Genomic DNA, 72,089 nt, shown 5'->3' on the forward strand with positions numbered 1-72,089 from the left:
ACCCCCTCCCTCTAGCCTCTGTCAACTAGAGCAGAACCTCTTCTGTTGGATACAAAGGAACCCCCCCCCCAAACCTGGATGGGGTTGGAGAGCCTTCAGGCAGCAAACCTGCTCTGTTCCTACCTTGTCAGACTGGCCGTGAACATGCAATCCCATCGGCTCTGCTACTTACCAGGTAACAACCCCACAATCAGCTCTTGCCTCTGGATCCCATCCCACTTAGTCCTCCCAGCAAGCAGGCTGGGTCCTGTGGCCTGCCTTTTAAAGACTAAGACAGAGGCTGGAAGAAGTTTCGGAGGCCTCCCCAGCATGTTCAGTCATCAAGATGGGTGGAAGGAGGGAACTCGGTGGGGGCGGGGGGAGCCTGACTGCAGAGCCCTCTGACCTGTGTTGGTGCTGGGTGCAGTCAGCTCCCCAGGGAACTTTGGGGAAACCCCATGGGAATGACAGTTCGGCTGTGACTCTGGACTTTCGCACAGGCACTGGTTTCAGGAAGGTGGGCCAGGCCCACAGCCTCCAAACCTGGAGACCTACACTTGGGGGCCTGGCTATGGGCCTGTGGGGGAAACACCAGGGTCCAAGGAGACCTTCCTGCCGCCGCCACCCCCACTGTCATCTTTTCCACTGAGATGCACAGCTTACATCTTTCACACTGAGCCTGGCCAGGGGGCCCAAAGGCACATCTGTGTTTCCCCTTCACGCGCACAATAAAATAAGGGCTCGCCAAGTAGACACCTGTATATACAGTCACCTTCTTGGCCAGACAGATATTTATTTGCTGTTGTATAAATGAGGGAAATTTGCACTCAGCCCTGAACGTTTGGCTACCCCGGGCCATCCTTCCTCCTCCCCAGTGACTTCTTCCCTGAGAACGGCCACAGTCCGTGACACGTCGTCCTGCTCTGCTGGGAGACCTGGGCAGATCTGTTTTGCACCTGTGCTCAGGCCCCGTAAGGTGTTGGGCTGTCAGGGAGAAGCCATACTCTGAGGAGAAATCAGTCTCCCGTGACAGGGAGGAAGTGCTTTAAAGACAGGTGTCCCCATCCTGTCATACATTGTTTTACGAGATGGCCCTTAAACCAGAGCCTGTGTAACATGGCTTGCTTTAAATGGGCTGGCCCATCTCCCTGGGATGAGAGTGGAAAAGATGTAAAAACAAGGCAGGATATAAACCAGGAATGTCAGGTTCTACCCATGTCTCCCCCCGACACCCCAAACACGGAATGAAACACCAGCAGATTCTCCCCCAGCAAACGGTGAATGTCTGACTGTGGGCTGTCCTGACAAAGTTAGGAGAACACCTCAGGAGCATTCCTACTGCAGGTGGGTGATGGCAAATGGTGTTTCAGGATTGCAAGGAAGCTAATCATTTTTTTGATTAGTTACATTTTGAGATCAAAATGTTTTAATCCACTCCTATTTGATCGTAGAATTTGTAGAACAGGTACAAGCAAGGGCATTTTGAGAAAAGGTGATTTTGTCCGGACAGGAAGACATGAAAGTGAGGTGCATGCAAAGAATGGCTTTTGAAGAAGTAGATACAAATGTGGGCCCTGAGGGCACTGCTTGAGGAAGTGAAGTAAAGAGTTAAGTGGTCTTGTGATGGTATTATCTTTCTTTGGTTGTGATCCTCTCCTGGGACTGGGCCTCTTGGACCCTGATTCTTACATGGGTTACAGAGGAAACTCAGGAAGTTGGAGCTGTCCATGTATAACGGTCCTGAGGACGAGAGGGCAGGTCTCCCGAGAAGCCACTGGGGAGTCATGAGCCCCCTAAAGCGCTGAGGTGTCCTTGAAAAGGCCATGTAAACCTGAAAGTGATCTGAGCATGGTCAGTAAATGAGAAGTGGCTGCTGCTCTCACAGCTGCTTATTGGAGCTGGTCTGCACATTGGAGATGCCTGTTGGGATGCAGACTCCTGGCCTGTTACCTGGTCAGCTCTGTCAGGCTCTGCCTTATTAGCGGGTTCCTTGGATCTGTATTTTCCACCCCAGCTTTGAGAGCCAGGCTGTCTATGGAGCAGGGAATTTGGAAATATACAGGAAGATTTGCACTGGGCTCTACCCCATGACCGAGAGCAAGTTCTGCAGCTCAAGTGTCTTGAAATAATAAGTGTAGACCTCACATTGCTCAAGCGAAAACTATTTCTCCTTGTCCTCAATGTCCCTGGAGAAGCCAAGAGCTGTGGATGGAGTCTGTCAGGCCATTTGGGCTTGGGATGGGTCAGAATTGATTTGATTTGCACCTACAGGTCCTCCAATCTGCCAAAGGTAGGCAGAGATTTTTGTTATCCCTATACAGATTTATTAAACTTTCTGTTTCATTTAAGCAGGAGAACCAAAGGTTACTGGATTCAGTTATAATTACATGAGACTTGGGGGAAGAAAAGAATTTTTTAAGTCTTTTTTTCCCCCCTAATTGGGAGATACTCAGTGTCTGTGATAAGCACCAACTCTCAACCAAGGCAGAGCTTTTGCCAAAACCCCGAACACTGCCCTCCAGTGTCTGAACAGGCAAACCCAACTGAAGTGCTTCAGAGCTGGCCTCCAAGCTGCTCCATCCATCCAATCTGCCTGGAATTTCCAGGCCATGAAGTCTCCGCAGAAAGGTTAATCTGTGGCTGCTCCATTGCTTCTGGTCCCCTCTCCTAGGCCGTGCAGGCACATGCCACCAAAATTTGGAGAACCGGTTACTTGATTCATGTGGCATCATTAAGAGAAATCAGGGATGGGCACTACACCCAGCAAGCATGCCCTAGCTTGGTCCACACCTTGCACTGGAGATGAACTCTGGACACGAGGTTTCTAGTGCTTTTGAACTTTGACTAAGCACTAAATGGTGCCGAAAAGCCAACTTGTTAAGAAGTGTAGTGAAATCTCACAAATAGATTTGTACTCAATTTTTAAGAATATCAGCCTGTTGAAAAAAAAAAAATAAGGGTCACAGCAGGCAAGAGGGCGTTCTGCAGTCCATAACAGACGTGAAAAGAAGGTTCAGTTTCCCTCTAAATGTGTTAACATTTGGTTAGAGAGATTCTCTCCTATTATTAGATTCACATTAATATGTTTGTATTATTACTTGCATGCTGTTAGTGAGTTATCATAACTCCAATTAGAATTTATAAGTTTAAAACTTACAGGCAACTTTAGTGTGACCAGGAAAGGGATTTTGTAAACTGTTCTTTGTTCTCCCTTCCCTCCATTCTAACCCCCCCCCCCCCCACACACACACAGAAGGAGTACATGGAGCCACCCATGACGAGTTTCAAAGTTTTCTGGGTTTCTTTACGTTGTATATTTCCTTCCTCCAGGAAATGATAAAGGCAAAAATCTCTCAAAGATTTAAAGACTAGTAGTCCTATTGAGTAACCAATATTATTTTCCCCTCTTTTTAAATTATGTACCTAAATATTCATGTTTCCTAAATTTGGAGACAGAAAATGAGGAAGAAGAAAGTATTCTTATGGCAGAGAATCCAGTGCCGGCTCAAAATACATGCAGTGAGGAACTTTCACAAATCAATCATTCCCTTTAGATTCAGACAGCTGACTGAGTGGACTTCTTGAGGAACTAGCATTTTCTAGAAGTAGGTGAAATTCCCATTTCTCCCTGGGAGGCTTGCTGATAAAACTACTGGAACTAGTGCGCCACCTAATGGTCATATCTCACATTGTGGCTTACTAAGAAAAAGCAAAAGAAAAATTGGAAATTTCCTTTAGCAAATATCCTTTAACTTGAGTCAGGTAAGATTCTCATATAATACTGAAATGTGCTATTTATCCTAAATACCCAATAACTTTTTACTAGACCATCTATCTATATAGTTAGGAAATATCAAATGGATCTGCTCATTTCTATATTTCTTCTTGAGTTATTGGTGTATATTTGAAAGGTCTGAAGCAGAGGCAATAGCATTTCTAACCCTCAAAGCTGTTTTTGCAGGATCGGCCCTCCAAATTCAGGAGCTGTCCTGGGTCATTTCATTCAACATGGACCTGAAATTAACTGAGGTTCAAAGTTAACACCATCATAATTGGAACAAACACAATCTGTGGGTCCTGCAAGATGCACCCAGTAGGATGTAGTGTCACTTCTGGGCTTTTCCTGCCCCAAATGGAAGACACTGGAGAAATCCAAAATAAGTGCCATTCCACAATGTCACTGATCGATGCTTTTCAAAACATCCATGTCTGGAGACACATGGAGAGGCAGAAGGAATGTCCACTTCAAAAGCAACCAAAGAGGCATGACATGGAAATCCTGGTGTGACTGTGCTACGACTGGGGAAAATCACCAAAAAGGACATGATTTGGACAAATGATGACATTTGAAGTTGGGCTTTGGTCTAGATAATGGTACTGTCTCAATGCTGAGTTTGCTTGCTTTGACAGTGAGGCAGTGGGTCATGTAAGAAAAGCTCTCTGGTCACAGGAAACACACACCTTGGCCATACCTACAGCAGTTGAACCAACAGGGCCTTAAGTGTGGAGGTAAGTGTGCTTGAAGCCAAGCTCTTCCCCACTGGCCTGGGGTCCTGCATCTGCGATTCTGCCCCCCCGCTACATCTGGGGATGCCTGGCTGGGCGCAGCTCCTTTGAGCCTTGACTCCTATGCCTGTACAAGGGGAGGTGGACTTTCTTCCACCTGTTCTCCTGGACTTCTCTCCCGGGCATATGCCTCAAAGAGCAAAACGAGCGGTGGTCTTGACGTCTCAATGTCAGGGAAGGACATGTGGGCTCTGCGTGGGGAGAGGGTACGGTTTGGGGGTTTTATCCAAAATTGTCTGGGAATTTTGAGAATCAACGTGTGTGTTTTGCACGGTATGGGGGAGAGCAGTGATCCCTTTCAAATGCAGCAGATAAAACAGCTGTGTGTGCCTGTGTGTCTTCAGATGCACGGTGTGTAGGGAGGGGCAAAGCTTTCCTGATTGCCACCGCCCCCCGCCCCCTTAACACAAGAGTGACTAAGATAAGTCACCAACCCTTTGCTTCCGCCAGTATCAATCCAGTGACAATGTTCCCAGCTTCGGCCCCCAGATACTCTTGGCCAGAGGCCAGCAGGTAACTTAAATTTGTGCTCCAACAGTTGAAGGTGGGTGATCCCAGTAGCTGTCAGCCGAGTTCCTGGCAGCCCTTCCTGTACGTGACATCTTTCCTCCAGACGCGGCCAAATCCTGCGAGTTGTCCCTCTCCGGGCCAAGCCTTCCCGTGTGGAGAGCTCAAGCATTTCCCTACTTCCTGCCACCCCCGGGCCAAGACTGGGGGCTCCTGTGCTCTTATTTTCATAAGGTCCTTCTCTGTTTTTTCACCTATTTCAACAACCTTTAAATCTGTCAGCATCTGCCGTGCCAGTGTGTGGTATGCGGACTTCCAAACGCAGAAGGGATATTTGACTAAAAGATCAATAAATACATTCCCCGCTCCCACTCCAACTGGATTTGTGTAATTGTGTCAGACAAAATTGAGTGTATATGTAAGTGCATGGTGTGTACGTGTGTTGAGAGACCGTTTCCACACACGCTGAAGATGGGTTTGAACTCTTCATGGTCTGATTCATGAGTAATGAGCGGAACTGACACCGAGGAATCAGCATCTCCTACTTGATCGCGAGAAACTGGACTTGGAAAGATTCAGGCGAGGAAGGATCTTCATTGGAAAGGAGCAGAGATTTGCCCTAGCTCTGTCGGCTGAGGGGGGCCTGAAGCAACAGACCCTCGGTACTAACACCGTGTGTGGCACCCAAATGTCATCTACTTAATCCTATTCCCCACTGAAAGGGATCCAGGATCTTTAGAGAAACGGCTGGGACCAGGAGAGGCAAAAAGGAGCCTAGAACATGAGCTAGAAAATGAAGAAGCACTTGGAGAAGGACAAGGCATGTGCTGTGCCCCTCAGCTCAGACGTCTTAACAGACGGGGGCTGAAATCACAGCAACCCATTTCCTCACTGTTCTGTTCAAGATCAAGGTGCCGCCAGGGTTGGTTTCTGGGGAGGTCTGTCCTTGGGCTGCAGATGGGTTGTGTCACATCTGGCCTTTCTTCTGTGCGTGTGTGGAGAGACAGAGACAGTGACACTAGTGTCTCGTGCTCCTCTTGGAAGTCCTATGGGATCAGGGCCCCACCCTTCCCAATTCATTTAATCTCCATTCCCTTCTCTTTTTTTACATTTATTTTTATTATTTTATTACTCAATGAATTTATTACATTTATAGTTGTACAATGATCATTACAATCCAGTTTTATAGGATTTCCAACCCCAGTGCATCCCCCCACCCCCCAAATTGTCTCCTTTGAAGACCATAAGTTTTTCAAAGTCTGTTGAGGCAGTATCTGTTCTGCAAAGAAGTTCATTCTGTCCTTTTTTCAGATTCCACATGTCAGAGAAAGCATTTGATGGTGGTGTCTCATTGTCTGACTGACTTCACTTAGCATGATAATTTCTAGGTCCATCCATGTTGCTAAGAATGCCGGTATTTTGTTCCTTTTAATGGCTGAGTAATATTCCATTGTGTATATGTACCATATCTTCATGATCCACTCCTCTGTCAATGGACATTTAGGTTGCTTCCATGTCTTGACTATTGAAAATAGTGCTGCAATGAACATCAGAGTACATGTGTCTTAAAGGCCCAGAGGGGAACAGGTTTTCCAAAGCACAGATCCTGGAGCAATGGTACCGAGCATGCACAGCAGTGACCTTCACTTCAGGGTCCTTTTCCTTCTGGAGGAAGGTGAACACTTTCCCACTGATACGCAGTCAAAGGTTGTGTAAGACCCTCTGTGTCCAGATCTTACCTCCTGAACCCTCATCTCCTAAGATGGATCTACCTTCTCTTTTCAATAGCCCATGGCTGGCTCTTCATGGATGGCAGACCCCTCCCCTATCCTAAATCCAGCTGGGCTGCACATCTCAGGGGTAGAAACCCCCCAGGGACTTGGCTGGATGGGGTGGCCCTTAATGATCAATCCAGCCGTTATCAAACTCACAGGAATCTCTCTCCTTGACTGGCGTCTGCTAAGAGGGAAACGTGCTGTTACTAACACACATTTGGAGCCCTTCTGGGATGTTCTGAGTTGCCTATGACAGACTGACATGATGCACTGATGGAGGCTACCTGATGGACAGATATTCTAAGGACAGATGGGCCCTAGCATCATTTGTGTGGCTTAATCTGATAATTCCAATGAAAAGACCTTTTCCCACAGAAAGGAGTGGTATCCTTTGCTTAGTTATTTTCAACTAGAGCCTCAAGTACTAAATCCCTCACAAAGATCAGCAGCCTAGGAAAGGTCTGCTTCTGCTAAGCACAGAGTTATCATGATTCCCAAACCTGCTTGTTTGCCACCTTACCTTGATGGACAAAAGAGGTAGACCAGTTGTTCATGTCCATGGAATTTTATGTTTGGGCTCAGTGGTTTATGTTAATTAGACATGGGGCAAAATAAACTCCAAGCCCCTTAAGAGAATGACCTCTCTATTTCACTTGGTTTGCCCCAGCGGTTTGACCCTCCTGAAACTGTTGGCGACTGAAGGAATTAACGAAGGCATGTACCACCAAGACCACAGGGGCCTGAGACCCTATCACAGAACCCAACTCTACAGATAGTCGCTGAAGTAAAGGGTTCTGCTCTTATAGTCCAGTTTTATTTGGCTCAAAATAACCCCCCTCACTCTTAGCCGACAGCTAACAGCTCCCTGCTCACTTTCTCTGTAGGTTAGAGGTTCATCTCTTAGCTGAAATTTCTTAAAGGTTGCTTTGGAGTCACTGCTGGTAGAGACCATTGCCAATGTGAGGCACAAGCCACAACTCAGACAAGAACCAGGAGGTGATGGTGAAGGATGGAGGAAGCAGGACTGGGAGCCTAATAGCAGTTTCCCAAGATCTACTTGGCTGCAGCACTACATTGGGTTCAGACTGGGGTTTCTGAAATATCCAGGAGTGTTTGTTTTGTTTTGTGTTTTCTTAAGTGAGACACTGCAGGGCAGATGGAAGAGCATGGATTTCACAGCCCATGAATTTCAATTGGAAAATCGCTCCCAACGTCATAGCAAACTAGCGAAGTGATCGGAAGATGGCAAGATCTACGCTTAGAAGTCAGGTTCAACAGAAGCAGACTCACTGACAAAGAGAATAGACTTGTGGTTGCCCAGGGGCGGGGGGTGGGGAGGGATGGATGGGAGTTTGGGGTTAATAGATGCAAACTGTTATATACAGAATGGATAAATGAGGTCCTACTGCATAGCCTAGGGAACTAGATTCAATATCCCGTGCTAAAGCATGATGGAAAGAATATGAGGCATTCCCATTGGGGTGCAGTGGAAACAAATCCAACTAGTGACCATGAGGTTGCGGGTTTGATACTGGCCTTGCTCAGCGGGCTAAGGATCTGGCATTGCTGTGAGCTATGGTGTACGTTGCAGAAGGATCCCAGGTTGCTATGGCTGTGGTGTAGGCCAGTAGTTATAGCTCTGATTAGACCCCTAGCCTGGTAACCTCCATATGCTGCAGGTGTGGCCCTAAAAGGCAAAAGAAAAAAAAGAAAAGAATATGAAAAAGAATGTATACATGTATAACTGAGCCACTTTGCTGTATAGCAGAGATTAACACAACACTGTAACTCAACTAGACTACAATTAAACAAATAAAAATGAAAAAATAGATTTCCAATTCAACTACTTAAATTACCTCATGAGCCCTGGCATGTTTCTCAACTTTTCCAATTCTCAGCTCCCTCATCTGTAAAGTGGAAGCAAATACTTGTTGGGTTGTAACCTCCCCAAAGGCTTAGTGGCCAGGATCTGACACACGGCAAGTTTAACCACGTGAGGATCATCTAACTTTCTTGACCCTCATTGACCATCCTCCTCCTCTGGGCAATGCTGGGGACAACCTCAAAATGCTTACAAGGGGGGCTGGCACCTGGTGACCCTGGAGGAAAATTTACTATTAGTAACCTTAGTGCTAATAGTGTTATTAACGTCATTTCTATTAAATTAAATACTTGTTCATACGAGTCTGATTACTCGTTTTAGCAAAAAGTTTTAATAATATTAGCTTTAATAATCAAGAAAGTGTGAGTAAGGAGTTCCTGTTGTGGCTCAGCGGTTAACGAACCTGACTAGCATCCATGAGGATGCGGGTTCAATCCCTAGCCTCGCTCAGTGGGTTAAGGATCCGGTGTTGCTGTGAGCTGTGGTGTATGTCCCAGAGGCAGCTCAGATCAGGCATGTGGTGGAGGCCGGCAGCTGAAGCTCTGATTCAATCCCGAGCCTGGGAATCTCCATATGCTGCAACTGCAGCCTTAAAAAGCAAAAGAAAAAAAAGAAAAAAGTGTGAATAGGAGAGAAGATGCCTCAAGCCTTAGACCTGGTCCATAAAAGTGACGAATGGAGACATATTTCATTGTTTTGCATTTTTCAGATCAAACAGAAGTTTCCCTCCTCCTCCTTTTCCCTCTTCTGCCCTTTCGAGGCCACTAACCTCCCATTTTCAGATTGATTAAAAAAGCAAGCCACCTCGCCACTGCCTGCCCTCATTCCTCAGCTGAAGTGATTTCAGTTTCCTCTGAAATATGAGATTTTTTTCCCTGGTTCGTATTTACTATGCACAGATGCAGAAGGAGAATTACTCAAGTTTTGCAATAAAAATAAGCGTGGCTTTGCGAGCACCTGCTTTCCGCTGTTTAATAATGCCAAGCTGCCTTCTTCTATGTGCTTCTGTTTACTCTTCAGCAAATTATTTTTGTTCTCAGTTGACAAAGATAAATGATGGGATTAATATATATTGAAGAAGTCTCTGTGAACAGTCTGCCGGCCCAGAGGAAGGGTGGGTATTATTTCCCTCAGGTAAGGCAACACAGCAAACTGGATTAAGAGTAATTTGCTGTGAGGCTTATAGTTGATCACGATCCATTAGTGGTACACCATTTATGAAAATTGCTTTTTCTTAAATAAAAATTAGAACGACTTTCATTACCTTGTCAGAACTGAGCCCAGCCAACTGCCTTCCCCCAAGGGAAAACAAAACACCAGTGACAAGGTTTAGATTTTTGATTTTAACCTCAAAGCAATTTCCAAACTGTTGAAAGTAACAGTGAAAAAAAAAATGCGTGGCAAAAAATTTAGTCTCTAAGGCGCAGGGACAGGGTTGTACAATTAGAAGTGAAAACTAGAAAAGAAAATATTTGTGAGAACACAGAGCAGAGTGACTCCAGTGTTCGTATCTTTGGATGACAGTATGTAGAGTTATCCAAATCCATGTGATTTAAGTAGGGATCGTAGCAAAAGACATTAAGACGTCCAACTTCACGGTATTTGTGTTTCAATATTACAGAATCTTTTTTGAGTTATAAAAGTAGAATTTGTGGCCAATGTATTTCAAATTTCCTCTAAACATCTCCCTAATCCTGATATCTCCAGCGTCAAGCCCAGAGACTCACAACTGCTCTGATGTGTAGTAAACCCTTATTTGTGTCCTCTGCTACCCAATGATAGAACTTTTTCCCTTTGTTAGGAATGTATTCATGTATTGCTGTGCCTAAAATAAATGTTAAGACTTTCTAACATGTGGCAAGTTTTAAAAATGCAAAGGCGCTGGTTACTTATGACTAAGACTGGACATTTTTTTCCCTTCCCTTTTTGGCGCCTGGGAATGAAAGTTTGACTCGTGTGCATTGCCAATTCACATCTTAGGGTGGGAGTTGCCATCAGGCTGACGCCACCTTCAAAGAGAAACAGAGAGAATGTAGGGGACCAGCCACGCCCCCACGATGTCCTCACACCAACCCCGGCTTTGCCAAGATCAAAGAGAGACAGCTGTGGGTTTGGTACGAGCTGATGTCGTGCGTGGCTACAAAGTCACGGATCTCCTACGGGAGAAATGGGGTGTGGATCACATGCATGATTCAGAAATGAGAAAGGAAGACTTGTGTGTTAACTGGGTGAGGTTCGAATAATACATGTTTCTGCCCAAGTGAAGCAACAGGGACTTCTCTTGAAATGAGAAAAGCTACCAACCAGAGGCATTTTTGAAACAGAGATGCTGGAGCTCTCATTAGCCATGCACCTTGATGGGCTACCATGGGCCAAGCATGACTCAGAGGGTCCCGTGGTTGAGCAGATGGTGTGGATTTGCAAGAGCAACTTAGGGATGATGAAGGGGTCCCTCAGGCAGTGTCTGGCTCCTGCCTTGGCATTTGTCCAGCTCAGGGACACATAAAGCCCAGAGGTCACCAACCAAGCACAGAAACACAGACTGCGTGAGGGACGCACCAACAGAGAAGCTGGATGGGAAGAGCTGGCAGAGCATAAACCCTGCAAAATTTGGCTTTATTGATTCTGTAACTTTTTTTTGGCTGTGCCCGTGGCATATGGAAGTGCCCAAGTAAAGGATCAAACCTGCGTCATAGCAGTGACCCAGGCTGATGCAATGACATCTCCAGAACCTTAACCAGCTGCAAAACAAGGGAACTCCCAATTCTGTAACTTTTATGGCAACCGAAGGAACAAGGCTTTGGGAAGAGTCCCTAGAACATCACAGCAGGATGAATTCCACAGACGCCAACAGGTTCTCGGTCTCCTCAAACCCAATGGTCCACAGCTGAATTTTCCAAAGCTGTCCTGAGGGATTTGCTCAATGCCCACGTGAGCCAGAAACCATCATGACCGCTGGAGGCTGACAGCTGACTGATAATATAACCCATGATCAATCAGGCAGGTGGCAACTCTCACACCCACACTGTCCCCTTCTCCCCAAAGGTGCAAAAAGCCGCCATTCAGTGCTACACCTACACAACAGCTCAGGGTGGGCTGGAAAGGAAGAGCAGAGACTTGAGAGTGGTTCTCTCTACTAAGCTTTCACAAGCAAACAAGACAGGAACCACAGCCATAAAACCAATTCAGGTCTTCCAACCAAGAAACTGGGAGTCCTCTGGTGTGCTTACCCGTGAAAGCAGGATTCTCAACAGTAAAAAATGAGATTCATGGTGGAGATCAGTTTCCTTCCAGGCCCTGGAATTCCTAGGACTGTCCCTCAGTGGCCAACATGGTTGTAGAAACATGGGTTACCTGGGAACACCTTTGTTATCACTACCTTTTAAATGTCAGGGTTGCATTTCATGTGAAAATTGCCTCCAGGAGCCCTATAAATATTAGTGGCAAGAATGAATGATTGGAGTTCCCACTATGGTGTAAGGAATCGGAGGTGTCTCTGGAGCACTGGGACGTAGGTTCGATCCCCAGTCCTCAGCAAAATGGGTTAAGGTTTTTGGCATTGCTGCAGCTGTGGCTCTGATCTGATCCCTGGTCCCAGAACTCCATATGCCACAGAGCGGCCAAAAAAAAAAAAAAAGAGTGACTAGTCACACCATCCTCTGCCTTGGGGTTCACAACAACAAGATTAGGGGGACATGATCAAAAGGGACCCCCAAAACAACCCATTAAAGGGTGAGAGAAGAATGTGCCCAGACCATCAGAGGTCAGGGCCTTAATTACAGAGGAAGGAACCACTTTTAAAAATCCCTTTGCCAGGATACCTTGAGAAGCAGAGTTTGAATTTCTCATAGTTCAAGTCATCTCCACCATTGCCTTTAATATTTTCCACATAAAATAAAAATATGTACCAATAAGTACTCTGAACACACTAAATACACCAAAAATAATTTTGCTCTGGACAGAGACATTTCCAATTGCCAACAAATTTTTCCTTTCTTTCTTTCCTTCCTTCCTTCCTTTTTTTTTTTTTTTTTTTTTTTTTTTTGCTTTTTAGGGCCGCATCTGAGGCATATGGGTGTTCCCAGGTTAGGAATCAAATCAGAGCTATTGCTGCCGGCCTACGCCACAGCCACAGCAACGTGAGATCTGAGCTGCATGTGCAAACTTCACCACAGCTCATGGCAACGTTGGATCCCTGATCCACTGAGCAAGGCTAGGGATCGAACCTGCATCCTCATGAATACTAGCTGGACTCATTTCCACTTTGCCACAATGGGAACTCCCAATAGTAACAACATTTTTTTTGGGGGGGGGGGATTCATCTCCTAAGGCAAAAGAAGTAAAATCAAAAATAAACAAATGGGACCTAATTAAACTTAAAAGTTTTTACACAGTGAAGGAAATCATCAACATATTGAAAAGACAACCTACTGAATGGGAGAAAATATGTGCAAATGATATGACTGGTAAGGGGTTAACATCCAAAATATATAAATGGCTCATACAACTCAATATTTTAAAAACTAACTTAAAAAATAAGCAGACGATTTGAACAGACATTTTCCCAAAGAATACATACAGATGGCCAACAGGCCCATGAAAAGATGCTCAACATCCATAATTACTAGAGAAATGAAAATCAAAGCCATAATGAGATATAATTTCACACTTGCCAAAATGGCCATCGTCAAAAGGTCTATGAATAACAAATGTTGGTGAGGATGTGGGGAAAAGGGAACCCTCCTACTCTGCTGGTAGGAGTGTAAATTGGTGCAGCACTATGGAAAACAGTATGGAGACTGCTCATAAAACTAAAAATTGAGCTACTATATGATCCAACAATTTCACTCCTAGGCATCTATCTGGAAAAAATAAAAACACTCATTCAAAAAGATACACGCACCCCAATATTCTGTAAATAGTGCTCTGTCCAGCAGCACTATTTACAATAGCCAAGATATGGAAGCAACCCAGTGGCCATTAATGGAGGATTGGTTTAAGAAGATGTGGTGCATATATACGTGGAATATAATGGAGTATTACTCAGCCACAAAAAAGAATGAAATTCTGCCCTTTGCAGCATTGCGGATGGATCTAGAGAATGTAATGCTTAGTGAAATAAGCAGAGAAAGACAAATACTGTATGTTATCACTTGCATGTGGAATCTAAACATAATACAAACAAACTGTATATAGCAAAACAGAAAAAGACTCACAGATACAGAAAACAGACTAGTGGTTACCAATGAGGATAGGGAAGGGGGAGGAGCAAGTTATGGGCTGGGGATTAAAGGTTACAAACCACTATATATAAAATAGATAGGCAACAAGGATATACTGTACAGCACAGGGAAATACAGCCAATAATTTTCATAATTTTAAATGTAGTAAAGTCTATAAAAATATTGCATCACTAGGTTGTACAACTGAAAGTAATATAATATTATAAAATAATTATATTTTTGTAATATTCCATTATATATATATACATATATATCACAGCTGATTCATTTCCGCTGAGCCATGAACGGAACTCCTAAATCAATTATCTTTCAATAAAAAGTGAAAATAAAGTATGTTGTTCCTGCATTTTGCTTAAAAAGGTACAGCATTTAAAAAGTAAAGTATGCTCTTTATGCCTTCCTGCACTTTCTTTTGGTTCTTGTCCCCCTTTTCAAGGACTGCCCTTTCTCCAGCCCCCTGTCCCCCAGAGCTGACCCCTCTCCTTTCTCTGGTTTGATTTTGGGGGGACACAGAGCTGAACTGTATCCTCTGTCTGTCCCGTATCCTCTTGGTGCACATGGACCGGGGTCCTGTCCCCAGCACCTCCCAGCACCTGCAGACTAAAGTGAGCTTGTTCTTACTACAGTGTGCAAGACTGTATCGAGTGTGTGTTATGATACTGAACATAGTTTAAGGCTTACAGTCTTAATTTTTTAAGTGCTTTCATATATTGAAATCCATAGCTGTTGTCTTGCCAAACCCGCATCCCTCCTTCTGGTGAAAGAACTCCCTTCATCCTTTAGGGCAAGGCTTGTGGCTTGACTGGGCTGGCTCGTAAGCACCCCACCCAGGCCTGGTCACAGGCAGTCCATGGTCAGGGGTCTTCCACCGAGAGAGAATTTGTTTCCTGGTAGCTGAGCAGGAAAATCAAGGCTCAGGCTATTGGGATTCACTTTTCCTACAACTTGGAAGAAACTGCCCAGTGAATTCCACGGGGAAAGCAGATGGAACAGTGTGGGGAGAGCCTGGGTCACTGGGCTGCTGGTCCTTCCATGCCTGCAATTTCTCTGTAGGTGAGCCAGTAGATTCCATTTCCTGCTCCAGCAGATTTGTTGTTGTTGTTGTTTGTTTGTCTTTTAGGCTGCACCTGAGGCATATGGAGGTTCCCAGGCTAGGGGTCCAATCGGAGCTAAAGCTGCCGGACTATGCCAGAGCCATAGCAACCTCAGATCCAGGCTGCATCTGCAGCTTACACCACAGCTCATGGCAACACAGATCCTTAACCCACTGAGCGAGGCCAGGAATCAAACCCTTAACCTCATGGTTCCTAGTCAGATTCATTTCTGCTGTGCCATGGTGGGAATATTGCTCTAGAAATTTTTTTTTTTTTTTTTTTTTTTTTGTCTTTTCTAGGGCCGCACCTGCGGCATATGGAGGTTCCCAGGTTAGGGGTCTAATTGGAGCTATAGCCATCGGCCTAGGTCAGAGCCACAGCGACGCAGGACTCAAGCCACATCTGCAACCTACACCACAGGTCACGGCAACACCGGATCCCCAACCCACCGAGCGAGGCCAGGGATTGAACCTGCAACCTCATGGTTCCTAGTCAGATTTGTTAACCATTGAGCCATGATGGGAACTCCTGCTCCAACAAATATAAATTTTCCTTCCCTTCCAACTGAAAGAGTTCTAATTAATACCTAATTTGGAAGCTATTTATTAAGCTCCTACTCTGTCCCACATTCATAGTCCTAGATGTTCTGGTTCAAGAATCACTTCATTTCTGTTATCTTTTATTTTTTAACAGCGCTTTGAAGATCACCCACCTGAGCCTGTGGGAGTAATTCTCTCCATTCCACAGAGGAGGAAACTGAGGCTCAGAGCAATTTCCTTGCTTGCCTTCTTCCCTCCCTGCTGTTCCCCATCACTCTCCCCTCCCCCACCCTCCTCCCCACCACGGCCTCCTGTGTCCCTGTCCTTTCTAGGCACTTATGATTGGCAGCTTAAAAAGAGGATGCTGGATTTAGACTCAGGGTTTATGGTTCCCAGTCCTGCCTCCTTACAAATATATACGACCTGCATCGAGGTGTTTAATCTCCCCTAGCCTCAGTTTCTCTGCCAGTAAAAAGGGGAGAATTCCTCCTCAAATGCTCAGTGCCTGTCCCCCACATCAACTTGTGGCCCATCCAGGTTGCTTTTTGCTTTGAAAGAGGTTTTTCTAAGCATAGCTAAATGCCCTGGTCCCAACATCATCCCTGCCTGACTTCTGCTGATCTTGGACCAGTGATGTGTCCTCAGAGACCTGGATTCTCCTCTTGTCCTACACTGGCCATGAAGGCAAAGTGGCCTCACTGCTCATCCTGTGTCTCCACTGGCAAGAGCTTGTTAGAAATGCACAGTCTCAGGCTCTCAGGACTCCTGAGCCCCAGCCCTCACTTTAACTGGACCCATGATGGGGGTGTCTGCACTGGAGGTGAGATCTGCATAGACGCTTTTTCCCCCCATCAGCTCCCAGAAGCCTCTGTCTCCCCACGGCTGCACCCACCCTCCATCCCGCCAACCCTGTACAACTATCAGTTTGCCCACAGGCCCCTCCTCCAGGAAGTCCGCCCCACCCTGGCCCGGTCCCTTTCGGGGCCAGGGCTCACAGTCCCTGGCCCCTGGGGTGGCTTATGCATCTCCAGCGACACAGCAGACCTGTGGTGAGTGATCGTCAGGGTGAGTTCAGAAGCCCTGGTGACTGGCCCTTGCCTTCCTTACATGACACGGGCTTCCACGTCCCAGGTGCTCAGGACGTGTGCGTGGAACAAACTCATGATGATTAACGAGTGGACAGGGCCGTGAATAGATGTCACTGTCCTATCCATAAAGATGCCGAACAAGGAGGAAAGGAGTGCATTTCCACATGTGCCCCGTAAGGGGCGTGCGTTTCTTGTGCATGTGTCAGGCCCGCTTCCCGCCCACCTCACAGACGATCCTCTTCCATCAGCTCGTCCTCCTCTGTCCTCCGTCATCCTGGGAGGCCACAGCCTCATCTGCCCACATCACTGAGCTGGAGTCCTGCGTGGAGCCGAAGCAGGGCCAGGTGCGGTGCACCTCGCATCCCTGGGGCAAGGGACCACAGAGGCATCAGGACCCGTCACAGTGTGGCAGAGTGCAGGGTGGGGTGAAGAAGTGCCCTGTGACCCCCTCCCCATCTGCCTGTGATTGGATTCGAACCCACACTCACTACACACATCACATGTCAGCAGATCTGTAGGAAATGGTATTTTCTGGAACCAAACTGTAGCTTTGCAAAAGGCTTTTCTCATATCTGGAGACAATGGTTTAGGGGTGGCCTCTGTTCTGACCTGACCTGACACTTGGGCACCGGGTGGGCCCCTGACAGCCAGGTGTAGCCCTCCTCCCCCACCCAGGTGTGCTTAGAGGGCTGAGGGGTCAGACTGGGAAGCACTGCACACGGGGGGCCTTCCAGACACCTCTGTGGATAAACCTGCTGGCATTTTCCTAACTAAAGTCATAATCAAATGAATTTCAACCCTACCCCCACCCCTACCTCAAAAGAGGTCACGTGCTGGGTGGGAGGGGGGTGGGGGGCGGAAGTGGGTACTGAGGGTTCATTTGGTAAATGGTCTAGCAATTGGTTCTTCCCCAGGCACTGGGTACTGGTTACCCCCTTGGGCCCAATATCAGTGCCCCCTAACCCTGTTTGGGTGTTAGCATCATCTGAAGAACATGCAAAAGCCAGTGCCCACCTAAGACCCCCATTCAGCAGCTCTGGGGCATGGCCAGGACCTGGTATATTCTAAGCATCCCAAATGCTGTGAATTGACACACACCATCACCAACCTGTGCTCTTGTATTTCCAGAATCTGGTGGGAAGAGGCTAAGGGAAGAGGGGACTGAGGCCCAGAAAGGTTAAGTCGCTCACCAGACCTCACACAGCTTAACTAGTTCCTGAGCCAGGACTGGCCCCTGAGAGGCAGGACCCTCACCCAGCTGCCTGAGGTGGGCTCCCTCTGCTGCTTTCTCTCCCTTTTCCCACTGTTGACATCTGGGGACACCTTTGGGTCTGGTGCAGACCCTCTATCTTAGAGCTTTCTGAGTCACAAGCTGGAAGCTTAGCTCCACCAAGACCAAAGATCCCAGCCTGGCTCTTCAGCATCCATTTGGGGGAGGACTGGCTTTTCCAGTGCCATGTGGGGAGGGGCAAAACAAGTGCTGCTTCCACTTCCCAGGCCTTTGATTAAACTTAGGGATTGAACATTTAGAAAAAATAAGCCTCCATTTGCAGTCTTTTCTAGCCCATCCTAAACAGTGTTGCAAAGTGACTTGTGGAAATTCACTGCTAACCTGCCTTTTTGCTGGCTCTCCATCACCTACAGGACCACGTGCTGACTCTCGGCTGAAAGTCCACTGCCCTCCTCTGGGCCTTCGTGGTCAGTGCACTAATACATTTCACAAACCTTTGGGCCCCCAAGCCAGTCTACAAATTATTTCCCCAGGATCCCCCTCTCACCCCATTTCTCAGGTTTTAGAAAACTTAACTCTCCAGAAGCATTCCCCGGTCCTTGCTCTTTCAGTGACCCTATAAAAGGCAACCGTCTCCCCTAAACATCCTGCTCTGGACAGCTGCCCCTGATCCAAATTCCTAGAGTATTCTTTACTTTGTCTGTTCCTGCCCCCGGGCCTTTGCACTTGCTGTGGTTCCATCTTCCTCCCTTTCTCCTAAACAGCTCCTTCTATAGTCTCATCCTCACCCGGTGAGACTCTTCCATCACGTGTTTCACCTTCTTCCAGGGCACATCAGCATCTGAAATCATCTTGACTTTTTCGTGCACATGCTTGTTATCTGCCTTGCTCTGTGTAAATGTAGGCTCCAAACACAAGACTTCGTCTGTCCTGCTCAGAGCTGTCTTCCCAGTCCCTAGCACAGAGCAAGAACACAGGGGTCTCACTCAGTGTCAGTGCAATAAACTAACGTGTGTTGGCAATTATTTGGTCACGGTGTACAAGATACACTTTCTGTCCCTGGCCATCTCCCCTTGGGGTTGCTGTCCAGCCCACATTTGGCCTCTTCTCACTGTCTGGACCAACACCTGCCTGTCACCTCCTCAGGTGAGCCCTTCTTTTCACTGACTCAGCGGTAAGAGCTTTCAGAGATGGGGCTTTAGACATTGGCTTCACTAGTGAACCCCAAGTGCTCAAAAAATAGATAAAGCTGATATGAGACCCTGCCCCTCCTCAAGGTCCAGGAGGCCAAGCTATGTGGTCCAGGGGTGAAGGTCAGCAGCGTCTTTGCCTGGTGTAAGGGTGGACTATTTGTTTTGAGGATGGGCCATTTTGAAAAGCAAAACTGTCATGTTTGCAATAACACTGAGTCACAAAACTTTATGCATTCATTACTCTGCAAGATAAATCATAAGCGAGGGAAGGGATCAGAAAACTATGACCCATGGATCAAATCTGGCCAGCCACCTGCCTTTCTGTGGCTCAGGAGCTAAGAATTGGTTTCATGGTTTTAAATGGTCACAGTTTACATGGCTATATAAGCCCCTAGGTAATATTCTTGAATTTTTCCTCTTGATCTGTAAGCCTGAAATATTTATGCTCAAGTTCTTGAATGAATGTTCGCTCATCTCAGGCTGAGAGGAAGTGTTATCTTCCCAAAATCTTACCAACCAACAAGTGGATGCTGTGTACTGCTGTCCGGAAGGTCAAAACTGCACAGGAGAGCTGGGTGTGTGGATAACGTACTTTGACTAGGAGAGACACTCTTAACACCACAAGGAGAGGCTGGTCAAGAAGACTGTCCACCTTGGGACAGAACAAGCTGTCCAGATCAGAAAGTAGGCTCAAGAGTTTCCATTGTGCCTCAGTGGTAATAAACCCGACTAGTATCCATGAGGACTCGGATTCAATCCCTGGCCTCTCTCAGTGGGTTAAGGATCTGGTATTGCTGTGGCTGTGGTGTAGGCTGGCAGCCACAGCTCTGATTTGACTCCTAGCTGGGGAACATCCATATGATCTGCAGGTGCTGCTCCCCTAAAAAAACAAAAAAAGAAAAGAAAACAAACAAACAAAAAAGCACCATGAGGAGTGTGGGATCTTCCACACTAGGAAAGTGAACCTGCCACCTAGGAAAGTGCCCAGTCCTATGAATTCGCGGCTGAAAATGCCCCACGTGACACGTTTCTGCTCATTTTCATTCATCCAGCATTAAGAACAGCCCCTTGGGTCTCGTGTGGAAGCACAGGGCCCACATCACCATCCTTGCCATCAGACCAGGGTCTGCGGGTTCCCTGGATCATGCACTTCCATACCAGCGTTGGGATGTGGCACCGCAGGCCTGCGCGTATCCACGTGGGGGCGCCGTCGAACCAGGTCTGTGTTCAGTAAATGGACAAAAAATAAAAAACAGCAGTATCTCCATTGCCCGCTTGGGCTCCATGTAGTGCATGTCTGCATCGCCTGCCTGAATTTGTAATTTTTGCAAATACAATAATAAAAATGCTCTGATGTTTTCCTTATTGAGAAAGAAGGGGCTGGGGGTAAGATTTTAACCGTCAGAGAAACAAATCCAGGAGTTAGACATAAGCAGTGCTCCCATGAAGGTAAGGGGGCTCATGGGACTAGGGGCATGTGACTTAGAGAAGCTGGGCACTTGGGGGTCAACACCTCGCTGTCTCTGAAAAGAACAGTCTCTTGAGCCCCAGTCACCAGGCATGTGGGACTCTACCGGGGCTGCCAAAAATCCAATTTCTAAACCAAATGATGCCTGATCTGCAGGAAGAAAGCATTCCCAGGGCCCTCATTTCACTGGGCAGAGAGTATCCTTTCAATAAGAAAACTAGCCCTCTCCTCTGGACCTTTTTGTGACCTGGAAAATATTTAGTAATGACTATGGCTTTAATTTTCTATAGCTCTTCATCATCTGTCTGGACTTCCACTGTCATATTTCATCTTATCTCCTGAAACACACTTGGGCTCATGTGTGACTGAAGTGCAAGTCCCCAAACTAAATGACTAACTTTTTATCTGGCACAATACTTTCTGGTCCCTGACTATCTTTCAGAGGTTGAGTTAGTTTATTTTAAACATCTGTACGCCCTCCTTTCAACAACACAGTCTTTCTGAAATCTATGAAGCATAGCCGTGCGATGTAAACAGATAAATCTGAGCTGTTTTGAGCCATCAATTTTTAGTACCTTAGGTTTGTTAAACCCTTTCCTCATGCACCTGGTTCTGGGAGGTTCCCCAAGAGCTAAGGCGGGGCCCTCTCTTCGGGGTCCCCATGCATTTTCTGAAATAAAAACAGAGATCACCAACTCCATTTAAACTATATCCTGCTATTAAACTATGACAATCACTGAATCCATGCTGTCATGGCCTTCTATTTCTCCTCCCCAGTTTGAACAAATGTTACCAGTTTCGAGGCTTTTGGAATTATTACCCGATAGTAATTTCACCAGCCCTCTGGGTTTAGAAAACAATACTTGGGGTAAGCCTGTTCTGATCTCCTACTAATCCAAGATAATTGCTTGCGGGTTTCATGGGGAATCCGAGATTCTCAATGCTGGATTCACTAAATGGCTCTAGGAGAAAGGCTTTGGGGGGCATTTGGCTTCTACCAGCAAATCTGTTTTCAGCAGAAGTTCTATCGCAAAAACACCCTTTCCTTCGACGACCTCCAGCCGCCAACTCTCTGTAAAATCAGATGCATTTATTGAGCAAGCCTAAAAGACTCTTTCACAGATTCCCCACTTCCTCCTTTCCTCTCTTTCCAGCTCTCCTTCCTTTCCTTCTTTCTTCTGTTGGTGTTATTTTCCAATTGTTTAACAGACATCTGGTAAACGCCTCCAGTGGCTGTGGAGAACTGGTTTCGGCCGTGTGGAGGATGTGAGTAGGTCTGAGAGGCAAAGGGCATCCCCGGGCTTGGCTTCTTGGTTCCTAGGAGGGACCTTCACCCCCATGTTGGTCCCACTGAGACCGCTGGTAAAACCCCTAGACGCTATGCCAGTTTGGCTTGAATGCCCTAACCTGCCACTTGGCCATTGGTTCTGAGAATTTACATTAAACTCAGACCTCATAACCTCAAACTAGGAACACGGAGTGGGCAGGGCTTGCCAACCAGCTGCCCAGACACTGTGCTTTCAGAGCAGGGTCGGACAGGCAGCGAGGCCCAAGCACCAGGTTCACGATGAAGAAGCACAGCTTCCAGGACCATGCGGTCTTTGTGAAAAGGCAAACCCAGCTCTTCCATGGACCCTGGATTCTCCGGAGCCCAGATGCTTTCACCCTCTGGAGGGGTTGCTCCCACCTCCTTTTTGCAGGAGAATCAAAGGCCATTGCCCAGGTCTCTGTCTGCCAAGTCAATACACGACAGCACATTTTCCAGGGAAACTCAGATTCACAGCTGCCCTCTTTCTTCTTTAGGCCTAGGAATATTTCCACGTCTTTGCATCTCTTCCTAGATGCTTGCTCACTCCCTGGATGATGCGGGGGGGGGGGGGGGATGTGTCCCCTCATCCCCAAATTGGCTATAAATTCCCCTGGGGTTAGGTGTGGGTCTTTGTAGGTGTCTTCACAGTACAACTTCAAGGACAGCTAAGAAAGCCAAAGGTCACTGCAATGGCAATTGCCGCCTGCTGGGTCGACGGACTCTAGCGCAGAAAACTAATTTTGAACAATAACAACTAAAATCTTAAAGCCAAATCTGTCTTGATGATTTTTCTGTTGGTTTATTTTTTTTTTCTTCTCCTGTTCAAAACCAGCAATTAAACATGTGAAGAGCCACAAAATTTGGTATCACTTTCCTAATATTTTGCAGTAAAAAATATCATCTTCTGTTAATATGATATTCAAAGCTTCTTGCAAACTATAGGAACATATTTAAGGGACCTGAGTTCAATGAAAAAAGTCCACCGCACAGTAAATGGTCACAAGTGAAGAGAAATACTTCTCTGTAACAAAGTATCTTCAGAGTTGATCTTTGGAACTTGGTTGCAAAAGCAGTGCATTAGGGATGATGTGATTTTTCTCCTTTAAAAAATTTTTTTTCTCTTTTGACTATGCCTGTGGCATATGGAAGTTCCCAGGCCGGGGAATGAACCCGCGCTGCCCCAGAGACATTGCCAGATCCTTAACCCACTGTTATTTTGTTTCATGGGAACTCCATGATTTTTCTCCTTTAATTCTCATAGGAAACTCATAAGGCGGGAACTATTAGTGATCCCCACTTCATAGAGAAAGAACTAACCTTGGGGAGTTTAAAACTGCCCAAGGTCATGGAAGTAGGGTCCCCAGCGATGTCCATCTCATCATCTGTAAAGTAAAGGACACCCAATGTGCAAGAAATGTCCAGGAAGGCCAGGCAGCCCATGCTTCTTGGGCTTGGGCCTGTTACATATGTTCACTGTTGGGAGCCCAGAAACGCCACCATGAGAAGCCTACTGACCCAGCAAAACTAAGTTTATCACACATCCTGAGGTCAGGAGGGAGGGCACCTGACAGCAGGGCTTCAAAACAGGGACATCAGGAAAGGCTATTTCCCAGATCTTAGGGCCGGAGTGAATTTTAAATCAGGTCTTGCCAAGTGGGGAGACACTGGCACCAGGCAGAGATTTTTTCCCCTTATCAGCTATGGCTCGGAGGGCGCAGAAAGGTGAGGGGTGCGAAATGGACCTTGATGAGCTAGTATTAGTTTTGATCAGTAAGCTGTTTAGTCAATGCAGAGTCTTATTCTGCAGGAGCAGAAATTTCCAGGGAGTTACTTTTGCTTGTTGTCAACATTTTTTTAACAGGGCACGTCGGTTCCAATTCTCAAGCACTAAAGACAGAAAGGTGACCGAAAACAGATAAAAATGCTGCTCTCAAGGAGCTGTGTCTCTCGCAAGGTGGCCACTGTCCTCACTGGACAGCTGAGAAAACAAAGGCTCAGGGAGGAGGTGACAAGATTCCAGCTCACACAGGGGTGAAAGCTGGCCCCGGGGGTTTGCTTTTGTAGCGAGAATTTGCATTTTGACTCCTGAGTTCCTGACCTCAGGAGACTCAGGGCTCCGTTGGGGGCCCTTCTCTACTTCAGGCCACGGATGTACCCAGAGCAGGGTCTGGGGAGAGAAAAGAAAGTGTGCCTGGCGGGAACTTATTCAGAGATGATTCCAGAAAAGCAGTCTGTCATAGTCACCTGAGGGAAATAGTTACCTGCCTGCTCTCCCAAGTTCTTTAAACTTCTGGGAGTTTGATGGGCTTGATTAACCTATAGATCACTGAATTTTCACTCTTTAAGTTATAAAATACCCTGGGGATGTGGTTTATTGAACAACAAAGAACATTGGCTTATATCAAATGATGTCGCTAAGGGCTTTATCTTTAGTTTCAGTCATGAACTTCTCTCTGATTCATAAACTGAAAGGTAGAAACAATATTAGAAAACAGAGGCTGGAATTCGAGGCATTCATAAAAACAAGCAGAAATGTGTGGGAAAAAACTTTTTAAAATGGAGTGACTATTGTTTCTTTTTTCGTTAAACATATACATAGAAATGGTGTCTTTTTTCAGTCCGTTTCTTCACATTTTGGCTTTGTAGTTTGTAGTTGTTGAAGTCCCTACAAAGCAGAGCTGTGACTGCCTAGAACACTTTGAGAGCTTTGGCCACCAGGGGGCGCGTTAGACCGGCAAATTGACGCAAGGTCCGTGGTCTGCTCAGCAGCACGCATTTTGGGGAAAACAGGAGCTTCCTTATAAGAAGGATTGAGGATAAACAAAGATAGGGGAAAGTTTGGTCAGATGTGATTGCAGGGAGGCAAGGAGAGGAGAAGATAATTAGAAAGGGCACTCCGAGGTCCCTTGTGCTGAATTCAGCCAGGTGGTGGCTTCCTTCCACACCATCCAGAAGTGAGTTTGTGGCAGAGGCTGAGGAGGGGCATCTCCTGAACATGGCAGGGGCTGCGGCTTGTGCTGGGCTGCTCCAGGATGGCAGTGACCCCTCTTCCAGGGAACCAGCTTTCTGGAGCGTCTGCCTCTTCAGGGCAACTCAAGAGAGACTGCAACTGAGACTCAAGATCCAAAGTCACCAATTTCATTGCCTCTTTTCTGAGTGCAATGGAGAGGCAATATTCGATCAAAGAAGAGATGTGGAGCCAGGTCCAGTGCACTGATGAGCTGGGGCTTGTCACAGCAGGGGTTTGGGGGGTGCTATCACTCAGCCCCTGCCTTGGGAGGCAGCCCTAAGGCCCTGCAGAACCCCAGTGCAACTTTGCCAGCTGCTCCCTGTGGGTTCTGCATCTGCTGAGTGTGCCAGGGGAGGAGCAGCTCTCTCTCCCAAGATCCCCTCTCCCTGTATCTCCCATCAGCAACTTCCAGCAGCATCTCCCAGCAGCATCTCTGGGAAGAGCTTCTTAACCTCAGCAGTGGCTGCTCCTTCACAGGGGCAGCTAAACCCTGTTGGACACTTTCCATCACTCCAGAAGCAGCCCCATCACAGCCCCTCACAGCCTCCTGTTCAAACTGCTTCCCCTCTGAACTCCTGGTCGATCATCATGACCTCTCCCTGTAGGGACCCCAGCCCAAGGGGGCAGCTGCCTCTGCAGTTGCTGCCTCATGACCCTTTAGGTCCCCCTTTTGCCCTTTCAGTTCTGTATTAATAGGAACAATTCGTTTTTAAAAATTTTGTCTTTTCTAGGGCCACACCCATGGCATATGGACATTCCTAGGCTAAGGGGCTAATTGGAGCTGTAGCCGCCGGCCTACGCCAGAGCCACAGCAATGCAGAATCCGAGCCGCATCTGCGACCTACAACACAGCTCACGGCAACGCCGGATCCTTAACCCACTGAGCGAGGCCAGGGATCAATCCCACAACCTCCTGGTTCCTACTCAGAGGATTCGTTAACCACTGAGCCACAACAGGAACTCCCAGAACAATCCTTTAATTAAATTCTGCGTTACAATAACTGTAGTGGTTTGTTTCTCTGACTGATACGTGTTCTACTGGAGACTGACTGCTCATCCACATTGCAGATAATTTGAGCTTCCAGTGTGAATTGGAGGAAATGTGGATAAAAGCCAGAGCAGAGCTGGAGGTGGGGTGAAGGGCAAAACACCTGAGGATCAGGGGCAACTTTTCAAGCCTGGCCCATGGAGAGGCTGGGCAGAGGGGAGGGGGCCTCACAGCAGGGCCTTCCCTTCGGAGCCTTTGTCTTCCTCCGCGTCAATCTGCTCTCTTCCCCTGGCAGAGCCTCTGGGGGAAGTGACCCTCGGGTCACAATCACCCCAAATATAAACAGCCGATAAGACTTTAATACATCATTCAGAAACGTGCATTGTAAAAATTACCTCCGAACACTGACAACACCACATGCCAGCCAGGATGTGGAGCCACAGGAACTCTCGCCCATTGGTTGGAGCTAATCTTGTCCAGAAACACCCTCACATCTATTTATGTGACAAGGAATGGGTTTACTACTATATTTCCAATGAACATTTTAAATGTCTCAGTTAGAACTTCCAATACACGAACTATCAATAGATCAAACCCACACAACTCAAAGCTCTTTTCAGAAACGTAAAGGGATCCAGAGACCACAAAGTTCAAGAATCTCTGATCTAGACCTTGATACTGAGAAAAAGAGTAGGCTTAGATGTTTGGCAGCAATAGGACTGATAGGAGTATTTAAAAATATATATTGGAGTTCCCGTCGTGGCTCAGTGGTTAATGAATCCGACTAGGAACCATGAGGATGCGGGTTCGATCCCTGGCTTTGCTCAGTGGGTTAATGATCCAGCGTTGCCGTGAGCTGTAGTGTAGGTCACAGACGTGGCTCGGATCCGGCGTTGCTGAGGCTGTGGTGTGGGCCGGCGGCTGCAGCTCCGATTAGACCCCTAGCCTGGGAACCTCCATATGCCGCGGGTGTGGCCCTAGAAAAGACAAAAATAAAAATAAAAATAAAAATATATATTCACATGCCCATCCCAAGCATGTGTTGTGGGATGGAAATCCTGTGAAACTGGATAGTGATGATCATTATACAACTGCAGATGTGATATGATAAATTCATTGAGTAATAAAAAATAAATAAATAAAATTAAAATATATATTCACTGATGGAAGGCTGGGCCCAAGTGACACTGTGACATCCAAGCAGCCCAGATCCAGGGAAGCTGGACTTTCAGTCTCCCGACACCCTCTCCTCCTTTCCCATCAAGTGTCATCTGCCAGAGGTTTGGATTTGACTTAATATTTTGAGCCCCCAGTTTCAAGTCTCCCCCATTTACCACGGCTTTTGTACAAGTGGAATTCATGAGGCACTAAGAACAAAGTGACCTTGAGAGATGAGCTTTGGAAGACTGACAATAACCATGCCTTCTATTTCTTTTTTAAAATTCTTTTTTTGGGGCCACACCCACGCCATACGGAAGTTCCCAGGCTAGGGGTCGAATCAGAGCTGAAGCTGCCAGCCTACAACACAGTCACTGCAATGCAGGATCTGAGGGATCTGAGCTGCATCTGTGACCTACACTGTGGCTCGTGGCAACACCGGATCCTTAAGCCACCGAGGGAGGCCAGGGATCAAACCCATCCTCATGGACACTACATCAGTCCTTAACCCCCAGAGCCATGACAGGAACTCCTCCTTCTGTTTCTTAGATTTATTTTCCTATGAGGTTTGCCCATCCACAGTGGTCATTTCTCTCTCTTAAAACTTAACAAAAGTTCAGGTGGAACCACATAAAATTGCCATTTTTGTAGGTAGGGAAAAAAAACATAGTTAGATCCTGGCCATTTTCACTTTAAGTGACCAAATGAAATAATGTCTTATTTAACCCAGTCCAGAAACAAAATGCATTTTGGCACAACTGAGTAGAGACAGAATAGCTGCCGCAAATTGTTATTCAGACAAGGGCAAGATATCTGAAAATGGCGGGTGGCCCCTGATTTCTCGCCTTCTTTGAGAAACACAGCTATGTGGTGCACTGCTGCTGTACGTTTGAGCCCATGACAGCCCAGGTCCCCCATCCCCAGGCTGTGCTTCTGAACCATGGGACCACACGGGGATTAACCAGCAGTTAGTGTGACCTGGCACACCTCCTTGTTCCAGTGTAATGTTAGCTTCTGTTTCCAATGGAGTTCACTGCAGCATCCTCAGGGCCAGCAGAAGGACAATGGCACTCACCAGGGGACTCCCCCATCCCTTCGGCACAGGTCCCACTCCCCAACCCCCAGAGAGTGAAGCAGAAATCTTCCTGCCTTCTCTGGGTGGCTTAACACTATGTTCAAACATCATATAAGGGGATAAAAAAAAGAGGGAACCCCTCACACCCACGCTGGTAACCTTGGCACTGGTCATTATTAGAACAGCAAACTGAGTACTATTGATTCCGAGGTTTTGTGGTTTCCCAGCTTGGAGCAGCTAAGTTCCTCTTCCTGCCCCATGACTCATGGCTACACATCCAGCCCTCAATAGTGTATTTAGCCTTTGAACAGCTTTCTGCTTCTTGTCCCATTTCCTTTAGGGCAGATGACCCACAATGCTTTCTTTACCCACAAAAGCAAATATAAAACAAGAAATGCTGCTTTAGAGATAAAGGAATTTGGAAGATTACGCATTTCATTGGGGGAAGGGGGGAGACCAAAGCCCTCTCGGTAGGGGGCCTTCTATGAAAAACATCTCAGTTCTAATTTATGTCCCAGCATAATGCACCATTCACTCCCACAGTGTCCTGGAGTGGATGAGAAATTATATGGTAACCTCACTTAGAGGCAGAGTGCCTGCTTAGGAGGGATGGAGGCAGAGGTGTGGGAATGGGGGCAGGACTGACCTCTGCGTGGAGCAGGGAGGAGATTTCTCATGGCCTCTTCCTAAGCCAAGTGCCTTTTAAGACCTTGCTGCTCAAGGCGCGGTCCTGGGCCAGCAGCCCCACGCCCTGGAGCCTGTCCACCCAACAGAATCTCAGCCCCCGCCTGAGCCTGAACCCACAGGCTGAGCCTGAGCCCAAATCCGTGTGCTTATAGACCCCCGTGATCCCAGTGATCCTTCACTGCCGTCAGGGAGCTGCACCTGGGAGAACGGTACCCCGGGCACAGGAACCAGAGCCTCCAGACTTCACCAGCAGGTCGCCAGCCAACATCTCTGAAGCCTCGGATTTGGAGGACATGGGCATGAAAAGCCTTCCCTGGGTGTGGTGCACTTGTGAGTTCCCTCGAAGGGAACTCCCACCTCGAGGCCCCCCTGTGCGCTCCCAGCTCGGGGCCCTAGAAAGCTTTTCAAAAGGGCTTCCTTGGGGCGAGCTGGAACAGGAGTCTCTAGAAATAACACCTCCTGGCCCATTGCTTCCAGCAGAGAAGGATTCAGAAAAAAATGCCCAGTCTTGCCCGTGCTAAGTGCTTTCTGAATGCTAAGACAGCTCCTGAACTTGACCCCACATCCATTCCTTTCTGAAGAACTCTGGTAGGTTTGGAACCCCTCCCTGGGTGCCCTGGGCCATGCCCCTGCTGGCCCAGCTTCGGGAAACAGCAGGAGAAGCTGTGTTTCTGATGCACTAGGGCATCATGCAGTGATGTTATCCACTTGTTTCCCGGGCAGTCTGGTGGAGAGTTGCGGCTGGCCAGACCCTGTTACTGGTCCTTATCTATTCATGCTCAGTAGCACCTTTGAAGGTGACAGGCAGGGCTGAAGACAAGGGTTTGGGTCTGGATCAGGTACAACAATAAATCTTCATGAAACAAGATGAATTTAGAGAAAGCAGCTACAGCAGAAGATGCACAGGACATAGGTGCTGACTGCCAATAAGATACAATCAACTGGAGGACAGACCATAAGCCTACACGTAGCAGTACGGTAGGCCCTCTGTATCCATGGTTCCGCATCCACGGATTCAACAAACCATGGATGGAAACCTACAAGCAAGCCCGTCCACCTGGGTGGATGGACGGATGGGTTCTCTCTCTCTCTCTCTCTCTTTTTTTTTTTTTTTTGCCTTTTTTTTGCCTTTTTTTAGGGCCGCTCCAGTGGCATATGGAGATTTCCAGGCTAGGGGTCTAATCGGAGCTGTAGCCACCGGCCTACGCCAGAGCCATAGCAACTCGGGATCCAAGCCCCATCTGCAACCTACACCACAGCTCACGGCAACGCTGGATCCTCAACCCACTGAGCAAGGCCAGGGATCGAACCCGCAATCTCATCGTTCCTAGTCGGATTCATTAACCACTGTGCCACTACAGGAACTCCTGGGTTCTCTTTTTACCCCATCAGAGTAGGCAGGTCCCAGGATTCCAACATAGTTGGCAGTGGCTTGCTATCATATTACAGATTCAAATTCTTCTACACCATCATAAAATTTATTTTATTTTATTTTACTTTTTGGCTGCACCTGTGACATGCAGAAGTTCCTGGGCCAGGGACTGAATCCCCACCACAGCAGGAACAATGTTGAATTTTTAACTTCCAAGCCAGGGAACTCCAAAACTTATTTCAACAGTAAGGATGTTGAGTTATCCTAAAGATGGTTAACTTGTGTTTGGTATGATCTCTTTGAGATGGCAGATAAATGCATAAAGTGTGTTTGAAATATTTCCATTAGAATGGTTAAAATAGTTATTCTTTGTTATTCCATGGCAAGGTATTGGACGCAATTGGCAGTGAGGCTGACCCGGCTTTAAATTCTGGCTCTGCCACTTACTAGCTTTGTAAATTTGAGCCAATAACCAAACTTCTATGAACCTCAATTTCTTATCTATAGAATGGCCTTAATTATACCATGTGTGGAGTGCTGCTGAAGGCAAAGAGTGATAAACTGTTTAGAGCACAAGGTACCCAGCCATGCATCTGGCACATAACAAGAAAGGAAATTAAATTTATGAGATAAAAACGAGAGGATCGGGAGTTTCCCACTGTGGTTCAATAGGTTAAGGATCTGGCATTGCCACAGCTATGGTGTAGGTCGCAAGCTGTGGCTTGGATTCAATCCCTGACCTGGGAATTTCCATATGCCATGGGTGTGGCCATTAAAAAAAAAAGAAGAAGAAGAAGAAGAACAGATCTATTAATCTGAAAAGACATTTCAAGACATGGCTGTGTCCACAAATGTATTCTATACCCCTTGAGCAAGGAATGCAGCCAGCATGGGACTGGGATTAGAAGCTAGCAGCTCATCCTACTCGCTTCATTTTAGACTCACTAAGAAGTTTAACTTGAGGCCTGAGGCAGAGTGCCAGCAACTATCTGAGAGAGGCAGGTGCTCTGGCCCAAAGGATATCATGGCCTAAAGCACGATGATGAGTGGGAAGGAAGAGCTGGAAAGAACAATAAATGTGTGTTGAATTCAGAGCAAGAAGAAGAACTGTGGTTTGGCAGATCCTGAGCTGCTGGTTTTTGTGCACTGCGGCTGGGGTGGATGAACATCTCCTGTAAAGGGCCAGGTAGTAAATGTTTTATATTTTGAGTGCTGTATGGTCTCTGTCCCAACTACCCACCTCTGCTCTGGTAGAGCAAGAAAGAAGCCGTAGACAATCTGTAATTGAGTGGGCGTGGCTGTGTCCCAATAAAACTTTATTTACAAGAGCAGGCAGGAGGCAGGATTTGGCCCAGGGATCATGGTTTTCCAACTCCTGCTATAACTGATAGATTTAAAAAATAACCTGGACTCTCACCATCAAGAAACTTCCTAAATACAAGGAATCCAAAGAAAACTATTAAAATCCTGGAATCCCGTCCAAGAAAATTTATAGGAAGAGGTGATTTCTGCCATGAAAAATAAACTCTCTTTCTATTTTAGGAATGACTCCCAGGAAAATCTCTTGGGTGGGGTAAAGTTTTCTTTACTCTGGGTTTGAAAATATACTGCGAACAGAATGTGTTCAAAGGTTATTTTATCCAACCAGAGGTGGTGGTTTGGAGAAATGGAAAGCTCAGGAGCCAGAAGCTGCCAGGGAACAGAGAGGTTTATATTTGGAGGGAGTGGCCACCATGCAGGGCCCTGTGGGTCACCTGGGTTGGCAGCAATGGCCCAGTGGCTGGAGCTGGGTTTCCCAGGCAGGACACGCACAAGGAGACCTTCTTTCCCTTTGGATGGGAGAGCTAGATGCCCAAGCCATTTCATGGTTCCATGTCTAGCTCATGGAAAATTTACTGGATGCTTGGCACACAGAGAGATTCTCATAAGGAACTCCAAGGGATTTGCTGGGAGGAAGTTCTGTCTAAAGGTCAGAGGAGAAAATGGTGCAGTTTCCAGAAGAGCCCAGGGTTACTATGGGCATAGCAAACAGTGGGCTGGGAACACAGATTGTTTTCTGGGAGCTCCGAGAAGGGAGAGTGATTTTTTTTTGTCACCATCATCATCAGGCTTGGGACACATACAGCAACTGCTCACTCAGCGGTGCGAGCTGTACATGGGAAAGGTAGTTTCCACCATCCAGTGATATTTCTGGCCCCTTGAAGAGTGGCCAAATGGTGGAAAGGATGTTGGTAGAAAGGATGCGTGAGCATCACGGATCCAATCATATCTGCTCCCCATGTCCTGTGACAGATGAGCAGTCCTAGTCCACTCACCACCAAAGAGAAGGAGAGGAGCTTGGGGCTCAGCTGGCTCCCCAACATTGGAGACCCTTCTCCATGAATCCCATCTGGAAACTTCCCATGAGGTTTGCTCCTTCAGAAGGGGGCTCAGAGTCTTGAATCTGCATAGAAACCTCACAAATTTCAGAGGTAAAAATCTGTAGGAGCTGGTGGACCCCGTACATTGTCCTGCTTACTCTCAAGAATAAATAGACAGTTCTGCATTCAAGTTGGGGGGGGGGGTCATCTCAATTTCCAAAGTTTAGAGCTAGTTCTTGTTTTCACTAAGTTACCCTCTATACTTCAAGGTAGTTAATTCTACAATATATTTTTAACTGGGGCGTAAATATGTTTTGGGTGGTAGAAATTAAAAGATATCTAAACTTGGAGATTTTGACTCCATTTAGATGTCTGCTTCCCACAACAATATGATGGCTTATGACAAGTTATTTCTTAATTCTACTATAAAATGCTATAAAACTGTATTTCTTTTTTGAATCATCCTATATGTTTCACTAGATGCGTGTTCTACGAGGAAAAAAATTATAAAGGCAAAGCTATTTCCTTTTTTATAGTACATTTTTCCTATATCATTTAACTTTCACATGTTTTTTACTCAAAGGAAGGCTGACTTATTCTATGTCCATTATTATCTTATATTCAAAACAGAATCAAAAGATTTAAAAACCTACTACTGAACATGATACGTACCTGTATAATGCATTTTTTGTATATTTTGACTATGAGTCAATTTGAAAGCAGCAATTTAAAACTCACGTGAATGACTAGTATAGTCTAGACAACAACCACAACATAAAAACGGTTTTACAATCAAATTAGTAGTCAAATAACTAACGGCAAGTGGAAAATTGGTCAACGTATTAATTCTTCTATAACCTAATTCAAAATGCGACATTTAAAAATGTAAATCTCTCTTTTCAATGTTAGAGAAGCATTGATGAATATTTCTATGAGTAGGAAAATATTTATTAAAATAGTGGCCACCTATTGGAACTGATCTTATTCTCTTAACCGCCAAGACTTAGAAGAGACATCTGGGCCAGATGGAACCCAAGAGCAATGGAAACTAGAAGGCAAAATACCATCCACCTGTGATGGCCACACAAAGTGGGGAAACCACAGGTCCAATAGCTTCAGTTTTCAAACCTCGAGAGCAAAGCGATGAATCAGTATTTCATGGAGGAAAGTTGACCCTAAAACACTGATTTGAGGAAGAGTAGCTTCTGTGGTAATGGCTGTTTGGCATCTCACTTTAAAAAAAAAAAAAAGAAAAACAAAAACAAAAAACTGGGTTGGTCTTATAGAATTCCAGCCCCTTTTGTCTTTTGTCTTTTTTTTGTCTTTTGTTGTTGTTGTTGTTGCTATTTCTTGGGCCGCTCCCGCGGCATATGGAGGTTCCCAGGCTAGGGGTTGAATCGGAGCTGTAGCCACCAGCCTACACCAGAGCCACAGCAACGCAGGATCCGAGCCGCGTCTGCAACCTACACCACAGCTCACGGCAACGCCGGATCGTTAACCCACTGAGCAAGGGCAGGGATCGAACCCGCGACCTCATGGTTCCTAGTCGGATTCGTTAACCACTGCGCCACGACGGGAACTCCCCAGCCCCTTTTAAAATGACAAATAGACAAAAGTTAAAATAGTCTATCTCCCCATCTCTTCTCCTTCTTTCTGCTGTCCATCTTCATTCCCAGAATTCTATCCACTCTTCATTGTTCACTTCATGCCTACTTGTACATGACAACATCAAGCCCACAGATGAGTTAATAACTTTACGAATTTCAAGAAGCCTTGTGAAGCAGAATGAGTGAGCTGATAACTCAGAACTTCTCTACAAGGCTGAGCTTGGGCTCATGGCCAAGAACCTACCACTCCATAATGTGACACTTCCAGAAACTAGTAAACCAAACTTCAAGAGCAAGCACCAATCATATCAGTAGGAAAAGCATTATATTGGGGGGCAGAAGTCCTATATTCTGATACCACATGTACCTGACAAATTGTATCCCAGGACAATTTATTCGAGTTTCTTGAGGCACAGACTCCTCTCCTGTCACATCTAACTTGGTAACTTCTAGAATGAAAATTCTATGATTTTAAGCCTTATTCCTAATGGGGATCTGGATGAACAGTGTTCTACTAAAGTTCCACTGAATTGAGAAGAATACGTGAAGTCCTTTGTGAGGTGATGGAACCTGTCTTTGTTAGCAATGATTCTCATTCATTTCCTCTATCACCTACTTCAATAGCTAAGTTTGTAACTTGAGATGATTTTTCCCACTAAGTTTTTTTTTACCTCTGGACTTGGAGGTAAGAATGTGTGTTCTATAACATGAGGAGTGTTTCTCTGGAATGTCCAATCTCTTTAGCCAAGCAGCGGTATCCCTAGCAGTCACATGTCTCAGGACTAGAATGTCTGTCCTAATTGCTCAAAGCACATCTGTGCAATCTGCAAATATCTGCCATCACATTTCAGATGGTTGTTTCAAGAAGAACAGCTATGGCATATGAAACCAAACCCTATTTCTAAATCAAGTTGCAAAAGGAAAATGGATGATTGATGAATATACTCACAACTGAATAGTATTGATTCTCAACCTTCATGTTCATGTCTATAGTAGAAAAAGCAGTAAGTTTTCTTTACATGTTGGGGGTATTAAGTGAGCTAATGCATGTGCAATAAATGTAAAAGGCTTGAAAAAGCTAAGGTGTCTCTCAGAAATTCCTAATTTTTATCATATAGTGATCCCAAAGCTGAGGACTTAGGTGCCATGCTCCACATGAAGCCTCAGAAAGTTGTCTGCACAAAATATATTTACAAATTTAGAAACTGGACTTCATGGTATGTAGCAATAGATTATCCTGTGAAGTAAGTATTATGACTATCTAACAAGTTAATCTCCATTTAACAATGGAGGCTCACAGGGGTTAAGTGACTTGTGATTTGTGACTTGTGACAATGTCAGGAATTTTACCTCCCAACAAGGAAAAGGCCTGGATGAGATGGCTTATAATTGACTAATTCTAACAAATGTCTTAAAATTTAACACCGACCCTCAGACTCTTGAAAAAATTAAAGAAGAGAGAACATTTTCTAATTCATTCTGTGAGACCAGCATTACCAAATTTAGCCAAAGACTAAAACAAAAGAAAACTACAGGTTAATATCTCTTATGACTACTGGTGAAAAAATCCCCCCAAATACTACTAAACTTAATTATACAGCATATTAAAATGAGCGTACACCTTGGCTAAGTAAGATTTATTCCTAGAATTCAAGGATAGCTTAATACATGAAAACCCATCAATGTAATATAACACATTTACAAAGTAAAGGGGAGGAATCACACAGGATTATCTCAACTGATGCAGAAAAACCACTTGACAAAATTCAACATTCGTTTATGATTTTTAAAAAAAGCTTAACGTACTAGGAATAGCAGGAAAGTACCTTGATAATATAAAAACCATATATGAAAACCTGACAGCTGACATTGTACTCAACAGTGAAAAACTGAAAGCATCTCCTCTAAGATTAGGAACAAGACAAGGATGTCTGCTTTTACCACTTCCAACATATATTGAAAGTTCTATCCAAAGCAATAAGCAAGATTAAGAAGTAAAAGTTATCCATATCAGAAAGGAAGAAATAAAATCATCTCTGTCAACTAATGACATAACGTTATCTATAAAACCCAAAAGATTCCCCCCCACACAACTGTTAGAACAATTAACTGAATTCACAAAATTGTAAGATACAAGCTCAACACACAAAAAAATTGCATTTCTATATACTAGCAATAATCTGTGAAAGAAATTAAGAAACCAATTACACTTACAATAACATCAAAAATAAGCTTAGCCAAGGAGGTGAAAGACTCGTACACTGAAAACTATGAAGCTTTATTTAATTTGCTGAAAAAAAATTAAAGAAGACACAAATAAATGGAAAGACATCCATGTTCATAGACTGGAGGACTCAATACTCTGAAGATATCAATAATACCCAAAGTAATCTACATATTGAATGCCATTCCTATCAAATTCCCAGTATTTTTTTTTTTTTTGCAGAAAGAGAAAAATCCACTTTAAAATTCATGTGGAATCATAGAAACCCCAAATAACCTACATTATTTTGGACAAAAGAAAAACAGTAGAGTTAGAGGACTCACACTTTCTAATTTCAAGCTTACTACAAAGCTATAATAATCAAAACAGTGTGGTACTGGCATTAAGGCAAGCATATAGACCAATGTAATAAAAAAGAGACCTCAGAAATAAACACTTGTATATAGAGTCAAATGATTTTCAGCAAGGGTGCCAAGACCATTCAATTGGGAAAGGACAGTCTTTTCAATAGTGTTCAGAAAATTGGATATCCATATGCAAAAAAGTTGAACCCTTACCTTAAACCATAGACAAAAATGAAGTTGAAATGGATCAAAGATCTAAATGCAATACCCGAAACCATTAAACTCTTAGAATAAAATGTAGGAGAAAAGCTTCATGATTTTGGATTTGGCAATAATTTCTTTGGTATGACACCACAAACAGTGACAAGAAAAGAAAAATTAGATAAATTAACAATGAAAAACTTTTGTATATCAAAGGACACCATCCACAGAGGGAAGAGGCAACCATAGAATGGAAGAAATATTTATAAATCACATATCTGATAAGGAATGTCCAGAAAATATGAGGCACCCTTACAATGGAACAATAAAACCTAATTTTAAAATAGGCATAGGACTTGAACTGACACTTCACATGAAAAAGCACATGCAAAGATGTTCAGTGTCAATAATCATTAGGGAAATGCAAATAAAAACTGCACATAGAGATATCACTTTGCACTCATTAGGATAGAAAGAAAAAAAATAAGGAAGGAAGGGAGAGAGGGAGGAAGGAAGAGAGAGAGAAAGAGAGAAAACAAATGCTGACAATGATGTGAGAAAATAGAACACTTTTGCACTGCTGATAAGAATGTAAAATGGTGCTGGCATTGTGGCAAGCAGGGAGGATATTCCTCACAAAATTAAACATAGAAGTGCTACATGATCTAGAAACTCCACTTCCAGGTATATACTCATATTAATTGAAAGCGGGAACTTGAACAGATATATACATACCTACGTTCACAGCAACATTATTCACAATAGCTACCATGTAGAAACAACACAAATGTCTCTCAGTGGATGAATTGATAAACAAAATGTGGTCTATACATTCAGTGAAATATTATTCAGTCTTTAAAAGGAAAGACATTCTGAAATATGCTACAATATTAATCTTGAAAAATTACAATAAGCCAGACATATATCACATAAATGTATGATTTCACTTATGTTTCCTACAGTAGTCAAATTCATAGAGACATACAGCAAAAATGATGGTTTCCAAGGCTACAGAATGGAGACTGAGTATGTAATTGGGACAGAGTTTCGGTTTGGGAAGATAAGAAAAATCCAGAGCTGAATGGTGGTGATGGTTGCACACCAATGTGATTGTACATAATGCTGTTGAATTGCACACTTAAAAATGGTTATAATGTTAAATTTTTGTGCTACGTATATTTTACCATGGTAAGAAAATGAGAAAAAAAAGACATAGTGAGTGGAAAGTCTACTGTTCAGAAGTTCGGTCTCCCTTCCCAAAGACGGGGCAACTGAAGAAACCCAGGCTGGTGTATCTCCACGTGACTAAGAGAAGCAGAAATCTCCGTCTCTTGTGTTTTCATTCACTTCATCCAGTTGGATGTCTGCTTTCTCTTGAAGGACTTGTAGACTCTGAACCTAATGCGATGGAGTGAGCACACTGCAGACAGGACTCATTCCATCTGACCTCTGCATCCAGTGAACCTCATAAGTTCAGAGGCTTTTGTCCTCTGATACAGAATGGGCTTTGTGAGAACATCAGCTCAGGTAGACCCTCTGCTGCCTGGTTTGCAGAAATGATGCTTGTGGAGGTAGATTATAACCAGGGCTTGCAATCTCAAGGTACCTAAATCAGTGGGTTGATGGGGTGAGGTGGGGATGGGACGCCTGCAGTGTGCACACCCCACCTTAAGAGAGTTGCCTTGAAGAGGTGGGGTTAACTCTGAGCTCATATCATATTTCCAGATAAGCCCCCCCAATATAATTATGTGAAATAATAGTATCTTTACATGTAGAAACTTAATTTTTTAAATACTGGCCAGTGAAACAAAACCTAGCCATGAGTTGAATGCGGCTCTTGTGTTCCAGTTTGCAACGTCTACATGAATGTAATTTATGATGTGCAGCACTTCCATTTCCTAGGGTCCTGGGCATGTGGTGAATAATTAATTCATTTCTCTGTGAAAAGAAGGAGTAGGAAATGGATTTCTGCATATTTGGTATTGCACTGACCTGAGAGTATCACACTAGATGCCATTGTGAGAAGGGTCATCTTTTCTTCTAAGGAAAAGTTCTTAGAAGAGCGTCCAATGGATTTCTGCTTTTAAATTCTTCTCTTCAGTCTCGTCTTGTGACTCACAACCTTGACAGGTGCCTGCTTTCTTTACATAGCGATGGAACCATGCTTGTCCATAGAAACATGGTTTTCCACGGAACCATGCATGTCCACGAGGCTTCCTCGAGCAGCAGTAGCCCCCTCCTGCCTTTCCACCTTTGACCGACCACACAGCACAGGCTGCAGTTGAACAGGTATCTTTTGGTCCTCTGAGCCAGAAGCTCAGAGAAGATGAAGCAATGGTTACAACGGCTCCTTTCCGGGCCCTCAGTGCCCCTGTTGCAACAAAGCCCCACTGAACCTAAGAATTGAAGTGCATGGGTTTCCATGCTGATTTCAGTCTCTGGGTTTTGTTTTGTCTGTGTGTGTGTATGTTTGTTTTTCCTTTCAAAATCCCCTGTTGAAGTTGCTGAGACTCACTGCACGGAGAGAAAAACAACCTTGGACTCCAATCGCCAAAGTGTCATCACAAATAACAGGGTCTCTAGGATCCAGGCTTCCTGAGAATTCACCTGCTGGAATGTTCCAGAAAAAAAAGGAGATTATGTTTCAGAGCCAGATCTGTGAAGACTGCTCCTTCTTTGGAATGAATTCAACAAACGTGAGAGTCCTTGGCTTCATTTTACAGCAGGAAACGGCTGGTTTGGTGTTTATTTCTTCCAAAGGCCTCTGGCCCCTGCTTTGTCTGCAGAGGGTCATAAAGACAGGTGCGGGGGGAGCCAGAGAGCCGATGAGACTGACCTTTAAGGTTTTGTCTCAGGCCAGTGTGTGCGGCTCCCAAAAGCACACTGACCAACACAAATAACTTTTGACCTCTGCCCTCCTCACTTGTGTCCTATCATTGTGGGCAAGGCATCCATCTCCCAGGGTGACACATCTTTTCAAGACAGACAGACTGCGCATTGAGTTATTACGATTATTGCGACCTCTCCTGTGACCTGTCATTTTCTTCCACACAATGAACATACCGGGAAGACACAGATTTAAAATAATACGTATAATGATTTGTTTCCACTAGGTTTGCAGTGTTGCCTTCTCCCTTAGTCCTGTCTTTACCAAGATGTTTTACCTTCTACTTTGTCCTGTTTCTTAGATGCTAACACGGGGCTGGAGGTGGGGTGAGGGAGGGGGACATCTCATTCCTGGGCCAGCAGTGCTTATTAGATGCTCACCACGTGCTCAGACTGTCGCAGGCCCTGGAGGAGGTGGGGGACATGGGTGACGGCGCCCTGCCTGTAAGGATTTTGCTTCTGAGGGGAAAAGCCTTCATGGGCAGATCCCTGTGTTGTCCACTAACCCCAGGGCCTTTCCACCTCTCTTGCTGTGCCCGTGTCTCAGCCTCATGTGCCCTCTCATTCCAGAATCCAGGCTGAAGGGCGCCCCCACTCAGGACAAAGGGCAGAGGAAGAAAGTGTACGGACCTGTGGGTTCTTCTCAAAGCTGCTACCTGAACACAGCACAAGCCCTGCCTCTGCGTCACTACTTGTGGGTCAAGGCTGAGCCCAAAGCCATAGGCAGTGGTGCACATAGCACAGACCATGCGTCGTAGGAATGGGGCCTCAGGGGAAGGAGGAAGGAAAAAGATGTGAATAATATAAACTGTTCCATCCCAGACATTCTCATAACTTAACATGATCTGTAGCCAATGCGGATTGTGAGCATCCTACAGGTAGAGACTCACTGTGGCAGGTGAGAGCAGGGAGAAACCAGAACAGCAGACAAAACACAAAGACAGAGGAAACATGATGGAGTAAAGCCCAAGGCCCAAGCTGTGGGTTTTCTTTGGCTGAGCTCAGCCTCACAGATGGGGAGGGGGAGGAAGAGCCCCATGGACACCTGCCATTTTTGGCTACAAAGCGTCTCTTCCCTTCCCAAGGGCACTTCAGATGGCCTCGGGGAAATACTCCTTCCCCACTTGTGGCATCTAAGATACCTGTGTTTGCCTGGAGTGAGGCTCCTCCAGAGTCTTCTGCATCTTCCCACCTCCTCCTACCAGGGGGCCACTGGCCACCATCTTACGATACTTGCGATCCGGCTCTTTTTTAGGACTTTAAACATGAGAGTGCTGCTTCCAGGGATAAGCAGGAGCAGCGGCCAAGGTTTACTCCCTGCATCCTCCATTCCTGTCCTGTCTCCTGTCCTGGCCCCTGTGAGGATCCCTGTTACACTGAAAGTCAGCCAGCCTGTGGCCAAATGGTGCCGACAGACGCAAACTGCAGAGATCACCAGAAACCAAGATAATACTCCTTCGAACCTGCCACTGAGAATCAGAAAGCAGTAAAAAAAAAAGTGTCCTGTCACAGGCCACCTGGTGGTGTAACTTATTCTGTGAGAGAGTGTCCTCACCTGGCCAGGGGTCCTTCCCATCACGCTGAGGGGCCAAGCCCAGCTCCAGCATGGGAGGGAGGCACCCCAGAATGGTATGGGATGGTGCCAGACAGAGCGGAGGCCATGCTCATGCGAATGAAAAAGGGACATCGTGGAGGATGAGATGTGACACAGACCAGAGAAATTAGGGTGACACTTTGAGTGATGCTAACAGAGGAATTATAACAGCATAAACCATGATTTGGCTAAAATGCGAAATAAAAAAGAAAAAGACACATTTACTCTGCCATGTTTTATTCTAACAGATGGAAATACTATGTATGCAAGAGTTTATAGTGACATCTGATAAAAGCAGGGTGATGATTTTTTTTTCTTTGTTCTACTTTTATGCAGTGTCTCATTCTTCTACAGTGAGCATGACTCACTCTTATAAAGGAGGATAAAATCTTTGAAAATCAAAGTCTCTCAAGAGTAAAGGGCAGAAAGCCAGGGAAGGGATGAAATTATAAACAAAATGCTTTGTGCAGTCTATCTTCAGATAATTTGTGTGTCTTCAATTTCTCTCAAGGACATGCATGAGTGCTCCAGATCTGCTTCACCAGACCCTTTCACTTGGTGCAAAGCTTCAGGTGATCTCTGCTGGACTTGGGATGGATTAAGAAATTCACATGGGTAAAAAGATACCACCTTGAATTCCCACGTGGCACAGGGGGTTAAGGACCTGGCATTGTCACTATAGTGGCTCATATTGCTGCCATGACGCAGGTTCAGTCCCTTGCCTGGGAACTTCCACATGTCATGGGCAGGACCGAAAAAAACAAAAACAAAAACAAAAACAAAAACCACCTGGATTTCCTCAGCTTTTTATACACAATACTTTTACTTTTCTTATGTATCTCAGTAGGAGCTTGTAGCATCTTTATAACAGCCAGTGAGGGATACAGCTGTTCCTAAATTTAAACACAAAAAGACACAAAGGTTCTAAAGCCCGCACTGTGGTTTCTCTTTGACTGGAAAGAATACCGGGAACAATGCATGTGTGGCAAAGAGAGGTTTTATGCAGCAGCTGCTGGAAAGCTGATCTGAGACAACCTTCCCCTCCTCACATGTAGCAAAGTCTCCAAGGGCCCCTATAGAAAAGGAGGCAGGGCCATTAGGATGATGGCCAAGCACCTGTGGATCTTTGAGATTAGTCTGCATCCTGTGGGTGAAAGTCAGGCCACTTTGTTTTCACTGTTACATGTAACAAATGAAATATATTTTCAGAAGCTGCTCTGAATTTCTACCGACTTGCAAATAATTATCTTACCTGACACATCACTGCATATTTCTGAGAGCCATCAACCTTATTCTTCAAGGACTTTTGTATTCTTTGGGAACTGATGGATTGTACCAGGGGAAGCAATTTAGGGATAGAAATGTAAGTAGAATTGGTACATAGAAAGTGAGCTACATTTATCCTATCCCCTGTGAAGCAAGATTCGCAAATACTCCAGTCCTCATTCCCAGATTCATTGCAGACGCCAATACCCATTACAAGTCTCTCTGTTAACTAAGTCAGAATGGGCCTCAAAATGAATTGGCTCTGGGCAGTTGCTACAAGAGATCAGAGTTTCCAAGATGAAACCTCATTGATAACCCACTCTCTCCAGAGTTTGTTAAAATTACCAGCAACAGGGGTGACTCCACATGGCAGAAGCTGCTAGCTGTTTGTCAACATGCATCTACTCCTTCCTCAGTCAAAGGTAAAGGCCTCCAGCCTCCCTTGCAGGTTGTGGGGCCACACAACTAAAGTCTGCCCAATGAGAGGGGAGCAGAAAGGATGTCATTGTTCTCCTGGGAAACTGGAGGGCAGCCCTTTTCCTCCTTTGCACGCACCTGCTGAGGAGGACTCTTGCAGCCACCCTGCACCCAGAGACAGAAGACAGGCTGAGGATGGGTCCCCTGGATCCTTGAGTGCAGGAGAAAGAAGTTTCCATCTGTCCCAGTTGTGGCATTTGTGGTCTCCTTGCTGCGATCCTGAGCCTGCGCCTCTGCCAATGCATGTGCAGCAGAAGCAGTCCCTTCCCTGCTCCTCCTGGACCCTGAGCAACCTCCTGCTCCCCACAGCCCTCCAGAAGCTCAAGACTTGAGAAAGTAAAATACAGTCATTTCTTACAAAGCTACCTGGGATTGCTGCTTTGGGATGACATGCTAAAAAGAAGTTGAGTGCAAGCAAGAAATGATGCAGAACAAGAGGAAAATGCTGACCTCAGCCCTGCCTTCGATGGCGTGGTCCAGGAGTCTGAGGTAGGCGTGGCTGCCATTGATGTGGGAGTGAGGAGCCCAGACCCCCCAGCTCTTACATGAAATTCGCCCTTCACACAAGATCTTCCAGATGGTCTATTGTTCAGGTTAAATGGAGTCTAACCAGAAGTAACTTTTTAATGCAAACCTGAGTTATATGGCCCGTTTTCATTCCTGCCCAGGCAGTTTTGTTTACTGACCCTCAAGGCAACTTTCTTTGATACTGGACAATATCAGGGTCTCTGGAAGTTTTTCTTCTGACAGACAAAAAAAGATGAGTTAGGGTGAATTCTTCACCCATTAGAAATGAACATCTTTTTTTTTTTTTTTTTTTTTTTTTTTGCTTTTTAGGGCTGTACCTGCAGCATATGAAGTTCCCAGGCTAAGGGCTGAATCATAGCTGCAGGTACCAGCCTGCACCATGGCCACAACAACTCGGGATCCCAGCTGTATCTGCGACCTACACCACAGCTCACAACAACGCCATACCCTTAACCCACTGAGCAAGGCCAGGGATCGAACACGCATCCTCATGGATACTAATTGGATTTGCCTCTGCTGGGCCACAATGGGAACTCCCAGGAATGAACATCTTAGAATAAAACAAAACGAAGCCCCATTTATATCCACCCCCGCCTCATTTTGCCAGCATCTAAGGGAAAGAAGCACAGAGCACCTGGATTGGGTGAAGACTCTTGTCCCTCAGGACAGAGAGGAGGGAAATGACCATTTTTCTAAGTGTGAAAAGCCTTCCCTTTGTCATTAGCAAGTTCTGGGTGACAGAGTGAGGATCTGTGTGAGTTTGTCATGTTTTCTAACACCTGCTCTCTGGACAACAAACACTTGCCCACATTTCTAAGTCCAGGTGGGAGAAAAAATTGGGAGGGAGGCTGGGACCATCTCAATGCCCCTTGTCACTTGGGTGTGTGCTCCCCCCGCCTGCCCCCTGCCCCCATGGGCAGAGGGTCCATGATTTGCTTGCTGAATGAGCAAAAGCAAAATCTCTGGTTGGAGCTTCTCGAGTGCCTTTGGGCTAAATATGTGAGAAGGTACAAAGTCTTGCCCAGGATTTGACATCTGGGTAAAGAGCTCAAAAGTCAACAACAGGCTGAACCTTCACAAACAGCTTGCAAAGCCCCGCTGAGAAGAGAAGGCAGGTGTGTATTTGATTGTGATTCTTGTCAACACAAAAGATACTACTTGTTTCAAGTGACTTTGTTTGAAGTGCACTTTTCCTGTGGCTACAATTTGCGTGTGAGTGCAAACCTCCTGAGAACAAGGGCTCATCTGACTCGTTCTGGACTCTGCTCTTCCCAGGCTTGACTGAAGTCTCCTCTCTGGACTCTGCTCTTCCCAGGCTTAACTGAAGCCTCCTCCTTCCACCCCTGCTGCTGCTTTCTACGCTCAACTCCAGGAGAGCTACTGCACCCAAAGCATCCTGGAAAGCCCAAGGCTGGGGCAGCCCCAGCTAAGATCGATCGATCTCTCTCTCTCTCTCTCTCTCTCTCTCACACACACACACACACACACACACACTTTAACCAAACTCAGGGCACAAGAGCAGATACGTGAAAATACAATGTGCTTTAGTTTTCTATTACCCCCATTCCATTCAGAGTCTAAAGGAAACTGGGGTGAGCTCAGCCTTCCCCCCATGATCCCTCAGGGGGCTGTGTAGCTTGGGAGCCCCCAGTGCTGGGTCAGAGGAGGGTCTGGGAGATGCTGGCTGAGCCACTGTTTTGACCACTTACTGAAGCTTCCTCCCCATGGCTCCCTGGATCCCCAGGGTCCATTCTTGGGCGTCTTCAGGTGCCCTGGCTCAGCGGCCACCCCATGCTGCTTTTGGGCTTTGGGGTGCAGTCTGCCGCCTGCACATCATGTTGTGTGGAAGTTCACGGCAAGTGGTAATTGGGGCTCTGTGAAGGTGGGTGAATCAGAGTTTAGGGCTGTTGATCACATACTCCTGGGATTGCCAGGGGTCACAGACTATGTTTTTACCCCAGGGCCTATGATTTATCCCTTTTAAGAACTAAAACCTGGATGATTTCCTGACATCTATTAAACAATACACCACCCGCCCCCGGCGCGGTTTCCTGTGCTTTTGTTGAACAGGTCAGGGAACAGGCAGAACTATCAACTTGCTTCAGGAATTTTCTGCTCCTGGAAAATAAGAGCTTGAACCAACAAAATAGTTTATTAGTTCATGCTAATACTTACTCACCAAGACTTACTTCAAGAACCTCGCCCTCCTGGGCCCTTGGATCCAAAGCTGTTATGTCACACACAGTGTAACAGCTTTATGGCAAGCCCTAAAACCACGGAGACACCCACCCCACCTGTGGCTTCCCCATTCTGTGACCTTGCCAAGGCTCTCAAGATCATGATCTGTCTGGTGCCACCTCGAATAAATTTAGCTTTTCTTGGATGGCAGTTTGTTCAGATGCTCTGGAGAAATCTACTATGTAACAAGTGTGAGGTCACCCCGTGCCCCCTGCTGGCTATAGCTTCCTTTGGAAATAGATCATTTCCTCAAAAACCCAACAGCAGGAGTGTCTGTCATGGCTCAGTGGTTAATGAATCTGACTAGTATTCATGACGATGTCAGTTCGATTCCTGGTCTCGCTCAGTGGATTAAGGATCTGGCATTGCTGTGAGCTGTGGTGTAGGTCACAGATGCCACTCAGATCCCGTGTTGCTGTGGTTGTCGCATAGGCCGGCAGCTGCAGCTCCGACTGGACCCCTAACCTGGGAATCTCCATATGCCTCGGGTGCGGCCCTAAAAAGAAAACAAAAAAAACAACAGCATAAGGACTTGCACATAGTTTGTGAGGCGTCTTGTACAGTGAACACTGGATGCCAAGCTTCAGCAGAGGTCGTAAGTCAAGAGAATGTGTGCACTTTGTATTTAAAATCCACATCATTTTATTCCAACAAAGCAACAGTTAGGCTGTCATCCTATATTCCCTAATGTCCCCTCCTTCCACCCAATTCTTTAAAGTTGGTGGGCAGAAAAATCACTTGGTCTTTCGAGATGTTACTGTTGGAGATCTGATTCGTGCATCTGGAATGGGGCCCTGGAATCTGTGTGTTTAACAGGCCTCAGGTCAGGAAGCTCCCAAGGAGGAACACAATGGCGGCTGAAACACTACGTTTCTGACCAGAATGACCTTGTGTCCCAGCTCAGATCTGGGCCAGTACTAGAATCTCTGACTCCCTTGGTCCAAGATCAGAAGGCAGGTGTCTCATGTTTATTTTGAGGGTATGATGAGCTAGCACCAGTGAAGCCCTGATGGCGTCTGTGTGTTTGTTCTGTGTCCATCCATCCTCCGGGGGCACCAGACAGGCTCTGAGCAGGGCTGTGGCCACTGGGGTATGATGAGCTAGTACCAGCGAAGCCCCAATGACATCTGCGTGTTTGTCCTGTGTCCATCCATCCTTCGAGGGCTCCAGGCACGTGACTGAGTAGATAGCAAGTCCTCACGGCTTTGGGATGAGAAGTAAAATCCACTAGCCTTAAGGGTCAGCCCCACTTCTCAGGAAAGACATCTGGCATCTTGAAGTTATTGCTGAACAACCAAGCACCGGGAATTGGGTTGGGGTCTTTTCCTTGACCAACCCCTATTCAGGGGTATCTTAGTTCAGGTTCTCTGAGCAGCAGACCCTAGGCCAAGCATCCTGGTGGGACTGATTTATCAAGGACGTGCTCCCAGCAGAAGCTGGCGTGGGGTTGGGGGGGGGGCAGGGAAGGAAGGGGAGCTGAGGAAGGTGTGCCTTCTGGTCAAACCCAGCCCCAGCCCAGACCCCCGGGAGCTTCGCCTTGTACATTACATTTCAGAGATTTGGGGTGGGGGTGGGGGTCACCTCTCTGTATCTTCAAGGACATTCCAGTGCTGGTGAAAAGGACCCAAGGGGCTCTGCCCAGGTGCCAGGATGGTCTGTTCACTATAGATGCCAGCCCAGGAGCTCTGCGCCCACACCCAGGCTTCTGCCCCAGGGCAAGTCTTGGATTCCAACTGAGTGGACGCCCAGCTTAAAGTCTTTAAAGAGAGGCTAGGATGGGGACCCATACCTTGTAGGTTCATGTAAACAATAAAAATCACTTGCAATGTAAAAAGCCACTGAGCATCCTTGTTTTATTGTACCCATTTCTGAGTTCGGTAAACAGTGCGTTTCACCTCCCCAAGTGCACATGGCTGCACCATACTGGGAGCAGCCCCGTTTGCTGAAGGGCGCCATGTGCCAGGCAGCCTTCCAGGTATGTTACATTAATTAACACACAGTCACAGCAATGCTGGACCCGAGCCACATCTGCGGTCTTCACCATAGCTCACTGCAACACCGGACCTTTAACCCACTGAGTGAGGCCAGGAATCGAACCCACATCCTCAAACAGTCTGTGACTTAACCCTGTTGCTAGCTCGGCTGAAGGCACATTAATGACAATAATAATGAAAATAATAACTCGCACAAGGTCACAGAACTCATGAGTGCAGGGCTGAGATTTGAACTCGAGTCTGTCTCCTGAACTTGGTCAGGTTGACCAGGCTGCCGCTCAGTGCCCGGTGCTGTACGTGACTCTGGGAGCCCCAAGAGAAGCAGCCTTTTCCTATTCACCCCGTCTCCCCAACACCTGGCAGGGGAGTTAAGACATGCACGCACATTTGCGAAGGAAAAGAATAATTATCTGACAACCGTGAAACACTCTGGCCTAGCGTTTAACATGTACCAGAGGAGCTCAGCCATCATCACAACAAAAATTATGAGAAATCAGCCTTGCTAAATCATTGAGTAAAAATGTACTGAGTGCCTGTTACAAGCCTGGCATCGTGTTAGGTTCTGGGGGAACAATTGTGAAATCAGAGACTTGCTCCGCAGCCCAGATCAGGCTTCATAAACTGGGCTGGGCTGTCCATTCCTAGGGCCCCCGTCGTCCCCGTGTGGAGTCTGACAGCCGGCCTGGCCGTGGTCACCAGGCAGTCCTGACCCCCCGAGGAAACCCAGAGCCACCCTCTTCACTTCCATCAGGTGAACCATGCAAATCCATTCCTCTTCCCTTCCTCCCCCTCCCCCATCACCGGAACAGGGAAAGGCCTCAGAGTTATGATGAGAAGAAACTGAGCTGCGGGGATAGAGTTTCAGAACGAATTCTGAGTCACTGGATCAGGTTTCCAAAAGTTGAAAACCCTGAAAATATTCCTCCACCACCGGGAATCAGGATCACTTCCTGCAACTCCTGTTTGACCCCACAGCCGGCGACTGTTAACTGTTTCTAGGGGAGAGGATTTCATTTGAATTCTTTTCTGTCCTCTCCATCCACCCTTTTTGTCTTTTTGGGGTTGTACCCGCAGCATAGGGCAGTTCCCAGGCTCGGGGTCCAATTGGAGCTGTAGCTGCTGGCCTACACCACGGCCACAACAGTACAGGATCAGAGCCGCATCTGTAACCTACGCCACAGCTCATGGCAACGCCAGATCCTCAACCCACTGAGCGAGGCCAGGGATTGAACCTGCACCCTCATGGATGCCAGTCAGATTCGTTTCGGTTGAGCCACAATGGGAATGCCCCATGTGGCCTTTTAATTGAGGAAGAGCTTATATAAAAATGCTCCCTTCAGTCCTTCTCTAGGGCTTGCTGAGTAATGGTGGGGATGAGTAAGTTTCATTCTACGGTGAGGTCACCAAGGACCCTCCCCTTCCAAGCCCCACCTTCTGCCCCTACAGGGGAGGTGGCGGTGAGGGAGAGGGTTCCGAATTCCCAGGAACAGAGGCCAGGTCCCTGCTGCCAGAGTCTGGGGCAGAGGGAAGCTACCCCTTTTGGCCCATCTCCGGAACTGAGTCATTACTAAGCATGAAAAGTGTTAGAATTACCTTGGGTTAGCTAGAAGCCAGATTGTCTTGTGTGAACCTAACTGTGGTATCACCATGTTCCCAGGGGACCATAGATCTCTCCTAGCTGAAAAATCCTAGATTACGGAAAATTGAGCCCTATTCTGCATCCCACAAAAACCAGAGCAAACTCCACAATCCACCACAAGCCTCCACCTTCAGCTGTCAGAGAGACATGAACTCTGCAGGGGAATATCCAATTCTGATTTCAATTTAATCTGTGTGGTCAATTATTTGTATTAATAGTGGAGGAAAATAAAGACTCTTTCGCCAGAGTCAATTCTGTAATTTTAGAGCCTTTAAGACATTTGAAAATGCCTCGTGCAATTATGTGGCGCTTAATACTCAGATAATGGAACAATGAAAGATGTATGTTTGCATTTTGTAAAATTAAACTGTATGCAGTTATTTATCTTTTACCTTAATTGTTTGAGCTTGTTTCTAATGTAAACTGTTGTAATTTTAAATAAATATAATAGAAAAAACTTTCATAGGTATCAAGAATCCAGAGTAAATTTACTTTGCAAATAGGCTTTGTAGGTATGTTTTATGCTGAGGATCTTAAACTGACACTTTCATTCAAAAATATTTTGAATTACTCACCGTTTGCTTCTCTGAGGTCAGACAGATTTTGAGGAGACTAGACTTCACAATGGAGTGTGGGCGACTTCTTCTACATCATTCCAAATCATGAAAGGTGGGAAATATATATATAATCCATATGCTGGAGGGTTGGAGGTACATTTGTGGCTGACTTGCTGAGGATAGTGAACTTTGTGCTTTCATTTTTACGTCCTTCCTTCACTCCGGTTTCCACTAGATTTGCCTAATTTCTTCTCTATTCTGGTTAGACGTCTCAAAATCTGTTAGCTTGATAGGTTATGAGGCTTTTAGATTTTAGGGGGATAAAGCAAGTAATAGTATATGAACACCATCTCTAAGATTTAAATCATCCAGACGAGCCAGACATGTTGTTTAAATTCCGACGTTGTGCATCCTGCTGATGTGATACGCACACACTGCAGACACTTCCATGGTAAACAAAGAGTGGGGGTAAAGGAAAAATGATTCCCCTAGGACTTCAAGGCATTGCAGGAGCATCTCACTCACGCTCACTTTTGCAGGCTTGCTCAATCGTTATCTTGCTCCTTTGGTGTCCCTGGGTCACTACAGCACAGGACATAGGAGGATGAACGTTGAAACCAGGTGCCAATTCCAGCTCTGTCGTTTTCCAGCCGTGTGACCTTACATGTCACCTGAACGCACTGTGCATTGGTTTTCTTATCTGAAAAACAAGCATCATAAGAATACCTAGGTCACCAGGGAGCAGGTTGTTGTTGAATAAGAATTGAATGCATTCATGTATTTTAGAATACGTTAAAGGATACCTGGCACATACTGAACTGTGTGTATGGTATTTCCAGGAGCCACAACATGCCCAGAGCATCAGACGTGAAGACCGAGTCTCATCAGGTGTTCTCAGCATCATCTTTTAGTCAAACCCCTCTGCACCAGTTTAGAGAATTAACTCTGACCTCACTGGTGACCCCCTCACCCTAGCAGAGTTAAAAATTAAAGAGGTGGACGCCTCTGTAGGTTCTGCGATTCCAGATGATAAGATATATTGGCATTCCCCGGGATGATAAGAAAAAATTTTAAAAATAAATCAAATAAAATGCAAAAAAGAAAAAGGAAATAAATGATGGCACCTTGGTCCTGTGCATCATCAGAGGTGCTGTGTGGACACTGAAGGAGGGGGGAGGGGAAACGAGTGGGCTGGGACATAAAACCACGACTCTATTAACAGTGTGAAGTTCAGGGGGGTTTTCTTCAGGGTCTGTGTGAGGGTAGAGAAGTCTCTTTCAACAGAGAGAAGTATAGCAGTGCAATTGCTCTGGACTTAAAAAAAAATGACGACAGCATGTAAAATATGCTACCTATTTTGTAAGCAAGGGAAAGTAAACCTCTACATTTTAATGCACTTCTGTGTGTGCTGGGAAAAACCTGGAAGTTTATGTAAGAAACTAAGAACAAGACCATCCAGTCTCAGGTGTGGGGTCATGGTAACCAGAGAACAGGGATGACGAGGTGATATTTTTATTCTCTATCTTTTGACATTTTCTGGGTTTTAAACCATGTGATTTTCTTACTCAAAAATATTACAAGTTTGAGGATCTACACATAATGCTAGCTTGTCTTATCCAAGGGAGAAAATACCTAAGTAGACAGTGTTCCTGTGAATTCTTTTTTTTTTTTTCTTTTTCTTTTTAGGGCACCCATGGCATAGGGAAGTTTCCAGGCTAGGGGTCAAACTGGAGCTGCAGCTGCGGGCCTATGCCACAGCCACAGCAATGAAGGATTTCAGCCAGGTCTGGGACCTACACCACAGCTCATGGCAATGCTGGATCCCCAACCACTCAATTAACCACTGAGTGAGGTCAGGGATTGAACCTACATCCTCACGGAGACTAGTTCGGTTCTTTACCGACTGAGCCACAACAGGAACTCCAGGTTCCCCATGTTTACAAATTCAGCAAAATGTTTGCATCAACTGTATCTTGCAATCTCAGCAGCGTTTATAGATGTTCGCAGCCCAGTGGTGCACAGCAGTGTGAGGCATGTTAGTTACTAAGCTGTGGCTGATGCTTGGAGCACAGGTGGGTTCTGGGCCCCTGTCAGGACTCCTTCACAGGCTATTCCCTAGGGAAGCCCAGGCCACCCGCCATTCCTGGATCTCTGTCTTCTCCATAAAGCCAAGTGTTGACAACTTCATGTCTTACCGTCCCTACTGTTGAAACCTTGTAATAGTTGTGAAGGAACGACCGTGATGCTTAAAAAAGCTGTAAACATTGGTCCTCCTCCCCCCAGGGCATGGTGGCCGCTGGCCTCCCTCTCACCTGGGAGAAGAGATGCTTTTCGTCCTTCATTTGTGTCGCCGTGTCCCATGCTTTCCGCTGCGCTATCAGTATTTCCACAGAAAGCATTTTGTTGTTTAATGATTGAGGGAAACAGAGCCCCATCAGCAGCCCCACAGGCCCCCGTCCGGCCACACCAGTGCCTTCTGGGGCCCAGATGCTGCAGTGCGCCTGCCAAGCCCGGAGGCAGCCCCTCCCCGCAGCCCCGCCTGGAACGTCACGGGCATTCATCTCCTGAAAGCCTGCTCAAAGTCCTGCAGTAAAGTAACCTGTTTAGCTTTGCGTAAACCAACATCTCCCCAAATCACCTAGCACTACCCGCTTCTTTCGAAGCACACTTAAGTGTTCTGAAAAGTTCTGGCCAAAAGCACGTCAGCATCTGGAAAGAGATGAACAGCGCCTCCTGACCTCACACCAGCCCGCGAACTCCAAGGACGCTGGGCTTTCTCGCGATAAAAAGCGGGTCCCGGACTCTCGCGATAAAACGTGAGTCCCGAAATCCGTCAACACTCCTTCCCTGGCTTCCTCCCTGATTCACTTTGCACAGTGAAGTCGATCATACGTGAGTGGTAAGTGTTGAGGTAAACTGGGTTTTTTGTTTTTTGTCTTTTTAGGGCCGCTCCTGCGGCACATGGAGGTCTCCAGGCTAGGGGTCCAATCGGAGCTGTAGCTGCCGGCGTACATCACAGCCACAGCAACACCAGATCTGAGCCGCATCCTGCGATCTACACCACAGCTCACGGGAACGCCAGATCCTTAACTCACTGAGCAGGGCCAGGGATTGAACCAGCATCCCTCATGGTTCCTAGTCAGATTCTTTACCTCTATGCCACCACGGGAACTCCCATTGAGGCAAACTTTAAAGACTAATCTGCCCCTGACAAAATCAGGGGAAGAAATGAAATTCTCACTCTCGTTGCCTGCAATTTAAAGACACATGCACCCCGTGTTCACAGCAGCACTATTCACAATAGCCAAGGGGTGGAAGCAACCTAAGAGTCCACGGACAGAGGAGTGGATAAAAATGTGGTACATATACACAGTGGAATATTACTTAGCCATGAAAAGAACGAAATAATGCCATTTGCAGCAGCATAGGTGGACCTAGAGGTTATCATACTAAGTGAAGTAAGTCAAAAGAGAAAGACAAATAAAGGATAATGCTTATACATGGGATCTAAAAAAGGATACAAATGAACTTATTTACAAAGAAGAAATAGACTCAGACAAAACAAATTTATGTATCAGAGGGGACTGGGGGGAGGATAAATTAGGAGTTTGGGATTAACAGACACACACCACTGTATATAAAATAGATAACCAACAAGCACCTACTGTATAGCAACTATACTCAGTATCTTATAATAAACCATAATGGAAAAGAATCTTTAAAAGTATATGCGCATGAGTGTGTGTAACCGAGTCACTTTGCTGTACACCTGAAACTAACAGAACATTGTAAATCAACTATATTTCAATGAAACTTTTTTTAAAAAGAAAGGGAAAGATGCTTAACAGCTTTTTCTCCTTGGAGGAAAATTTTCACACACTGTCTGTCAGGCTAATATTCATTTTCAGAAGAGGTCACCTTGCTTTTGCCTTGAATCGCTTCCATCCCAGACCTGTGAGAAGGGAAATCTTCCTGCTTTACCTCCTTTTCCTAAACTAGCAGGAGACATTTCAGCCGGGCCCATTGCCCTGACCTCTGTGTAAGCACATGGGGCCCCGTAACCATCACCTGTCACCACTGGAGCTGCTGGTGGTGAGACCCGGGCTGGCCACATCCAGACAGCAGGAAGCCAGCTGGGGAACAAGTGAGTCTGCCTTTCAGACCATCTTTGGGAAGAAGGAGGACCCTGCCACCTGGGCGTCTGCTGTGTGGCGATTTGATGGTTAAGGGACTGAAATTAATCGTGGCCCTCGTGCCAATCATACAGTATGCCTACCACTCCAGGACTGCACTGTGTCTGTGCCCCCCTGGGGACCCGGGCACTGGATTTAGCCTGACACCCACATCCATTCAGAGCTGTTCCCCATCCTCCAGGGTGTGGGCCATATCCCCTTGGTCACCAGGTGGCATTTGTTTCCATAGATTTCCATGAACCAGGGCAACAGGGTCCACGTTTTCTCTGGCTCATGAGACTCATTCTACTGAGACAGTTTGTCCAAGTTCAAGTGAAAAAACCCAAGAGGTTTCTCAGCCCTGCTGTCATCTCGTGAATTTTTGATGCAGTTGGAAACCACATTTTCGAGGCAGGAAAGTGGGTGAAGTGAAAATTGTGTCTGGAACTCGTGTGTGTGGGTGTGGGTGTGTGTGGGGGGGAGGTGTTTTGTTTCTCCAAGGCTGTTCCATAGGTAGTTTAATTGGGAAGGAGAAAGATGCTATGAAGTCTTCAGTGGGTTCTGATCTTACCTATGAGAACAGACACTCAAACCGGGTAAGCACGGCTCCTTCTGGGAAAGGCTGGTGCTCACGCAATCCTACCCGGAGTGCATGCCTGTGGAGACACCGCAGCCCCGGAAGCACAGAGACTGGCTCTGTCGCTTGTCGGCTGTACCACTTGGGGGTAATTTATTTGACCTCTCAGTTTCATTCTCCTGATACATACAAATGACCTGTTGTGGAGACGGCACAGGACATTTTGTATTGCACACCCGAAAGCAGAATATCTGGCACAAAATAGCTTCACACGCCCCTCCCCCTTTCCTTTCTTCTCTCTCCATCCCCTCCCTGCCCCCGCTTCTCCCTCTGCTGGCGCCAGAGTCGGGACCTCGTCTCTGCAGTCTCTGCCATCTGTCTGTCTGTCCATCACAGGGAGGAGGCTCTGGGCAATGGAGTGTACAGCTCGGTGACAAGAGTTAACAGCACCATAGTGCATATTTGTGCATGTTTGAAAGTTGCCAAGAGAGTAGATCTTAGCAGTTCTCATCACAAGAAAAAAAAAAAAAAAAAGTGTAAGTATATGCAGTGGTGGATATTAACCAGGCTTATTGTGGTGAACGTTTGCACTATATACAAATATCAAATTTATCTATGGTGCCCCTGACACTAATACAATGCTGTATGTCAATTCTGTCTCAATAAAACTGGGAGGAAGAAGAAAAAATAGTTTTTAAAAAGGACAGGAGAAGATCTGAGTGTGTGTCAGGAGTGTGTCAAAAGCTGTGGAAAGTGTGGAACTGCAACTGTCCTAAAATACAGACACAGAGGGGAGAGTCACTAGGGCGGCTGACATCATTCTTTCTTTCTTTTTCTTTTTCTTTTTTCTTCTTTAGTCACACCTGCCGCACATGGAAGTTCCTGGGCCAGGGATCAACTCCAAACCGCAGCTGCGATCTACGCCACAGCTTCAACTGACACTACAACTACAGCATTGCCGGATCCTTAACCGGCTGCCCCACAGTGGAAACTCCGGCTGACATCATTCTCATCTGGGGCTCATGTTAGTGACCAGATATAATGACAGTAATTGCAAAAATGGTGTCTGGTAGCATCTGGCACACCCCTAGGGCCACCGAATAACCTTCTGTGTTAATAATACAAGTTCATTCCGATTTTTGAGTTAAAACTCCAAGTGCAGAAATCCAGCTGTGCAGAGACTAAAGGAGACTGTCCTGCTTGTCTCCTGAGCCAAGGCCACTCGTGCAGCTTTGCTGTCCTCCTGTAGATGGCGCTCTGTGACTGCCCTGCAGCCACATGGCCGCTCCTCTCTCCCCCTTCAATTAGTATTCATTGTGCAAAAATAAGAAAATTCCTTCATTATGCTGGCTCCCGGCGGCGATCTGATAATTAAGGCTGTGCACCAGCATTTCCATTAAAAAAAAAACCCCATTTCTCACACTGGGTTGTAGCTCAGTAATAAAAACTTGCTGGTCAGGTCTTCACCTTAGGACATTTTAAAATAAACATCACATTTCGCTTTTAGAGGGTCTATCTTCTTCCTAATGATCTACCTCAAGTCTAGTCCAAGAATTTTTATTTTCTCCGTGTAACCAAAAAGGATTTAGGACTTTATCTAGGTTTGGGGTCATCTCCGCAAGGTATCAGTTGGCCTTGAAACAACACGCAAAATGTGAAAGATATTTCAAGAGACAACTGAGGGGAATGTAATCCTTTGAATCTGGAGATTTGCTTTCCTAGAGATGCATGTGTTATATTGTTCTTTCAATCACTTTTCTTCTTTTTTGTCTCTTGTCAAATCTCCCCCAATCAGGCGAAGCTAACTTCTGAGACAGTCCCTGAGGACTTCATCCAAAGTGCATTCTTTTGGGAATTACCTAAATAATCACTTCATTCCCTAGCCCCGCTTTTTCAGGAGAAACTTGATCACGGAATTAATGCCAGGGTGGAGACTTTGCCTTCTAAGGCTCCCAGCCCTCCAAGACCAGGACAGGTGTCTGGGAAGGACACCTGACAGGTACCCAGGGCCAATCACCTCATGTTCCTGGGCAGCCCCCAGTCCAATTATTCCATTTTTTTATCTGGCCTGGTAGCAAACTGTGCATGCATCCTGCATCCCATCTTTGGGTCATAAAAAATATCTGGTCATAAAATATCTGGTTTGAGTGGGGTTTCTAGTCTATTGTATAATACCTGTATAGTTTCACACTCTGCTTCTACATGAACCACCCCAAATAAAATCCTAAACCAGTGCTGGCTTTCTATTGTCTGAACGGAAGTGCCTTCCTTTAAAATCATGAGGATCGGCATGACTTAGAAGTTTCTCTTTAACTTTCTGGGAGAACAAGGTTAAAGCTGGACTCTGAGAATTAAAATAAAATAGTAGCATCATAGGTTTTAATCATCGCTCAGCTTTCTCTGCTCTATGTGCTATGCATGCTCACAGTAAAGTGCTCCAGGCTCCCGTGTGAACTGTTCACACTCAGGAGTGACACTTGCATGCTGGTCCCCAGCCTCCCTGGTGCTGCTGAGTGCCACGTGTGTTACATGACAGCCTTGTGCTTCCCAGAAGAGACTCAGACTTGGGGTTGGGATCAGGCCTGTCACAGCTATAATGGAATATTACTCAGCCATAAAAAAGAATGAAATAATGCCTTTTGCAGCAACATGGATGGACCTAGTGATGTTAGACAGTGAAAGACAAGCATCATATGATATCACTTATATGTGGAATCTTAAAAAAAAGGATACAGATGGACTTATTTGCAGAGAAGAAACAGATTCAAAGACTTTGAAAAACTTGGAGTTACCAAAGGGGGCAGGTCCGAGGGGGGGTTTGGGATTGATACATGTACACTGAGATACATGGGATGACTGGCCAACAGAGACCTGTTGTCTAACACAGGGAACTCTACCCAATATTCTGTGATAATCTATGTGGGAAAAGAATCTGAAAGAGAATGAATGTAAATGCATGTACAATTGAATCACTTTGTTATACACCAGAAATTATCACAACCTTGTAAATCAACTAGACTTCAACAAAAACCCTCTATTGCTAAAAAATGCTCACTGTTATGTGAGCTTTCAGTGAGTTGCAATCTTTTTGCAAGAGTGACATCGAGGTTCATGGATCACAGACCACTGTAACAAATACAATAATAATGAAAAAGTTTCAAGTATTGTGAGAATGACCAGAAAATCTCCCAGAGACAGGAAGTGAGCAGATGCTCTTGGGAAAATGGCGTCAATAGATTTGCTTGATGCAGGATTGCCACAAACCTTCCATTTGTGAAAAACACACTGTGAGGCTCCAGGTCAGTTATAAAAGTCAGGGGAGATAAGAAAAATGTATCACTAAAGGAGAGTTGGGATAAATTCCTGTTAGTCAATGAAGCAAGTGGGAGCAGAAACTAGGAAACCTATTGACGTTTCAGAGTTTCAGTGTCTGCAGGAAGGGGAGTTTTCACCTGAAAACATCAACATGAAAAAGTAGAACTGCTGTTGAAAATGGTAACAATGTGATTTCGTAACAAATCAATGTTTTTAACTGAATTTACCTGTGTACTGAAGTTGCCTGAGGATAAAAAATGAATTGTGCCCAACTTCTCAGTGGAGGTGGTCCCAAAAGGCAGTGACAAAAAGCATGTCGTTCTCTGGATACTGACTCACAGTCTCTGAAAACCTTATGGTTTCCAAAGGAGACAGTTTTGGGGGGTGGGGGGATGAGCTGGGGTTGTGGAAAGGCAATTCTATAAAATTGGATTGTGATGATCATTGTACAACTATAATAAATTCATTGAGTAATTTAAAAAAAGAATTAAAAAAAAAGCATGTAGTTCTCTAAGCCAAAAATGGACTCCGTCCTTTTCCTTGCTAGACAAACTCCTATTCATCCTTTAAGACCCAACTCCCCATGTCCCACTCCTTCTAGGAAAGATTATTCAATTCTTCCCTCATATTGAATCTTTCTCTACAGCTTTTTGTTCACACTGCTGCATGAAATTGACTACTGTAGGACCCTTAGCTGAGAAAGCTGTCCTTCCTGCCAGGTCGAGGCAGGACCAGATCTTATTCATCTTTGTGTTCTAAGTGCCAGACACAAGCCTTAGGTATAAGACTAGAGGATATAAGTCAATGTTGGCGAACATTGGATGGATGGGGGCAAGCTTGGGTTCTGGCAATGTCTTACTCTCTGGTTGGTCTTTTGCACTTGAGTGGTTATGAAGAAATCATCAATGGCAAAAAGCCAGAGAGTTTGCATTGTGGTTGCCACTGACACTTTTGGCCTGGGTCCACAGTAACCTAGTTTGAAGAGAATGCCCAGAAACCAACCTGCGTTCCAGAATGAATGCTTAAGACTTCTTGGGGTGGGGGTGGGGTCAACCCAGTTGAGGTTTTACTCCATCATTAGCCCTGGGGTGCATGCTGACCCCACTGCTCTGGGAGGAAGGTGGCTGCTCAGTTACGGGAAGCATTTGGCGGCTGGATATGCGGTCAGTTGGGAGTGAGTGGCTCGGATGCCCGGCAGCCGTTTCCTAGGAGACCACACGTCAAGTACCTGCTGAATCATGAGCTGCTGTTGGATAACAATAAGCTTCTCTGAGAAGACAGAGGAGGGCTGGGCTGGAGCAGATACCTGGCACACACCTGAGCCGCCCAATCCGAGACCGAAAGAAGGCAAAGGGGAAATGCGGGGCTTGACTCAGCAAGGGTGTACTTTCACCAGAGCTGCCTCCAAGGGCTAGTCTGTTCTCAGGTCAGGAAGGGTCACCAGAGCCACCACGTCACTCATTTTCCATGGACGGTCTCCCACTCTTTATGTTTCTTCTTGTTACCGTATGAAACCAACTCCATTTTTTTTCCCATGTATGGGCGCCACTGGCCTTCTGAGTGGACAGTAAGGGCAAGGCTGCATCTTCTAAAGGGGGGCAACTTTGTAACACTCGTCCTCAAAAGAAAGCCAAAGGGCAGTGGGTGACAAAGAGTGATCATGGGCTAGTTTCAGTGAAACTCAAGGAAAATGTTCAATATCGAAGAGGAAATAACTTGGGAGATTGGCAAGGATACAATTTTGCGATTGAAGTTTAAATACAAACTCAGAATCTGTTTTCCAAGTCCTCTTCACTCTCCTCTTAAATATCGAAGATAATTTTCTATGAAGCTTCGTATTAAAGCTCCAAGGCCTTGCAAAGGATTAGCGTAAGAAGCAGCAAGGATGCTAGGTCTCCCATTAGCATTTGCCTTACTAAGCAATGCTTACACCTTATTTGACCTTCCACATTTTTGCATCCTGAAGTGTCAAGAATCATTTTGGTGGAAGATATCTGAAAGGTGGGAGTAAGCAGTTGGTCAACTCAAAGGAGAAAAGGCATGGAGAACCCAACTAGAGCTCTGATTGTTGACAGAGCTGTTGATACAGGACAACTAAGTTGGAACTACAGTACTTAGGAAAATAAAACTAGCTAGATAGAAATTATAAAACAGCAGCTTTTTTCAGAAATATGTCTTTATCCACCTGTCTTATGTTGGAGCTATCTGCTTTTCATCTTGGGTCTCCGTTTTCTCAAATCCTAAAATTGTTTCTCCTGCATGAAACTCAAGGAAAATCCAGGTGTCAGAGAGCTCTGAAGGGTATCGTTCCCACTCTAAACCTCAGCTCTCTGACTCTTTCTTAAAATGACATGTGGGGTCCACTGGTTCCGGAAGAGAGGGTTCCTGATGGCCCCCAGCTGTACTTCAAGCGCATAGGACAATAGCGGTTGAGAAGCCAAACTTCTGATCAAATTACAGAGTTGTTAACTCAATGCCATTCTAAATATATGTTATTTTCCCCGGGAAATTGATTGCATGAAATCTACCTTTTTTCAACAAATTGAATAGACATGGTTGCATCCTGTAACATGTTAAGGTATCACATATATAGCAATCTAGACAATTTGCATTGCTAATGGATGTGTTTTCAAAAACTGCTTAATGCTGTGGAAAAATGCTTGCAATGTATCATTAAGAGAACAAAGGAGGAAATAAAAAGTCTACATACAATATGACCTTAGATCTGTAAAAATGTCTATGTATACATATTTATATATCAAAATGCTAACAGTGAGACATCTCAGCTATGTTTGCAAATTATCACATATTACTTGTATAGTCAGAAAAGAATCAAGAAAAATCATGGTCCTTGATTTTGAGGAGCTATAAAAAGGAAATCATGGGAGTTCCTGCTGTGGCACACTGGTTAAGAGTCTGACTGCAGTGGCTCAGGTCACCGTGGAGGAGTGGGTTCAATCCCTGGCCTGGCCCCATGGGTTAAAGGGTCTGGGATTGCTGTACTTAAGGCTTGGATTCAATCTCTGGTCTGCGAATATCCATATGCTATGGGTGCAGCCATGAAAATGGAGAGAAAGAAAGAGAGAAAGAAAGAGAGGTACAGAGAAAGAAAGAAAAGAAAAGAAAGAAAGAAAGAAAGAAAGAAAGAAAGAAAGAAAGAAAGAAAGAAAGAAAGAAAGAAAGAAAGAAAGAAGGAAAGAAGGAAAGAAGGAAAGAAGGAAAGAAAGAAAGAAAGAAAGAAAAAGAAAGAAAGAAAGAAAGAAAAAGAAAGGAAAGAAGGAAGGAAGGGAGAGGGAAAGAAAAGAAAAGAAAAGAAATATGACTTGGAAATTTCTGAAGATCTCCTTATATTAAAGGACCTTAATGGCTCATAGAATAACAATGTCCAATTATGAATATTTGATTTACTAAAGTATATTGAAATGCAGCCTGTGTTTAACAAAAGAAATAATGATTTGTTTCAACACATCCAGATGTAAGATAAGACCACCTGCATAAAAATACAGGAATAAAACAAATGTTAGACATTTTGGGATATTTTAAAAATATGGTCCTTCCTCAAGATTCATGCAGAGGTGAAATTTCAGAAGATTTATGAATAAGAAACTGCCTGGTTCACCAATGAAAAACATCAAGGTACTAGCTTTGTTAGTGCAAATGCGTGTCCATTTATAAAGTCCCAAATGCTGTCTACCCACAAAACGAAGCATACTGCACTACTGAAAAGTTGAAATTTTTCTTGAGCGTATCTCTGTTTTCCTATGAATGAGAAGTAGGAATTATTTCTTTTTAATAAGTCTTCTGGGAGCCATAACCTGCGTGACCCCATTTCTATGGAAGACGGTTTCATCTTCCCTGCCACTGAGTCCCCTGTTTGAAAATGCGACCTTCCCCTTGGTGAATAAAACCTCATTCGAATGGGTGTACACTCGTGCTCACGTTTTGAAATATGTTTGCATAAGAATGTATTTATGGCAGAAAAGGTTCATGAGATTCCCCTCCCTGCTTTAACTCTCTCGGGCTTTGCGATGTGTTTCCTGCGCTGATCGCATCACAAGAGCTCCTACAGACACACACATCTAGGCGTCTTGTGTGTGCCTTTACTTCCCACCAGCAAAATGGTCTCCTGACCCTCCCTCCACCCCAAGAGAAGTGGGACCGCCACTGCAGGAAGCCCACCATGTATGGAAGCACAATGCTTGCCTGGTATCTGCAAACATGACCATTACAAGTGGCCGTGCATTTGTGGTCCATTGTGCAGAGGGACGAACTTGAACGGGATAAATTTGGAGGATGGGGTGCAGAAGCAATCCTCTAAACTACTGAATCAAACCAGCCCTGCCCCTAACAACCCACCCCCACCCCTGCTGCTGCTGCCACGCCTTAATGTAACCTTCTGGGCACATGTCCCAAATTCCCTGGAAGAGGAACTTTGGTCCTGAGACTAGATAAGGAGGCAGGATCTCTGATTATAGGATTATTAGTGAATGGGCAGGACCCACGGTACCTTCTGAGTTACATGGTATCGGACTATAAAGATTTTGGAGACGGAGTTCCCATTGTGGTGCAGCAGAAATGAATCCAACTAGGAACCATGACGTTATGGGTTCGCTCCCTGGCCTCGCTCAGCGGGTTAAGGATCTGGCGTTGCCTTGAGCTGTGGCATAGGCCAGCAGCAACAACTCCGATTGGACCCCTAGCCTGGGAACCTCCATATGCCGTGAGTGTGGCTCTAAAAATACAGACAAAAAAAGACAGACAAAAAAAAAAAAAAAAAGATTTGGGAGACGTTGTTGGCTGTGGTGGGATTTTCAAGTCTGAGGGTATGTCACCATCCCAGGACATGCAGAGGTAAAGGGCCCAGGATAAATGATTCCAAGTTTGGGATGGAAATAACTATACTGTCTTCCCCCCAAACTTCTACCCGTGCAGAGTCCTGATGTGAAGGGAACAACCATATCTTATATGAAGTGGCCCCTTCCTTTGCAGGCTCCAATATATCTGCCAATTACGGCTGTTAAACTTTGCAGAATTCACCATGTTGCAGGCTGTGATGAGCCTGGCATCTCCTAGGCCCCCTGTAGGTCCAGCAAGGCTGACCTGAAGGAGAGTGGGAGCATGGGTCTCTTGAACACAGGGCGGTCAGGGCAGCCCTGGGAGTGTGGCCAGAAGCCAGACAGGTGGTCACTCTACCAGGCATCTTGCCAGCTTTGGATTTTCCTGGTGGCGGGGCTCCTGGGCCCAAGGCTGGTGGTCAAGGGCTGGCCTTGGGGATGTTTGATCAGTGCACCTACCCCTAGTCTTCCCACTTCCATTTCTAACAAATAAAGGCAGAACAGTTCTATTCCTTCCAAACACAGCCCTAACAAATGGGGCCCTCTCCCTCTGCATCCCACCCCCCACCACCCTGTCCCGGCCAGACCTCAGCCTCAGGGAGGGTGGAGCCAAGCCAAGGAGACTTTTGTCCGTGGGGAGGAAGCTTGGCCACCTGTCTAAGTGGGACAATCCCACCAGGTGGAGGCAGAGAGATGAGACGGCCTCCAGTTTCTGAGGTGGGGAACCCAATCCAGGTTGAGGGATAGGGCTCGCTGGTGTTGTGGGTGGGGGTGGGGGCTGCAGGCCAGTTCTGAGGGATGTTGGCCTTGAAGTGATGCCTGCTGGGTGCATCCCCTGCTGGCAGAATAAACAAGGAGAGCCTTGTGTAGGTGGACAGATAGGGTCCAGCTGGAGGTCTGTATGTAGGAGGAGTTGGCTCCCTTTCTGCCTGGGTGGGATGCAAGACTGGAAACTATGGGAGCAAGGAATAAGATTCTCATGCCTCTTGGAAGGATAAACACCTTTCAGGCTCCTCCCCCGTTGGGAGACCACCTGTGTGCGTCCCACCTGTTCAAGCCCAGATTCCTTCTTTCAATCCACCTTCACTGGGTGCTTTGTGAACAGCGCTAGATCCTGGGCAAAAGACAGCCAGCTGGCCTCGTCGAGCCATCACTCACCTCCTACAGCTTAATAAATGGTGCCCACTCCTACTCCACCCACTTTTCTTGTCTTGTGCTGTGATTCCCAAACTGGGGGGCAGCAGGAGCAGTGAGCACTGTTCCCACGTAGCACTGTTCCCAAGTAGTAGGAAGCTAGGATTACAAGGAACTAAGAGATAATCTGGCCCCAACATGCTTGTTTTCAAAGGGGGATGCTGGAGTTCCCGTTGTGGCGCAGTGGTTAGTGAATCCGACTAGGAACCATGAGGTTGTGGGTTCGGTCCCTGGCCTTGCTCAGTGGGTTAACGATCCGGCGTTGCCGTGAGCTGTGGTGTAGGTTGCAGACGCGGCTCGGATCCCACGTTGCTGTGGCTCTGGCGTAGGCCAGTGGCTACAGCTCCGATTCGACCCCTAGCCTGGGAACCTCCATATGCCGCGGGAGCGGCCCAAGAAATAGCAAAAAGACAAAAAAAAAAAAACCAAAAAACAAAAAAACAAACAAACAAAAAAAAACAAAGGGGGATGCTGAAACTAAGACACAGGGGCAGTTCATGGTAAAGTGCGGTCAGACCCCTAGGCCCCTGATGCCCTGTCCAGAGCTCCACGTCCCCCGCCCTCTGGAGCCTTCTCTGCTGTGTGAAGCTGATGTATTATTAATACCAGTAAAATCCCAATATAGGAATGGATAGCTTGGAGTTCTCATCGTGGCTCAGAGGAAACAAATCTGACTAGCATCCATGAGGACGCAGGTTTGATCCCTGGCCTTGTTCAGTGGGTTAAGGATCCAGAGTTGCTTGCTGTAAGCTGTGGTGTAGGTTGCAGACAAGGCTTGGATCCTGCGTTGCTGTGGCTGTGGCGGTGTCGTAGGCCAGCAGCTGTAGCTCCGATTTGACCCCTAGCCTGGGAACCTCTATATGACACAGGTGCGGCCCTAAAAAGACAAAGAAAAGAAAAGAATAGATAGCTTAATGGAACAGAGCAGAAACCCAGAGAGTCCAGCATGTATAAAATTCAAGATATGATAGCTTTCAAAATAATAAGGGGAATGAGTGAAAGTGAATGATGGAGCCCTCCCTTGTGGCTCAGTGGTAATAAACTGACTAGTACCCATGCGGATGCAGGTTTGATCCGTGGCCTCACTCAGTGGGTTAAGGATCTAGTGTTGCTGCAAGCTGTGGTGTAGGTCACAGATGCGGCTCGGATCTGGCATTGCTGTGGCTATGGTGTAGATCTGCAGCTGCAGCTTAAATTCGACCCCTCTCCTGGGAACTTCCATGTGTCTCCATTGCGGCTGCAAAAAAAAAAAAAAAAGAAAAAGAAAAAGAAAAAAGAAAAAAAAAAAAGTGAATGAGAGAACTGGTTAAACCTCTGGGGAAAATATCACAATTAGAGCCCCGTATAATATCATATTTACACCCACACATGTTCGATGAATTTGATTTCCTAAAAGATAAAGCTTGTCATGTAATAGAATTAACATAAAAATCAGGATTGGGTTAAGGACCCAAGGTTGTCTCCATGAGGATGCAGGTTTGATCCCTGGCCACGCTCAGTGGATTAAAAGATCCAGCTTGCTGTGGGCTGCGGTGTAAATTGCAGATGTGGCTCAGATCTGGCATTGCTGTGACGTAGACCGGCGGCTACAACTCCGATTCAGCCCCTCTCCTGGGAATTTCCAGAGGACGTGGGTGCGGCCCTAAAAAGACCAAACACAGACACACACACACACACACACACACACACACTCACACACACATCAGGCTATCCTAAGGATTATAATAAGAGACTAGCAAAAAGAAGTTCACCATAGCTTTGGCTACAATGGAATAACAAAAAGGACACAATCTAAATATCTAACAGTAAAGAAAATCTAACCAAATCTTGGTATTTGTGCACAGGATGGGAATAACCTAAAGATAATAAAAATCATGTAGGAGACAAACACATTTAACCATGGAAATCATTTGCAATGGATTTTTAAGAGGAAAATTACCAAGGAGGATATGGCTTCATTTCTTTATCCAACATCTGGAGTGATGGATTTAAAGACATAGGTAACAATCACAAATGTGACTCCGTAAAGAAAAGACATAAGGCTAATAGCAGTGGTTCCTTTTGAGGGCTGAGTGTTGTAAAGAAGATAATGAATATCAGTCATAATCCCCCCATTGTTCACTTCCATAAACACGTGGAACTTTGGAAATCAGAGGAATAACGAAGTGGTAAGTCGTCCTGCTCTCACATGCTGTTGCCTTTTCATTGGGCGTGTGCTTTAATGTCATGCTTTGTCCCCCTAAGTTATAACATGTCAGGCTTTTTATTTTGCGGAACTTCTTCTCTGAAGAACTTCAGAGCAAGGCAAGAAGACGATAAAATAGTTTGAGGTGATTTTTTTAACCTAATCGCCCTGATCATTTAAGAGCTTTGATGCATGACCAGAAGTTCCAACCCTTGCTTCCTGGGGTCTGCAGAGACTGCAGGAAGGCTTGCCCTGGCCTCCCGGTTTGCAAGCCTCCTGGACCCTCCACCCCCAGACTTTCCCATGAGTCTCTGCATCAGGGAGCATTGGAGGGGGGTGTGTAAAAATGGGATTTTCTGAGAGGAAAGCTACACCATGAAAGACCAGCTGACCCCACAGCTGCGAGTTGCTTGTAAACCTCTTTCCCCTGTTTTCATTTTCTTTTCTTTTCTTTCTTCTTTTTCTTTTTTTCTTCTGGCTGTATTACGTGGAAGTTCCCTGGCCAGGGACTGAGCTACACCACAGCTGTAGTAAGGCCAGATCCTTAACCAGCTGCACCCAGTGGGAACTCCCCTTTTTTCTTTCTTTTTTTTTCTTTCATTTTTTGAAGTTGTATCGAAGTAGAGTTGATGGTTGAAGTTTGTGACAATATCCACTGTACAGCAAAGTGATGCAGTTATCTCTGTACACACATTCATTCTCTTTCAGATGCTTTTCCTACATAGGTTATCACAGAACACTGGGTAGAGTTCCCTGTGCTAGGCAGCAGGTCCCTGTTGACCAGTCATTCCCCATACCTCAGTGTGCATATGCCAATCCCAAACCCCCCAGTCCAACCCCGCTTTGGTAAGCGTAAGTGTTTCAAAGTCTGTGAGTCTGTTTCTGTTCGCAAATAAGTTCTCTTGTATCCTTTTCATAGATTCCACACATCAGTGACATCAGATGTTTGTCTTTCTCTGACTTATTTCATTCAGTGTGATCATCTCCCCCTTTTTCTTATAAAGACATTCTGAAGTGTGGGTTTTCAATACTGCAAGAGTAGGATCATCCTTCCAAGCCAGTGAAGACCAGACATAGAGATTTGTTCCCCCCAAAGAGAAAACTTGTTTTGTTAAGTGCCCGTACCAATGAGTCATGGGCATGGTTATACAGGCACTGTTCTGCACCAGCCTGGCGTTAGATATCACAGGGGTTGGTGAGGTGCGGTTCCGGTCTACAAAGGGTTAATCACTGGGTGTGTCCATATGTCTTCCTAATTCCCACCTCAAAAAACCCACAACCTTCCCTGTCAACTATGGCTCGACATGTTTCCTCTACAAAGCCACCCTCTACCTTCTCACCAGCCTTGGGTCCAGACCCCTCAGTCTGGTTTCCATCCACAGTCCCCTAAAAGTGAACACCCCCCCACACACCTCAAGAACTCACCGTTCCTGCACGTCTCTGTTCTTTATTGAGCACAGAAAATGAACTTGCCGCCTCTAGAAGCTTCTGTTTCTGGGTAAGCTGGACCTAGTTTGGGACCATCCTGAATGAGGAAGTAGACTAGGACAGTGGTTAAGGACTTACTCTGGATCATTGACAGAACGAGGTCAGAGTGGGTTTGCTATCGACTAATTGACTTCAGGCAAATTCTCTAATTTTTCCATCCCCTGGTTTCCCCATCCTCATGGCGATGACATCACTCACACTTTGGGCTTCCAAGGATGACATGCAGTGGTACCCGGAGCAAGTGGCGAGTTGCACTGCCCTCGTGGACTTTCCGTGTCTCCTTCAACCTCTCTGGGTCTGACGTGATGGGCAGCCCCTCCCACGTCCTGACCACATTCTTCAGCTGAGCTCTTTCTGCACCGAAGTGTCTGGACTTGAAATCTGCCCTTTGGACGCCCTCCATGTTCTCAGGGCGGTAAACTCACCCGATCTGCGTTCAGGACTTGCTGTTATTCATGGAATCCAGGATCTCATTAGACGCCTGCCTGTTGTGCGTATTTGCCTCTCTCCTGGGCTGTGAGCTCAGAGGTCTCGGTCCTCCCCTGAAGGCCCAGCCCGATGGCTCATCACAGATGACACACCATGATTCTACATGTACCTTCTGATTCGGCTTCACCTCTGAGGCTCACTCCTTCCATGGGGTGGAAACAGTGAGGGGGCAAAAATGGCTTTGAGGCCCACATGGTTCTCTCTGGAAGCTCTTGGCTCTGGCTGTCAGTCTTTGGTTTCTTTATTTTTATTTTTTTAAATAAATAGAAGAGGGAATTGCTGCTTTATTTTTAAAAGACCACTTTCTTGAGACAACTTTTTATATAATTCACATACCTTCACATTCACCCATTGCAAATGCACAGTTCAGAGGTTCTAGTTTCTTGACAGACTAGTGAATTACTGAAACCTAATTTTAGGACAGTTTAATCACCCAGAAAAGAAACCCCACACTCATTCGAGGTCATTCTCACTCCTACCTCCCATCCAAGGCCCTGAACCTGTTCGGAACATTGCATAGAAATGGAGCCATCCATCACGTGGCCTCTGATGTATCTCGTGTCAGTTTCAGTATTTTTTTTTTTTCCCTGCCCAGTAAGAATCCCTAAGAATCATATGGACTTACCAGTAAGATCCCCAAAGAATTGTAGGCACTTGCCAGTTTGTTCATCCAGGCCTCTGCGGTGAGCATCTGGGCAACCTCCTCTTCTTCCAGGGGTCACCTTCAGGGCCGCGTGGATCTAGCTTAATGAGGCCCCCAGGAAACAGGTGGCTTCTGTGCTTAAGGAAATGATACTTCCAGGTGCATCTGGAGCAGAGATGGCCTGAGGTTGCCAGGAGGGCCTGCTGCCTGGCACTGTCGCCGTGCCCAGCTCACCTGGGGGCTCAGACCCCTGCCTTTTGGCGAATATTCCTTCCTTTCTCAGGTATTTTCTTAGAATCACCGCATCTTGGAACTCTGCATGTGGCCAGCCAGCTCCGCTTTCTGGAAGCTCTGCAGCTCAGACTTAAACATCTTGGGGCTGGGATAGGATGGAGCCCCATGCTCAGCTGGGGGCCCCTATTTGGTGGCGTTTTACAACCACTTAGAGTCGGTGCCGTAGGCAACACTCTAGATGTGCAAGGTATTTGCACAGGCATCAACGCTCTCATTTCCTCAAACACCTGCAAGCCCCCTCCCCACGCACACCCTTTCTAGCACAACCCATCCGTCTCCCTTCAAACACCTTTTGGAAAACCTGCTGCAATTTTGTTAGTAAGGAGGTACCTTCTCCTGACTTAACATTAGTTCCTTAAATTCCTACCCACTTTAAGCCTCAACAACCTGAGCTCTGACTGAAGAAATTGCTAAAGATACCTGGTTATTTGTCATTAAGATGCAAACTACTCAAAGATGACGTTCTTGTGAGGTCTTCTGCTAAAGCTTTGTGTTATTCTGATATATTGTTTATTTGGAAATCTAATTATTTGGTGGCTATAAAATAAGGGCATAAATATGTCCTGCAAGAATAGTCTCTGATTTTCTAATTAAAACTGCTTGTTTCTGAATATACTTTTCACTTTTCTTTTGTTTAGGATTTTTTCTGCTCTACAGGGGACAACATTTCCAGAGGAGCTCAAATTAAAAATATCAATAGAGAGATGATAGATAGAGAAATAGATAATCTCCCATCACCTTACTATTTACTATTATGCCAACCACTCTCCCTCCACAAGAGAACCCAATCTCACTTTGCTTTCTTTCCTTCGTTTTCCACAATAAACTTTTGGGTGTGAGAAAGTGGAGGTGACATATCAATACAGTTGCCTGCAATCGTCCCTGAGTATTTTTCTGCACACTCAGAAGCTTTCATTTTGAACAAAAGTCTGATGTGCCCTCACACACTGATGAATGTTGACTTAGCTGGGGAAAAAAAAAAAAAAACCTAATTAAAAATGTGGAAAATGCAAACGTGGTTGATTCAAACAGCTTTCAAAAGGAATTATCCCCCTACAAAGTCAACTACCTATAGAGTGTCGAAGTTCCTCGAATCAATTACATTTTCTAGAAACCAAACAAATGCTGATCTTACCCTTATCCCCAAGTGATAACACAAAGGTTTGGTAAAAACTCACTGTGCATTAAAGTGTTAATGCTGGTTTTTAAGATTTTATGCTTTTCCATTTTTAGATGACTGCAGATTAAACCTACCAGCTAAATAAGAGGTTTTCATTCATGGTCGTTGACAAAGATTCATGGAGTAGGATTTTTTTTTTTTTATCTTCTTTTATTCACCGACCCCTCGTTCCAGAATTCCATTAGGAGTTTATCAGAACAAAATGCTTCAGTTCTGTCTTTTCTGGCCCTGTTTGCTGAGTTCGGCAGGGTTTGCCCACAAGTTCTACTTGAGCGAATCGTGTTTAGACAACCCCAAATTTCATTTGGGCCTTTTGCAATGACTGGGCCAAGGTCAGTTTTATATTCTACTGAAATCATAAAGTGACACTTGAGATAAACAGAATGTTTACTCTCTCCATGTGAGCTGAGGCTGATATGTAAATTTATCCTTATTCTTTCATCAAATTTGCATTTACCCTCTTAGCCAAACACGACAGGGTTCCAAATCAAACAGTTTTAATGATGGTCAACTCTTTATGACCGATGGCCATATCAGAGAAAAAGCAACAGCAATTTAGATTAAAATGAAAGGCACAACCGCAACAGAACCTCCTCTCTAGGTTATTGGTAATTGGATGAACTTGCCATACAAGAGGTGTTTTGATGCTTCGCTGCTTAACTGTAATTACCACGGATTCCGGCTTCGCATGGCCTGCTCTGCCCCCGTTATCTGCCCCAAACACACCCCACTCACCTATCACCACTCCTTTCTTTTCCTGGGGTCAAAGAAACCAAGTATCTTTAAACAGAGTCTTTATATTAAAAAAAGGAAAAAGGGAAAGAGGATGTAAGAGAAGATTTGGTCCTCTCTGAGAACTGAATGCTTCCTGCCTAACCCTGGCCAAAAAAAACAAAACACCAAAAAAAAACAAAACACGCAACAAACCACTCCCCCCCCCCACAATACGATATGCAAAGTGGCCCATAAAAATCAAATGCCTGGGTCTGTGAGCCAGTGTTGTCTTCCTAGGGGAAGATTCTTTTTCTAGCGGGCAGCTGGTGAAGGGAGAAGCCCATCCTCCTGCTCCAGGCAGGGGGCTGTGTTCCTCCCTCCTCCAAGGTGAGCAGAATCACACAGGTAAGAAGCAGGGTGCCCCAGAGCCTCCAGACCCATGAAATGCTGCTACCCAAGGCTTCCATCTCTCCCCACAGTTAAACCGGGGTGAGCCTCTGAGGACGTGAGGGATAAAATTAGTACCTGTGTTTGCTCTCCATTCTTTCTGAACAAAGGGAGCTATTTCTGTGTTATGAGTTTGCAGAACACAGAGGGGATTAAGCAGTGGGACCACACACTCACGGCGCGGGGGGCTGGGGGCTGCTTGAAGACACCGCCCAGCCCCCCAGAGGAGACCGAGCCCACTGGGTCCTCACTCCTTCCTGAAACCCTGCCGGCCTGGGCCTCGATCCGAGAGGGATGGGGCTCCACGCCTGCCCCTCTGCAAAGCCCTGGCTGTGTCCTGTTTTGTTTCGGCACCAGATGCGATGCCAGCAAGTTCAAAGCACGGGGTCTCCGAGATGCGCTGCACAAAGAAGAAAAAAGGGACATTCTTTCGGGGGCTCCTGGATTCTGCTTCCTGAGGAATAAAAAGTGAAGATT

At 45.8% G+C, this 72,089-nt stretch overlaps 1 long non-coding RNA gene across 5 annotated transcripts; it reads right to left on the minus strand.

Annotated features, from left to right (window-relative positions):
- Positions 1–742: 742 nt before the first annotated feature.
- LOC146395225 (uncharacterized) lies at positions 743–52,839 on the minus strand. 5 transcript variants are annotated; one of them, XR_014832701.1, is made up of 4 exons: positions 52,392–52,839; positions 50,098–50,779; positions 18,693–18,859; positions 1,388–2,915 (listed from the first exon to the last, which is right to left on the minus strand). It is a non-coding gene; the product is annotated as an uncharacterized LOC146395225 (long non-coding RNA). The 5 variants fall into 5 exon arrangements; XR_014832699.1 differs by lacking the exon at positions 18,693–18,859 and having other exon boundaries at positions 743–2,915; XR_014832700.1 differs by lacking the exons at positions 1,388–2,915; positions 18,693–18,859 and adding an exon at positions 36,394–39,510.
- Between the last annotated feature and the right edge of the window lie 19,250 nt (positions 52,840–72,089).

Source organism: Sus scrofa, chromosome 17, assembly GCF_054392235.1.
Source record: "Sus scrofa isolate SSC_HxYL_T2T_F1_AM1 chromosome 17, Sscrofa_HxYL_maternal_Yorkshire_Landrace_v2.0, whole genome shotgun sequence".
Classification (NCBI taxonomy): Eukaryota; Metazoa; Chordata; class Mammalia; order Artiodactyla; family Suidae; genus Sus; species Sus scrofa.